Source organism: Athene noctua, chromosome Z (assembly GCF_965140245.1).
Source record: "Athene noctua chromosome Z, bAthNoc1.hap1.1, whole genome shotgun sequence".
Classification (NCBI taxonomy): domain Eukaryota; kingdom Metazoa; phylum Chordata; class Aves; order Strigiformes; family Strigidae; genus Athene; species Athene noctua.
Genome location: NC_134077.1, coordinates 90,427,061 through 90,488,008, shown reverse-complemented (window position 1 = coordinate 90,488,008; position 60,948 = coordinate 90,427,061). Strand labels below are relative to the sequence as shown.

At 47.1% G+C, this 60,948-nt stretch overlaps 1 protein-coding gene across 1 annotated transcript; it reads left to right on the top strand.

The window, feature by feature from the left end:
- The first annotated feature begins 18,466 nt into the window (after positions 1-18,466).
- On the top strand, positions 18,467-47,349 carry PCSK1 (proprotein convertase subtilisin/kexin type 1). Its single transcript, XM_074932322.1, has 14 exons — positions 18,467-18,661; positions 19,823-19,927; positions 23,373-23,483; positions 25,757-25,903; positions 26,371-26,447; positions 28,415-28,503; positions 32,527-32,699; positions 35,269-35,481; positions 36,659-36,759; positions 37,717-37,950; positions 39,928-40,085; positions 42,178-42,311; positions 44,043-44,204; positions 45,649-47,349. The coding sequence occupies exons 1-14, from the start codon at positions 18,467-18,469 to the stop codon at positions 46,009-46,011; spliced, it is 2,262 nt and encodes a 753-aa protein (XP_074788423.1). The 3' UTR covers positions 46,012-47,349.
- Positions 47,350-60,948: the final 13,599 nt, after the last annotated feature.

Genomic DNA, 60,948 nt, shown 5'->3' with positions numbered 1-60,948 from the left:
AGACAGAAAACTCAACATGCAGACAGAAATCTTCTCCCCCTTCGAGCTCACAACTGATTCCAGCAGAATCAGGGCTTACTGAAAAAATAATAAATTAATCTAGCAACTTGCTTAGCAATAAACAACTGCTATTTTCCTCTTACCCTCCTGCTGGGAATGTAATTTTTAATGACTTCTATAATTTTCAAAGATTCATGGAGGAGCATGGGGCCGCTGCAACGTTCGAGAAGGACGAGGTAATATTTCTGAATGCAGCAGCGGGTTAATGGTCTGTCAGGCAGCTGCTCTCCCAGAACAGTGGAGATGCTGGCGGTGACCCCTGGTCGGGCGGATGGTTGCCATCCCTGGCTTGCTTCCTGCACCAGCACCTTTCCTCTTCCTCTCCAGCAGCACTCAGCCAGCTTGGGAACAAAAAGGGCTCAGAGGTGCTGGTCACCCAGTGCTCACCCCTCGGAACAGGGGAGGACAAGTGTCACCTCTTTAGTCGTGGCAGATGACAACTGAGGTCAGGGCTATTGCCAAAATTTCTGGCAAATAAACTCTTGCCAAAATCAGGCGTCCCCCACTAGCACAAAGCTCTTACTGGAAATCTCACTTCACCTTCCTTATTCCCTTCAGCGATAATTTTAGTCGTTCACATTTAACACAGCCTGCAGGTTGCTGATATCTATAATTTTCTGATGCCACTTCAGCCGTAACACAGCTTGGATGTGACCTGTTCATCCACAGGAAGCTGGAGATGAAATTTCAAGCGTTTGAAGAATACTGCTTCAGCATATGCTGAATGCAGAGCAGCTGACATTTCCCTAAAAGTTACTTACAAGCAGCACTAATTATCTTATTTTTGTGAAATTTTATGAGTGGCGTCAATGCTTAAAAAAAATCAAGACAATCTGGAGAGGAAGGTTTTGCTGGAAATGTCGAGCAGAGCTCAGAGCTGTAGATGTTAAGGTCACAGGAAAAGGGAGCACAGAAGCTGAATCCCTTCTGACAGCCTTCCTGGTGCAGCAGTGCTGAGTATCATAGAAAAGCAGAGGTTTCCATCTCTAAAAATAAATTCCAACAAGAGCATCGTGAGAGCATCTTGGTAGCACAGTGCGGCAGCAGCTGTGGCACTCTCCTTGATCTCCCCAAAGCTCCAGCTAGGAGGATTCAGGCCACTGCCTTTCATATATTGTTTAAATTGAAACCCTTGAAACAAGCAGCCAACAAGTGTTTTGACATGAAAAAACTTGCCTTCGGGGCTTCTGCTTTTTCACATGCAACATTTTTTTACTTCCTTCCTACTTGTGCCTTGTTCTCCAGCCCTTATTAATACAGCAGCGTTGGGTCCTCTCAGAGACAAGGAGCCAGAGAGCAGAGTTTTTATTCTCTCCTATTTCAGATCAAAAGGAAGAGGAAAAGAAGACATAACAGCATCGCCTGGATGGAGCACAATGGGTCCTTTAAAAACAGAAGCCAGGATCAGACATTTTATGTTGGAGGAGTGCGGCAGGCAGAAAGTGGGCTCACAATGGCGGGGCTGCCTCAGGCAGAGACCCCCCAACCCGGTGCTGTCCCGTCCCCCGCCGTGTGTGGGGACTCACCCGTGGTAGAGCCCCCGAGGGGACATCAGGGGGGTCACCACAGGCAGCTGAGGGGCCACATGCTCCTGAAAACCTGCTGGCACCCTTCTGCTGTGTCCCCAGGGGATGGGGAAGGGGGTTTCTGCCCTCTCCTTGGGGCACAGACCCACCTGCATGGGCAGCGCCGGGGGCCACCCAAGAAAGGGTCAGGATTGCTGTCACAGTGACACCGCCATGAATTTTCCTGGTTTTGGATGACTGCTTGCTTTTGTTTAAGAAACATACACACCGGGAGGGGTAAATCAAACCCAGTGTCACTTTTTCCCCCAAATGATGCCAAAGTGATCATAGACAAGAGACAGGACTCAACATATCTACAATATCTTATCTCCTGCCCTCAACAAGGCCTAAAGAAGATTTTTAAGGGATCACAGGAATTAAGATGCAGATGTACATAAATAATAATCAAGACTGGGCTTACATTCAGCAGATGAATCCCCATATTCATACCCTGCGTATGTCACCAGCCAGGTCGTGTCTGTGGTTCCCGTGTACGTCTGTCCGCTGCGGGAAGAGGGTGTTTGAGCGATGGGGGGATCGTGGCCATGCGAGTGTGAGCTGGCTCAGATCTCTGCCGTGCTCTCCCCAGGCAAGGACCCATGGCAGCAAGTTATAGTGAGAGCCGTACAGCATGTTTTCATCCCTCTCCCCTGCCACTTTGCCTGCATAAACAGCGGGGGGAACTTACAAATGCTCCTTGCCCGCCTAAATCTAACGTCTGGCCTTCCCTTCAGGCACAAAAGTTAATCTGAGCCGAGGTGCCTACGCCGCGGCAGCCAGGTTTGCAGGGTCCCTGTCCATTATGCACCTCAGCTGCAAGGAAAGCTCAGGGTAAATGCGATGGCGTCGGTGCAATTTATGGTAAAGACGCCGTGTGATAAGAAAAAAAACGGCTTGCATATAAGCTCTCTGTATATCGTGACAAATTTTGTGTCTTTCTGCACATTAAACAATCTCTTAACACTTTCAATATGTACTAGTGTTTTTTTCCAGGCAAAGCATGATTTACCGCTGCTGTTTTGCAGACATATGTTCACTTCAGTTTGGTATCAGCAGAGTGCACTGTAGAGAACGGGCTTTAAAAGCCCCGAACGGCGGTGATTTGATTGTTGTTCATCAGCAAATATCTTTTCCACTTTCTACTCCCTTTGGAGGGCAAAGATAACTCCAAGAGGAAAAATTAAGAGCATTGTAAGTAAGCTATTTCAGCGCTTGAAAACTGACTTCAGTGGATATGAGGAATGAAAAGCACTTTGGACTTTTTTATGTTAACCCACTGCCTGGGTGGAGCACTGGCCTGGCACTTGGGACGCCTCGATTTGTTCTGCCGCACTGCATGGTCCCTCGTAAGTCACTGCATCTCCTTGTTCCTCCAGTTTCCCTCTGCATAAAAAAAGAAATAACAATTCTGTTCCTCATCGCAAAGCGTAAGCTGATGAATCATGCTGTATCAGTGCTAGATCTGTTAATTTACTGCTCTCCCAGAGGAAATTATGTGAGAGCGTCAGGGTACATGCTAAAAAAAAAAAAAAAAAGGGATTTCTTCTCATTATTTTCTTTACGTCTGTAAAATCAGAACACATGTCATTACTTCCTTCAGCTGAAGCAGGTCTGTGATTTTTTGGCTTTCTTTCCAAATTAGGAGCTGACAAACTGCTGTTAGAAATGGTGGTGGAACCTCAGGTCTGAATAGATTTGGGGCTTTTTGGTTTTCCTTTTCACTCGCACACCGGTGTGAGACTTCTCCGTGGCAGCTTTGGGTTTTACCGTCCCCTTTCATGGCTCACACAAGGCGAAAGGAGGGGTAGAAATGGAAGCTGACGGCGGCTCCTGCCCCTGCCTTCCTGAGGACTGTCGCCTGCCCCGGGTCTGCATCCGATGAGGCTCCCAGGCAGACGGACGCTGGTGGGGCACGGCTCCAGCCCCCGCAACCACGGTGTGGGCGTGCGAGCGCATAAATGAGATCCTAAGATGCCTGTCTGGAAACATTTATTACTCTGGGAACACGAAGGATTTTCACTGAAGGAGGCAACCTGATGAAATATCAAGGTTCTGAGTCAAAAGCTCTTTAAATCTCATCAGTGAAAGGAGGGAAGGGAGGGGAGGGGAAGGGAAGGCGAGGCAAGGGAAGGGAAGAAGCAGGGCACAGACCGAGGAGTGCCCCAAAATCCAGCGTGGGAACTGGGCGCCCGGTGGGCAGCAAAGCCGGGGAGTTGGAGCAGACACCATCCCCGACCTGCTACAGCAGCAGCGTGGAGGATCCCAGAGAGGTCGCTAGAAAAATACCAGGTGGTTGACACCCGGCTCGGCTGCTTGGATGTCTCTGACGCTTTACCCTGCTGCTGCTGGAGGAATCCAGTGCTGCTGCCTTCTCTCTCTCTTTTTTTTTTTTTTTTTTTTTTTTTAACTTTTTTTTAATCTCAGAGAAAGGTGCCAGCCCAGCTCAGGGAAATGGTTTCAGAGCTGTCTCCTCTCCCTCGTCTGCCTTTTCTTTTGAAATTTTCTCCAAGAACTGTTTACTCTGAGAAACGCAATAATAAAATGAACGACACGGTCACTTTGAATTCAGCAGCATCTTTTCACCACCCCCTCTCGTCTCTGAAGTCAGCTGGGTAGGTGATACATGCGCTGCGATAGTGCAAACAAACATCTGCTCCAGTGGGTGTGCGCTTACTCACTCCAACATGCTCTTGAATATAACTAGGAATTTCCAGGCATATATTGCTCACGCTCTTTCCAAAATAACTTTTATAAGTATAAAGTGTACGAATTAATCATCCTTTTAATCCAGCAAAAGCTGTGCTATATCTGCTCAATCGCGAGATATTTATTTCTGTCCCGGGTATTCAGGACGGAATATTTGTGTATTTTTTTCACAAATGCCAAAAGGAATTTCCAGCTTAAAGTGAAGCGGTTGATTTTTGCACAGATTGGCCGTCAGCACTGCAGAGAAGATTTAGCAGAACGGCTGTCCTAGGGAGAGTGTAGAGTGGGGCTGTGTCTGTTTGGTTGGGTTAGTCCAGAGCTTCACCCAGCGTCGAGGTGTACAAGTATGACAGCACAAGTCTCCTGCAGCTCAGGGTTTGGACGGACACGTCGGGTAGTCGGGACCATTAGTCCATCCTGTCTCCTCCCTGGTGAGGCTGAGAGAGAGCAATACGGCCACGCAGACACCATCCAGGCTCTGGCACACTGATGACTGTTCTGGTCATGCAGTTGGCCATGCAGTTGGCCGTGCCGGTATGACTTTTGGCAGGTCATTTAAGACAGGTCTAAGCACAGAGCTCAGTGCAAAGGCCCATGGGTAAGGATGACCCAGGCAGGTGCACATGGCACAGCCACAGCCATCCAAATCTCCCCGCCTGTAGCCACGAGCAGATGGCACACCGAGCGCTGGGTGAACACGCCTGTTTGGTTCCTGTTCCCGAGTCGTGCCCGAGCAGCAGCCAGCTTTGGCACTAGAGGAGACACCACTAAAGCTGCTGGGGGTTTGGCAAATACACCTGGCCCAAGCAGGGCACCTCTGCCAGGCCCATGGCAAGGACGAAGCATGAGCCACCGAGAAAAAGCCCCACTCCTCCGCGCGACCCGTCCCAGGCACGTGTGAGGCACCCTGAGCCCTCACGGACTCCTGCAGCTATGAGGGAGGAGACTGATCATTCACTGACTGCTTCCTGATAAATAAAACTAAATGAAATGCAAGTAAAGGGAGATTTTTTTTTCTTTACACAGAGAGTAAGCTTTTAAATGGTTCCTGCAACAGCAAACATAAAGAATTTTTTACAATGAATCATTTCAACAACAATTTCCGTTGCTGTGATTTGACTGGAAGAGAAAGCACCATGCAAATACTGGCAGATTAGTGGAAGGAGTCTACATAAAATTCAGTCTGTTTCAGTCCTTATTCAGAGGTGATCATTTAATAGTGGAGACTGCCTTAGCTGTTTCATCAAAACCGTACCTTTTAGTCAAATAGCACAACTTTTTATGTGATGTATTCCAGAATATGGCGAAATACCAAACACTGGTCAAAAAGTCATGTCAGATTTTTATGGCTGTTTAAATAGAAGAGGCTACAAGAAAGTGAAATGTCTACAGCAGTTCAAAACAGAGCTGGTAATGGCTTGCCTTCTATATTGATTTTGCTTTCTGCTTAGCAACAGGATTTCATGCTGGTTATATAAAAATACAGAGAAACCTGCAAATATCCCCTTGCTGTTGCAAAAAACACCCAACAAAATTATTCAGGTTAACCAGGTCTAGAAATGTTGCTGGCATTGATCTCAGGTGGAATTGTTACTGATTTGTAAGATTCAATGATTAAAATACAAAGCCAAAGTGTTTGATCTGTGGGGAGCCAGCTGGAAGCACTTGCTTGTATCTGAAAAAGGCTTTGTCTTTAATTTCGTTACATAAATCTTTATGTGGAGTCCTGTTCAAATACATCACAGACAACAGAAGATAGAAGACAAAGAAGATGGGTTGGTGGAAAGCAGCAATCTGTCCGTAATGGTGTATTTCAGAGAGGAGGGTTTATTAAACGTCATCTAAAATTTCAAGACAAAACAGGTTATTTCTATTTATGTAGTTCCAAGCGACTTCCCAGGGATGTTACGGCAGGGTAGGTTTTGGCCTAGGTTGTTCTGATTATAAATAACCTGACGGCTGTGGCAGAACTACGGAAACATTTATTCGAGAGGATTGGCCCGAAGTTTCGAACGCATTTGCTTTGATTTTGCTAACCTTTCATGTCTCCTTTCTAATGACACTCGATTGAGTGTATTCTCCAGAAAGCACGGTTTTGCCTGTGGCTAGACACCGTCATCCTGGAAGATGTTTAATGTTTCCAGCTGTCACTGGAATTAAGTTTAGCTTGTTGGGAGCTAAATTTCCTTGGCTCGCAGGATCAGCCTCCTTCGCCCCGCGCAGTCCTCTCTCCTGTCTCCCCACCCCATGGCACTGTGCTCTGCCAGGTTTGTCTTTTCTTAGAGGAGAGGATGGAAGATTGCTCTGCCCTGGACCCAGCCGTGGTAGCTGGGGGAAGCCCAACTGCCTTTTGTAGGCAGGAGCAGGAAATTTCTGTGATTTTTTTGGCGTGAGAAAGACAATTTAGGGAAGATTGCTTTGAAGACATACACCCTTCTCTGTCTTTTGTGGCTTTCCCCAAATACAGGATGAGAATAAGTCATCCAGTCAGAACTGAAGCTGCTATTTTTATAAATTATGAAGGAAATAGTTCTTAGATACCTGGCAGTTACCTTATGGCATATAATATTAAAAAAATTTTCACAGAGCTGGGCCCAGGTTACAACCTCAGTTCAGCGACCCAAGGTGTGTGCCTGGGGGTAGTTTTCCCGCCTGTTTAAGGGAAGGAACATCTCCCTCGGTGTCCCACCAGCCCGGCACATGGCTCCCTGGATGACTGCTGGTGCTGTATTGCTTGCAGGGATCAGCTCTGCTGCGCCAGCAGGCAATGCTGGGAGACTAGTGGTGGGGAAGGGGTCTTGTATCTCTTCTTGGCTCCCTTGTCTCCTTTAATGTTAAAAAGTCCTCAACCTCAGCATGTACAATAGCTCTGTGATCATTTATATACGTGAAAGGCGTGTTGCAGTGGGCTGACCCCGGCCGGCAGCCAAGCATCCACCCTGCCCTTCCCGGGGAGTGGGGAGAAAAGAGTCAAAGGAAGGTGAAAAGTCTCGTGGGTTGAGATAATGGCGTTTATTACAAGGAAAGCAAAAGCTGCACACGTAAGCAAAGCAAAATAAAGATTTCACTCACTATGTCCCATTGGCGGGCAGATGTCCAGCTGCTTCCTGGGAAGCGGAGCCTCAGCTCGGTTATTGGCTCCTTGCGAAGACAAATGCCATCATCACTAGCGTGCCCCCTTCCTCCTCCTTTCCCTGAGCTTGTGTTGCTGAGCGTGATGTCCTACGGCGTGGGACATCCCGCTGGCCAGCTGCCATAGCTCCAGCCCCCCCCAGCCCCCTTGCTTTGGGGCAGGGTGGAAGAGAGAGAGGGAAAGCCTCGGTGCCGCGTGAGCACGGAGCAGCGACGGCCAGGACAGCAGCGAGTCACCAGCACCTGCTGAGGCCCAGGTGCGAAGCTCAGCACCGCACCAGAGGGTGACCTCCACCCCAGCCAGACCCAGTACTGGCACCAAAAGGGGCTCTGGTGGGTTGACCTGAGTTGACTGACAGCTGTCAACCCACCCGCTCTCTCGCCCCCCTTCCTCAATGGGGCAGGGAAGAAATGAGATGGAAAAGCTCATTTGGGGTTGATATAAAGACAGGGATATCACTTACCGTTTGCCATCACGGGCAAAATGGTCATGAGTTGGTGAAAATTAATTTATCATTGCCAACTAGAAATGGAGAATGGTTAGACACAAAGATGAACGATAAAAACACCCCTCGCCTTCATCCTGGGCCCCACTTCACTCCTTCATCCCTGACTCCGATCCCAGCAGTGTGGGGGGAGGAGGAACAGGGATCGTGGTCAGTTCATAACCTGCCCTCTGACACTCCTTCCTCCTTTCTCCCGCTCCGGCGTGGGTCCCTTCCCTGGGCTGCAGCCCGGCAGGATAAACCCGTGCCAGCGCGGGTCCTCTCCACCGGCCACAGATCCTGAGTGACAACCAGCTCCCGCATGGGCACCTCTCCCCACGCCAAAACATTCCCCACACCAAAATCAGAGCAACCTCACCTCAACACCAACAGAGGTGGGCAAATTACACACACGGTAAGACTCCGCCGCTCAACCCCTCACAACTCAACAACAACAAAAGATTCCCCACAGTCATTCCACTCTCCGGCCGTGTCCAGTCCAAGTTTTGTCCGCTACCTCTCCTGATTGCTGTCTTTATCTCAAATTCCTGACCAGACCCTTCTTCCTCCTAACGAGAGGGAAAGGGAGGCCCAGGCGCACCCAGGTGCCGTCCTCTGGTTCTTCCTGTTGACAGGTGGGGAGGACTTCGGGAAGGGAGATGATGAGGCCCACAGACACAAACACAAACACTGAGGGGGAAGAATGCTGCTCAGGAGGGGTCACCTCCTCCTTACTAGTCACAGGTATGGACCCACCCGCCTCTGTGCCCTGTGCTCCTTTGTGACTGACGGGGCGATGACTCTGCTTGGGTGTTGGGCCACCGTCTCATCCCTGGCATCTTCAGAGTGGTCTGGGTCCCTCTCAACCACCTCCTCTGATGGTGCTGAATGGAGAAATGGTGGGCACAGGCCAGGCCCCACGGGTCTGGGTCACCTGAGGTCAGCAGGGCCAGGGCAGCTCAGCTGGTGCGGTGCGGGACGCTTAACCACAGGGTCAGGGGTTTAAACCCGTGGCAGGGACGAGGTGTTTTACTTCTTATCTTTGCTTCTCACCGTCCTACTCTATTTTCAATCAGCGATAAATTATTGCCAATTAAATGATATTAATAAAGTTGAATTAAATTTAATTTCCCCAAGTCATATCCGTTCTGCCCGTGACAGTAATCGGCAAGTGATCTCCCTGTCCTTATCCCAACCCACGAGTTACTGCAGCTTGTTTCTTTCCCCCACTGCATTGAGGAGGTTGAGTGAGAGAGCGGCTGGTGGGTGCCTGACAGCCAGCCAAGGTCAAACCACCGTGTATGTGAGGATATTTAATAACTTTGCACTCCTTAATACTCTTTTTATTTCGGCTGACATCCTGGGTTTTGTTATTTCAGAACCACATTTCTGGAAGTGCAGAAGGTTTTTGAAAACCCCACTAGAAATCCTCTGGGGAAAGAATTCATCAGTGCAACAGATGCAGAGCCTAGCACGGGAAGACTGTGGTGGTGCAACTCTTACCCCCTCCCTGCCCCTCCTTACTGGGCCGCATGGTGCTAGGTGTGATTCCATCCGCATCCCACTCGCCCCCAGCTACACACCAATCTATGGAGATAATAATGTTAATGAGCCTGGCTCCTGCCCCTCCTGATTGCTCTGAGACGGTTGTGATGGCCCATCGTCTCCTGATGGCCTGGCACACCTGTGCCTGGGATGGGGTCGGATGGAACAAAACCAGGGTTGCGTGTTCATCAAATCGTTGGGCAACTGCCGGAAGGCACCAGAAGGTTTCTGACAAAAGTCAGTTATCTTGGACCCTATAAACTGCGACCACCAGGGAGACCCTCTGAGCTCTCCTGGATGGCAGCGGCCTGTGACCAGCCTCTCCCTGAGCGGGGAGCCTCTCGGGTACCAAAACCTTTCAGGTGTCGTCTGCTCCAGAGGGAAGGCCGGGGCGAAGTCCCCCCGCTCGAGTCTCAGTTGTCGCCCGTTGAGGAATGCCAAGGCATTGGGAGTGTTTGCTCTACACGTGAGAGGGAAATTTTCTTTGAGCTCGCTTCTATTTCACACATTCTGTCTCTGTTTATTGGTGTGTGTGTGGGTACGCACCCTTGTCCTTGTTCCTGTGTGTGTTTGTCCCTTTTGTGCTCATTCTACTGAATCCAAACACCTTTGTGTGTGTGTGTGTCTGGTTTGTGTATGCACATGTATATATTTGCATAGATTAAGTTACCGTTAAGTAAGTTAGTGTGCATCTTGTCATTTTAGAATCTGTAAATAAGTCGCTTTTCTTTCTCTCGGCATTTCTGAATTATTTTGTATTGATATGTTGCTGTTAGTTATTAATAAATCTAGATTTCTTACTAAATCATTACCATATCAATACTTTCATCCGCGACAAAGATCCAGGCATCTTTGATGGGCTAAGTATGCATACAGGATAAGAGAAGGATATTGCTTGGCATTACTGGGGCCTGGAAAAGCCTCTAATGAGCAGAGCGAGCGGCGTGAGCAGACAGACCTGTCAGTGGGCAGTGTGAGATGGGGGGTGTGGGCCTATGCGAATCTGCTGTGGAAATCCTCCGATTTTACTACTGCATCTTTAAAGCGTTTTCTAAAATGCATGCCCTATCCATAAAAATTGCATTTGCTCTGGCTGCCACACTGCTCAGCACTGGTTAAAATTCTTCCAATCCCACGCGTGACACGCGGGCACGGGAGGGTTGTCTCTGTATTTAGACAGCAGCTTTGGCCAGGGGTGAGTGATTCCCTTTGAAATGACATTGCTTTATCAGAGCTGAACCTCAGCTCGGACAATGTTTAAAAACTCTGTTCCAGCTGTCGGTGGTGCTTCCGTAGGAAAAACGCTTGCACCTTTCAAGCTGGGTTTTAGCAATGTGATATAAATCCACACTGATGAGGCTGAAAGCACCCCGAAGCAGGGCGCATGGCTGGAGTCACTCGGCAGTGCAGGACGTAGGGCACAGGCACCTGGAGCTCTGCCCCGAGGAGCAGCAAGGCCCTGCCCGTCCGCGGCCCGATGCCACTTCAGCTGTGCTGGTCAAACCAACATGGGGATGTTTTAATCTCAGTTTGAGAAGGGTTAGACTTAAGTTGATTCTTCATTGACCTAGCGCGAGCCAAAGTTAAGTGTTTTAGGCTGAAACAAGGAAGAGAGGAATTTTCCCCTGTTTGAACAAATCCACCTGATTTCCGGCAAGTTTTACAGAGGGAAGGTGCATCTCCTGGCGAGGTGACCTCAGCGCTGGCGTGGCCTGGGAAGGGCAGTCGGGTGCCATCCTGCCCGGTTAGGTGGAACATAAAGAAATGCCCTGGCAGGATGGAGGTGAAAGACACACGCTTCCACTCACCCCGTATTCTCCTGCGCTTGGGGGAACCACCAAAATAAACTTGGCAGGTGACGGGCACTGCTCCCCTCTCCGCAACAGGCCGACCATCTAACGTCAGCCATTACTTGCCGTAGAAAGGGCTGTCAGGCGTTGGAACGGGCTGCCCAGGGGAGTGGTGGAGTCACCAGCCCTGGGGGTGTGTAAGAGACGTGCAGACGTGGCGCTTAGGGACGGGCTTTAGTGCTGGGCTTGGCAGTGTTGGGTTAACGGTTGGACTCAGTGATCTTTTCCAGCCTCAGTGATGTTGTGATTCTGTCCCGTTCTGTGTTTCTTTTCCCTTCCGTTGTGTGTGTATGTTACGGGACTTTGGTCGGAAGCACCTGCAGTTTGGTTTCTCACAGGTTTCTTCAGTGAGGCTGCCCTTTCCTCATACAAGAAACATTTCCATAAATTTTCACCTAAACCAATAATTTCTTGTCACTTTTTGTTACTTACTCATAAGTTCCAAAAAATAAGAGAGCGTCAAAGAATACACGATTTTTTAATGTAGCTTTTTATATAGCTGTGAGTGGGGTTTAATCTGTTTATCCATGTATTTTTCCTCTCACGTATTCATGCTCTCTGTTCCTTCCGGTCTTTTCTCTTTTTCATCACACTTGAAATGGAACATGAAGAGGAAGAACACTGCATAAGAGCCATTTAAAAATAATTTATCAATGTACTTAGTCTTCTAAAAAGAATTCTACAAAACCGCCCCCTTTAAATTAAATGTGTAACGAAAATAGTAATTCTGAATTCTCAGTAGTGTTTTCATCAATGCTAAACGTTATTTATGCTGTTGTTAAAGTACGTCAACAATTTATGAATCTATCGGTCCTCACTTAGGGATTTATTGAAGAGCTTTACTGTAGGTAAAATATTATATATATTACCCGAAGACGTAGAATTTAAAAATGCTGGGTTTTGTATCTATGTAGCTGAAGTTGATAAAACATTCCCTTAGAATATTCCCTGTCTTTGATCCCACCTGGATAATGAATTTGCAACTGTGCCCCTTCCTATCGCCAGCGGTAAAATACCTTGGGGGTCTTAATCTCTTCCGAATAATGACATTATTGATGTTTTTCTGGGGGTTTCCGCCTCTCCCACAGACCCGCCTATGCATTTTCCAGGCTTTTTGCTTGAATTAGTTCGAGCCGTAGAGCAAACAGAATTAGCCAGGTTGCAACAAATGGACGGTTGTTCACCAACTGCTTCCTGCTTGCCGGGGAGCGTGCAGCGGGTGATGCCTGGTGTCATTAGGGCCCTATTTAACCGCCCGTATGGCTGGGAGGGCATGTTTGTGTTTCATTTACACAGATATGATTAGCTGTTCTCAGTGTTCGTCTGCCGTAAAACTGAAAATGTGTCATGCGCTATTACCCAAGCAAATGTAATGCCCCCAAAATAAACATGCCCCACTAGTTTGCAGGCAGTAATTGATGGAAAAACAGGTGTTTCCCATATTCTGTGTGATTGCCTACACATATGGCTTCTTTTATACTTATCCTTCAATTACTTTGTAGTGTTGGCTCCTGCAGAAAAAGAAATAGTGTTACCGAAAAAGAGTGGGTTTCAAGAGTGTTCTTTGGTCCACAGCCAAACCAAATACAAGCAGCACAACCCTTTTTAGTATTTAAATAATTAAGCTGCAGCGGCGACCACATCCACTTTAACCATCAAACTGCCTTTCCAGCTACTCTCATTTTAAAATGCGGTGCTCTGACTTGGCAAATTAAAGCCACATGTAACACAGATTCCCATTTGAACAGTGTTAACATTCTCAAATTGGACCTTTCAAATTGGATCAGTAAAATAATATCGGCACCTGCGCAACCGTCTGGTTTTATGCTTTACAACGCGAGGTTTTATCAAGCATTTAGCTCCCGACATCTGCGTAAGATCCCCAGATCTTGCGGCGTCAGTAACGGGCAGATTTTGTAATGAGATGTGGTCAGGAATACCAGCCGTCACTTTATGTAACAGGTTTTCTGCAACGCACACTCCTTCTAGGTGAATGCCCGCGGAGGAGAAATAAAAGAAGGAAGACGGCGTTGCTCCTCACGGCTGATAGCAGGGAGCAGCTCCTCGGCGGGCGGGTGAAGGCCGGAGCCGGCCGCAGAACTGGCAGCGAGCCCGGCCGGGAGCTGCCGGGCGCGGGCTGAGCCAGCAGAGCCGCCCTCCAGCCGCGGACGCTGGCAGTAGCCGGAACACTGAGACGGGCACTGGGTTGAGCTTCGATCCCCGTGCGCTGGTCTCTTCCCCCAAAGCAAGTGTCTCCGTCCCTGCACCGCACCGTCTGTCGGAGCAAGGCTGGCGGTGGAGGGGGCTCTTCGGTGGAAGATCCCCGGCACTGAGACTGGCCTCGTCTTTCCCTGTCAAGTCACAGGCAGAGTAACGCGGTCAGGATGTCTTCCTCCTGCTTCATAAACGTGCCTCAGAATCACGGAATCCCAGAACCATTCAGGGTGGAAAAGCCCCTCGGGGTCACCGAGTCCAACCCTCAGCCCGACTCTACAAAGTTCTCCCCTACCCCACATCCCCCACAGCTCATCCCAACGGCCCTGAAACCCCCCCAGGGATGGGGACTCCCCCTCCCTGGGCAGCCTGTTCCACTCTCGGACCACTCTTGCTGGGAAACATTTTCTCCTCCTGCCCAGCCTGAGCCTCCCCTGTGGCAGTTTCCAGCCGTTCCCTCTTGTCCTGTCCCTGATCCCCTGGGAGCAGAGCCCAGCCCCAGCCTCTCTGCAATGTCCTGTCAGGAGCTGCAGAGAGGGATGAGGGCTCCCCTCAGCCTCCTCCTCCTCACACTGAACACTCCCAGCTCCTGCCCTGCCTCCTCACAGGATTGATTCTCCAGCCCTTCCCCAGCCTCGCTGCCCTCCTCTGCCCTCGCTCCAGCCCCTCGAGATCTCTCTCGGGTTGAGGTGCCCAAACCTGGACACAACCCTCCAGGTGTGGCCTCTGCCAGCTTCCCGCAGTGAGGGCTTATCCTTTACTCATCAGGAATGACCGACATTTTAATCTAGTTCAGTTTACATGTTGAATGTTCTGTGGGTAGAGAAAAGAATGCTTAGTTTCATCTTGCCAAATCAAATGGCAAGGTGATTTCAAATGGCTTCATGAAGGGGCATCAGAGGTGGATTTGCTCTCTGGCTTTTACCTTCTGACGGACTCAGAACGAAATGTCATTACGCAGTGCCCTTCTTCATCAAAAACATCCTTTCAAAACAGTGAGGTGATAAAATGACCACATTCTCCTGAAGCCTTTTGATTTTTTCTGCAGATAACCTTAATTCTTTTGCCTGCCTTCGGTTTTCCTTGTGCTTTCCTGGTTATCTCTGCTCTGTCATTATTTGCCTCATTCTACAGGATGAAGGGATGTGACTTTATCTCTTCGTAGCTCCCTGGGGTGCTTTCATTTCAGCGACAGCTTCCTCAGCCCATGGGTTGCAGGGTTTCACGCCTGTCCTTCCCGCCTTGTAATCAATAGGTTTCTAGGGATACCGGCCGCCGATCACAGACCCCCAGCCTTCCCCCCGTGGCAGACTTTGCCTGACGGCCCAGTTCGGACTGATGGGACAGGTTTCTGGCCAATGCAGCCGTGGTGAAGCCACATGCAGCCCCCACAGTCAGCAGCGGGTGTCTGCAGAGGTGCTGCGGCAGTTAAGCAGAGAGAGTTGGGTGCAGAAAAACCCGGACTTGAGCCTTGAGTAAGAATTTCTAGGTTTAAATGTGTTAGCCTTACTAACGAGCAAGGAAATGGGGCGTTGTGCCTAAGTGCTTGGCTTCTCAAAACCATTGGGTGTCCCTTTTTCATGGACAGCTTTTTGAAGGATCAGAAACGAGGGTGCAAAACCACAGCTTCGGCCTGAAACCTTTACCTGCCTTTTGGCAGCAAGGAAAAAAACCCCCAGTCAGTTAAACTCCTAGCGAGGAGAGAGCTGGAAGGTTGTCTTTGGCTATAAAGGCGGTAAGTATTCACATGGGGTGTGTAAGGACATTCCAATGAAATTTTCACCCAGGTGTCCTGGAGCGAGTTACTGAACATTTACACAAAGTTCTTCAACGCAGAGCTAAGCGTGCGAGAGGGGAGGCCTCCAGAGCATAAACAGGTGAAGATACTTATTTATATTTGCTGAAGCGAGATGAGATTTGAGAAGAGACTCCTGCCCCATGAGTTCTGATCTTGAGTTCATTTATGCTGCTGTAATATACTTTTCTTAATAAACAATATTTTGGCAGGATGTCTGCTGATGTACACCTTCGTTGGCTCGAACTCAGGACTGAGGGGTTTCGTCCAGGGCTGTCCTGCGGCCGGTGGGTACAGTCCCCGGTGGGTGAGGATCTCACACTCAGTATGACACGCTGTGTCGATGGATATCTCACCTACGAGCAAGGAGATATTCTGCACTTGGTCTGCAAGAAGACACTTCAGATTTGGAAACGTAATAATTCCCACTCAGCTACCACACGCTGAAAAAACGCTCAAGAGCTGCAATACCGACAACACCCCACCAGAAGCAGAGAGATCCTTGTCAGAACGTAGATCCCCTGGAAGCACGTCTATCTTGAATATCATGTTAAAATGAAGTTGAAATAATATTTGAATTGGTCTTGTTTCTGATTTCACACTCGGGCAGAATACCATGGGGTGCACTAGGGGCTGAATAAATCACTGTTAAACAACAAAGCTAAATTGTTCATGGAGCATGAAACAATTATGGTTGACTCCACCTGATGCTGCCAAGCAAGCTGTTCCTTTCTATTTTGCTGTTCTTAGGTGGGAATGTGGAGGATTGGAGAGCGTCCTTCATGAACGACCAACTTTGGGTAGCGCGCAGCTCATTCTCCAGCACGGCCCAGGACGCTGCACGCAGCCCATCTAACCAACGTCCTGCACAGAGGGATACCCCAATACATAAATGCATGCGAATGAACGAATCATTTAGAAAAGAGTCCCGAGGTTTTCAGAACACTCTTAGGGATGTACATGTTCTAACCACCACTTAAGACTTGGGAGTATCAATTGTCATTATACGGACCTATGACTCTCACTTCAATTCTGTATGCAGATAATGTTTCTGCCCAGTTGCTTTACATAAAATGTAAAATTCAAGCCAAGTTGCAGTCTCAGTGATGAGAAATGAGAGGTAAGAAGCCCTCTGTGTTTTGGGTAGCACAGCAGTGGTAGAACTGACGCAGGAAAAACCTGCGTCGACCCAGCGATGGCTTGGCGAGAGAACCGTGTGTAAAGGGAGCTCAGAAACGCTTCGCTAAGAGCAGGGCAGGGGGGTCTTTAAGGCATCTGTCCAGAAAATAGGGTTTTGGCAGTGAACACGGAGAAAATCATGAGGCGAATACCATAAATGAAAACGATCAGAAAACACACGTCCGGGTTTCACTTTGAGAAACCCTGTCCTGTGGTTATACCACGCTGCAGAAAGTGACTGTGGGTGAATACTAGGATGGTGCTGTAGTGACATTTTATTTTCTGTTCTATTTTTTATTGATATTTATTGATATTCTGTCGAGGTTTCTGGTACCCCTATAATTCTGGTATCCTGATAACATCCTCGTGCTTGTTCCCCTCCCTCGATCCATTCAGATCCCCTCTCTCTTGGGCTCCTGTACCCGGCACTTCAGCTGCAGCGGTTACAACCCCCTCATCCCCCCGGGAACACGCGGGTCCCCACAGCCCTCGGAACCGCACCGGTCCTGGCACGATGTCCAAGGCTGAGATTTCAGACACCAAAAGTCAGCCTTTCACAGTATTTTCCACACCTTGCTGTTTTATTCAAGCTTTCCATGCTCCTCCTGCTTTGGAAGCCAGTGAAGACCAGGGCAGGCGTTATCTGACACTGTAATAAACAGCTCTGATACCTAAAAGCAACTTAACCAAAACCTCCAGTTTAAACGTTTAAATCTATCAGTGAAATACAGTTAACAACAAACCGAAGCTGCTACAAGGTTCTGTTTCAGGCATTTAGGGAACATTTTTAGAGCCGTTTTCTGACCTCTGAGGAAAGATGAAACGGTAGTAGGAGAGATAAGTAAAACAGGAGGAGCTGGGGAAATGCAGGTGCCAAATGGAAATATGGAAATAAGCGAGCGTTTGGCAAATTGCAGTGTCTGCTGAGAAAGTGCAATGTGCGGACCACTGGATGTGATTTAAAAAAAAAATAAAAAGAGAATTTAAAATGAGTAGTTGTACTTCAGGATAGAGATATCTGTTATATAATCAGAGCGGGTCGCAGTGCCACTTCACGCAGATACCGACGGTGTGTCGGAGGTATCAGGGGACGATGCACATTAATCAAGCGTTACCACGCGGTGGGTCCCGAGTTATTAGCTTAACTGAAAAAGAAAAAAAAAAAAGTTTTATTTGCCCAGTTCTCCCCCTTGCACTGGGGTGGGGAGGTGAGTGCTGCTCCTCCGAAGCACACGGCGGGGCTGGGGGTCAGAAAACCCCCAGCTGCGGGAGGAGAGGGTGAGGTGGGGGCTCGGGGTGAACCTCAGCGGTGATCGCTCAGTACAGGAGGGATCATGGAACGGTGCAAAGCTGAGCCCGGCACAGCTGTGACACCCCAGGGACCTAGACCCCCGGGACCACTGTCCTAGGGGATGGGAGGGGAATGGATGGGGTTGGGTGAGATGGAAACGGGGTGGGATGGGGTGGGACGGGATGGGATGGGTGGGATGGGGTGGGAGGGGGTGGGAGGGGGTGGGATGGGGTGAGATGAGTGGGGTGGGATGGGGTGGGACAGGTTGGGGGGCGGTGATAAATCCGCTGAGGTGCCGCCGCGGGGAGCGGCCGCCCCGGGACCCGCCTCCCTCCTCCCTCCCTCCTCCCTCCCGCCGCTCCCCCGTGGGGAATCACCCCCCCTCACCCCCCCTCGGGCTCGGGGGCCAGGTACACTTTGACGTCAGGCTGTCTGTCGTCGTTTTGACGTGTAAACACTCATTTCCATTCCGGCTCCGGAGGGTCTGGGCGCCGCGCAGCCCCGGGCAGCCGCTCCGCGCCGGCAGCCGAAGGGACCCGCCGCCGCCGCCGCCTCCCGCTCCGCCGCTCCCGGGCCCGGCGCTCGCCTTGGCAACGCGGCGCCCCGCCGCAGCCCGCCCGGCCGCTCCCCCGCGCCCCGCGGCCATGGACGGCGGCGGCTGGCCCGGCCGGGGCTCGGCCCTGGCTCTGCTCGCCGTCTGCTGCTGCTGCTGCTGCTGCCCGGCCCGCGGCGGCAGCGCCGGGCGACAGTTCCTCAACGAGTGGGCGGCGGAGATCCCGGCGGGCCCCGACGCCGCCAGGGCCATCGCCCGGGAGCTGGACTACGACCTGGTGGGGCAGGTACGGCCGGGCGGGCTCCCTCCGCGCTGCCCCGGGACTCGTGCCCGCTCGCGGGGCTCCGGGGCACTTGGGACGCGCCGTGTCCCCCCGCGCCGCATCACCCCCCCCCCCCCGCCCCGGGGTCCGCACCTCGGCGGGGACCCCGCGGCCGGGCGGGTCGTGAGGGCAGCGGGCGGGACGCGGCGCGGCGGCCCCGCTCAGCCCGGGGGTCCCGGCACGGCGCCTGGGTCTCCCCGAGGGAGCGGGCAGAGCCAGGCAGGGCGGTTCGGCTCCCGCTGAGGGGACCGGGCAGGGTCTGGCGGGGGACCCCCACCCTCCCCGGGCGTCCGGCAGGACCCCCCGCCGTCCCCGGGCGGTGCGGGCAGGAGGAGGGCTCAGACGGCCCCGGCTCCGTCCCGACCTGCCCCCCCCGCCATGCCGCACCCCCCCTCCGCGGAGGCTCCATCCCCGCCGCGGGGCTCCTCTCCCGCAGCCCCTCGGGGGCTCTCTCGGGTTTGCCGTGGCGCTGTCAGGGAGGAGGGGGCAGCGGGAGGGGGTTCGGCCGAGGGCCCCGCGCCGGGACCCGCCAAGCCCCTTCCCGCGTCCCGGGCACGGCCGAGCCCCGGACCCTCCACCCTGCGGCGCTGGCCGCGGGGGCTCCCCCCGGCCGCAGACAGCCCCCCCTCAGGGAAGGGTGTCGGAACCCAGCGGGGCGCACCCGCGTCTCCCTGGAAATGCGGGCTCGGCCGTGCCTGCGCCGCGAACCCCCGCGGCGAGGCTTCCGAGGGCGCCAGGAGGTTTTTACACCGCTTGGGCTGAACCCCGGGGAGAGCAGATCAACGCGGGCCGTGGGTAAAACCCGTCCTTACCGCGGCCGGGCCGAGCTGAGCCCGTGAGGGCGCTGCTGGCCGCCCCAGGCACCGCCGCACTGTGTGACTCCTTCACTCCCTTAAATAAAACGATCCCCCCACACACCCCCCGGTTTCTTCTAGCAGCGCTCGGGCTGTGGGAAGCGCTCGTTATTTGAAGAGCGTTTTTTAGTTAAGACGAAGGCATCCAGAAGCTAGTTTCTTGCTCTTTTGTCCTTCAGGCAGAATGAATTCGGTCAGGTTGTGACTGTTGATGTTTGTTTGCGGTGGAGAAATCTCCGCTGGATGGGTAAAGTACGCCTCTGTCTTACAGATCGGATCACTCAAAAATCACTACCTATTCAGACATAAAAGCCATCCAAGACGGTCTCGAAGAAGTGCCATTCATATCACTAAAAGACTTTCTGATGATGAGCGGGTGAGTGTTACGTTTATTCTTTTTCGTGCTCCCTGTTTATTCCGTCCCCTTCATTGCTAGCTTTGTCATGAGGTCACAGGCAGGCTTTCCTCGCTTTGCAAGTCTAATATACGCAGCCATCCGTGCTCGTGCTGAATAATACTTTATTATTCTGTCATTAACAGGCAGAATCTGACCCTCTCCTACCATATTTTTTTGCAAGGGCATTCCAAATTAAGATTTAAGATATGCAGCATTGCAGAGGCTTAGAGTTTCAGATGCCGATGTGTCGCTGATGAAAATGTGAATGAGGAGCCACAGGGCTTGATTCAGAGTTAAAAATCCGTAGATGCATTAAGCTTAATCAGGCCACGTCTGTGCAATTACCGTGGGAATTAGGTTTGATTTAAAGCGACTGAATATTTAGAAGAAAGAAAAAAAAAAAAAGTAGGGGAAAAGAGCCGATTTGTTGCTTCTTCTATGACAAGCTCTAAAACCCCTTCTCAAAGATTCCATCACACGTTCTAGACTTGCAGTTTTTTTCCAGACTTGCAGTTTTTTTCTACACTTGCAGTGTTTTTCTGCAGAGGGACCCCAGCACAGTCCAAGGTCAGGCACGCTGGGAGAGCCGTGGGGTCTAAGGCACGGTCCACCCGCGAGGCAGACTGCCCATGTATTCCACTTTATTTGAGAGAGGAGAATGTCTGTTTGTAAAACATACTGAAAAAACAGGGGGAGGGTGGCGAAATTAAGGAACGGACCAGAATGCTGTCAGCCCCTCTTAAAACCAATTTCTGGTGGATTTCAGAACAACGAAATATGAAATTCAAATCAGTGTTATTGCAGCATTCATTGTAAAAATGAGAGCAGACCAAAGCGTGAATTAACCTAGTTGTAAAAATGAGCAATTTATCGTGTAGGGATGAATCGCTTGGGAAGGAGCGATTGGTTATCTGGAGGTTTTAGAGGCAAATGTCATCTGGGAGGAAATATTCTATATGTAGCTAGGAGAATTAAAGGAGGGGGTGGGATGGGGTATTTGTTTTGCCTGTTTCCAGACCGTACGCTCTCACCTGTCTCCTTGTGAACACGGGTGTAATGGTTAAAGTCTTCCAGGTGTGGTCATTCTAAACTGGGATATTCAAAGCCACAGCGTTAGTGGAAATGAGTGTTCTAATTTGTACCCAAACCCGTGATCAGATGTTCAATGCCATCATAGCGCCATGTACAGGAACAGAGTTTTGGGTGCAGTTCCTCCCTTTTTTGGACTTACCCCACCGAACGCACCCCTTAGGCAGGGGACCGTGGCCGTGGTTAGGACATGGAATCCCAACGTCATAAGCAGAGCGGGAGCATTTGTGCCGCACGTGTTACTGCCAGACGTGATTGCAGACTTAGATCCAAACCCGGAGCTTCGAAGTGCTGCAGGTGATTTGGTAAATCTACCCTCATTTCCCTTTTATTTACCATTCAGTATGCAAATGAACCGTGCGAGTGAATGGGATGTAATTATGTCATTATGTAAGTGTATAAACACAAAGCAATCACGTAAGGCTGTGTAGTTTACACGTGGACCTTGGCTCCGAAGAGCTGCTCTTGTCTGGCAACAGCCTATTTAACAAGATTTAAATTCAGTCTTCAAAAAGGGAGAGAGAAGGGAATCCTGCTTTTGTTTGTGTAACGCCTTCATGACTCTCATGGTATGTTAAGTGTGAAAGCTGGCGTAAAACTTGGCTCTCCTCTGAGTATTTCTCTGCTTCCTATAGATGTCCCAGTGTTTGTGGTAAAACAGATAAAGGCTGTGAATATACTGGAGGGATATGATTATCCGGTTCCCTAACTTCCAGTATTCGCGCTAGTTTCCAAACCTGTGTTCTTGCAAGAGACCCGAATCAGGATTATTTTGGCTGCTTTATTTATCAGCGAGCGGAGATTTGGCACAGGGCTTGTTCCGCAGATGGGTGGCTGGAACCTCACCCAGCGGCGGAGTGACAAACATTTGGCTTGCTTGTCTGACATATGTGCTTGGTAGTTTCAGCTCATTTCCCTCAGAGCAGTTGTCCACATGGAGAACAGCAAGCGTGGAAGCAGTCAGTTGTTAATTACTGTTGGGTGATGAAGAGACCGGGCTTTGCTGTGGGCAGGGGAGAGAGAGAAAGGGAAATGCTGCGACCTGTGCACAAGTATGTGCGGCCCTGGGTGTCTGCAGGGCGGCTTAAAATACTGACACTGGCCCATGTCCTGTGCCCAACTAGGGTTTGAGGGGTTTCAGTGAGAAATCTATAGCCAAGGGAAGAGGATTAGAGAGCCTTCAGTAAAGGTTGCTGGTGTAGCTACCATTTTTAAGGGTTTATGTTCTTATAGTGGATTTCCGTTAGTCTCTCACTAGGAAATTGTATTTTAATAAAATCAGTACTTTTTGAAACATTATAATTTGTGAGTCAAGCTTACGGTTTCACATATGGTGATAGATGTGTGGACCATAAAGCTCACAGTAGAGGAAAATAACAAAGTCTATTCAAACCTCTGAAGCACAAGGCTAGATCCAAGGCATCTTCCAGCGGTGGCTTATAGCAGGATCTTGGCGATCTGCTGGACCTGAGCTGGCTCTGCTTGTTTGGAGATGGGGATGAAAAGCACCAGCTTCACCAGAGTGACTGTCGCGGTACTACCGACAAATAACATTTTATTCCCCTTTCCGGAAGGAGCACACAGCACCGAGAGATCAGCATCAGGATCAGGATGGTGGTGGTTTGTTTTTTTGGGGGGGGGGTGGTGTTTAGTAATGCATTCAAGGGAACCCAGTGGGATACACTTTTAAAACGCAGCCCGGTGACTCAGAGACCGCCGTGCACAAACTCCATCGATGCTTTAGCAAAACACGCTGAAGCGTTTTGGCTTTGAGCTGCCTGAAGTGGAATTATGCCAGTGATGAAGTTAGTCCGATATTCATAGCCTTCTCGTTGGTCACACTTCAAAACACCACTGGGAGGGAGACTTGAAGGTCCAGCTGGGCTATGAGTAACAGCATCATCATGATGGCTAGACTAAAGCCAGGGATAATCTTTCTCCTTCCAACTCCCTGTAGATGGGGATTAAAATGTGAGTAGGAGAAAGAAGCGGGCTGTGGTTTTGCTTGTTTCGGTAACCACTGCTGCTTAGGTAACCTCTAACCATACTGCACATTCTATATAAAAGCCCACATTGTGTGGCACTCACAGGATTTCTACTGCTAACTGGTACTTAATGATTTTCTATGACTTGATTCTATAGTATCATGATTTCACCAAGTCCTCTTGCCCAAAGTACACAGTACTTTAGCAGAAATAATCCTCACTGCAGCAAACATTGCTTATTTTGCTTTAGGCATCAAAATGTTTCTGTGTGAGGAAAACCCTTGCCCTCTAGGCTAAGAAAGTCCTAACCTATAGAGGCTTACTTGTCATATTTATACAAATAATTGTAGGTGTCATGGGCAGAGCAGCAATATGAAAAGAAACGAACTAAGCGTGCCACCGTGACAGACTCGGCCGAAAATCTTTTCAATGATCCTATGTGGAATCAGCAGTGGTATCTGGTAAGAATCTGTTTCGTTGTGGAACTGGGGGTGGTGGGTTCCAGTTGTGCTGCCAGATGCATTGTTTTACTAGGGTCAGAGCGATGCAGTGGGGTAAATGAAGAGTCCCTCTCATCAGCATTTGCTCTAAAAATGGGAGCTCTCTGCGCAGAGGATGTCCACGTAACCTTCTGTTTTCTTTGCAGTGTTGTTTGTGCAAAGATTCTAAAAAACATTTCAAGCTGCTTCTTAGGATGGGGGTTGATATTAGAAACTGTAACAGTTAAATCTACCCTTATGACTCGGTGATCGCCAGGGTCTTTTCCAACCTGACTGATTCTGTGATTCTGATTTTAAAATATTTGCTGTTGACATGTGAGAAGTCCCTTATCATGTCTGAAGCTGGCTGTGTATTTCTTTATTAAAATCGGTGGTGCAGAGGGCGTCTGCCAGACGAAAACAAAAGCTCCTTCAGCCTCTTGGACAGGGATTTAAGTAGAAGAGGGTGTCTGCAGCTCACCTGTTCAAAACGTTGAGGAAAAGAAGTTTCCTGAGCTCTGTAGCTTCTGCCTGAACGTTGTCAACTCAGAAATACAGCTGATGGTTTACGTTTTATGTGGTTTCTCTGGAGAGTCCGTGTTTGCACAGTGCATCTAGCTGCACCCTCCATCTAGGCTTCTTTGCTTCCACGCAGAACAGGGCTGGGATTAAAGGTGGGTGTAACAGGTCAGGGAGAAAGGTCAAGCACAAAGCGTGGCCCAGGTGCCTGGAAATACCCTTCTCATCTTCAGTTCAGCTTAGAGGAAACAGACCAAACTCTAGGCTGTTTCTATAATGCTTTGCCCTCTCTTTCCTTTGTTTGAGCTAGGAAAAATGAATTAGAAACCGCAGGGCAAAAAATATTTCCATTAAGATTCCTGCAGACTTCTTTTCAACATAAAAAATGGTTATCTTTAAGAATTTAGCTTTTCACTGAAGCTGAATATCTGTTTGTTTCTTAGCATGTTTCCAAGAAGAAGCTGGAAATTTCCAAGATGTCTGTATTGGACAAATACGCAAACGTGCACAGAGTTCAGAAAAGCAGTTTTGTGAAAAAAGCAATGTCCTTCTCTCCAGGAGACCTTGTTCCTTTTTCCACCTCCCTATGGTTTTCTTCTCCTTCTAGTTTTCCCACATGAGAAACAGAAATGCAATGCTTACCCTTTTTTGCGGTGCACGTTGAATTTTTTTCTGGTGAAATGCATAAATGTGTTAAATATTTTCTCCCAAAATAATCCTTGCCTTGTGGTAAATAACTAGTATTTACTAAGTATTACTACCTTATTATTGCGATCTGATGGCAACAGTTTTTAGCTCTATTCCGTGTGCCTTCACACGTCACCAGAAAAAAAAAAAAAAAAAGATTGTTTGATGGATTCTAGCGAACAAAACTTGAAACCCTGAAAGGCAGCAGTCAGAAAAGAAAGGATAAAATGAAGGAAAGGTCATTCCCATAACAAATTTCTTTCTGTAAGACTCAGATTTTATGCATCATCCCTTTGGAAACAAAGAAATGAAAAACCTGCGGTCAGCTAATGTTATTATGCAGAGAGAAACAGAAGGAAAACGCTTTTCTTTACATCTGTGTTTTAAGGGGCTTGAAAGCAAGTTTTGTAAATTAGATGTATGTCCCGCACACCTAATATTAGAGAGGAAAAATGACCCATTTAGGAGCTACTCTTTAAAGAACTTGTTGTAGAAGAGAAGGCTATAGATGATTCATGCTTCCAGTTGATTTACCACAGGAACAGTAATGAGGGTAGTAAACAGAAAGTTGTGATTCAGCACAGTTGTTCCTAACCAAACGACTACCTTAATTGTTTTATCCATTAATTATTATGCTCTGGCTTGAACGTCAAAGGAGAAAACACATTTGGAGAAAACGCAGCTGACTGCACTGTGGGGTAGTGTCTTGGCTTCTCATCAAGTGAAAAGAACAAACACGAGCAGGTCTGATCATTAACTCGACGTTCCAAGGTTCATTGGTGCCTCCCTACCGTTCCCCTGTTTCTGCTGCCTGCCTCCAGTAAATCCGAGGTGCTCTTTGTTCAGAGGTGGTCTTCAAGTAATGGGGGAAATCTGACAGTGCTACAACTATTTGACGGAACTAACTTTTGTTTTATCTTTGCAAAATTTGGACAAAATGTACAAGTTCAGGCTGGGATGGTTCAGTGCACCTTTAAAATACATCTTTGGACCCATGTAGTATAAATGGATAAAGATGTTGACGTATTTCAATCCTTTCTGTCCTCCAGCAAGATACCAGAATAACTCCAACCCTGCCCAAACTGGATCTCCACGTTATTCCTGTATGGCAGAAAGGGATTACAGGCAAGGGGGTTGTCATCACCGTACTAGACGATGGCTTGGAGTGGAATCACACTGACATCTACGCTAACTATGTGAGTTTGGGCATTAGAACGCCGCGGGGTAAGAGCATGGACTGTAAACTTGATGTACAGACACTCTTCTCCAGCTTGCTGTCCGTTCTGCAAGTCCGCTCCTCCAGTACAGAGACTGAAATATTTGCCTCAGGCATAATTTGGAACCCGGTCTGTGTCACAGGAAGCTGGATGTTACTTATCAATGATAGCGGGGTGGGTTTTTTGTTGTTTTGGGTTTTTTCCCTCAGTGGATTTACTTCCCAGGCATGTTTGTGTACAGTGGTTTAGTGCTGAATTATTAAAGCTCCATGAAAAATCTATGGAATTGTTAATGCCCGTCACATTCTACCAACTTGATTGCTGTCAACATGAGGCACGCCAAAGAAAGAAATAAGCTCTAGAACCCATTCTGTTACACGTTTTAAACCACATCTTCTAGTTGTCCAAATCAATTGTTTGGTTTCTTTTTTTTTTAAAAAATGTAGGATCCAAAGGCAAGTTATGATTTCAATGACAACGACCATGATCCCTTTCCTAGATACGACCCAACAAACGAAAACAAGTGAGTAGCCTCCCAGTTGCGTGAAGAGAACAAAGCAGTACTTTATAAATTTGTGTGTTAGAACGTGCAAATGTACAAATATCTCTGTGTGTCCCCTATGGCAATGACATAATGAGAGGAAGAATTTGTGCAAGAGCATCGCAGGGGGGCTGAGGTCGGGTGGGATCTCTGGAGGTCATCTGGTCCCAGCCCCTGCCCGGGCGGGGACACCAAGAGCCCAGGGCCAGATCCAGACAGCTTTTGAATATTTCGAAGGAGGGAGACTCCACAGCCTCTGAGGGTGATGCTCACCCTCACAGCAAAAAATTGTGTTCGAAACAAACCTCTTGTGTTTCAGTCTGCACAAATATTTGCATGTAAAACTGGCCCAAATGCTGGAAACTAAGGAAATTAAATTCCCAGATGAAGACCTTCACAACTGAAATCTCCCTATAGTGTCCTGAATTTCTTCAAATCTTTGTATATGTAAGGTACTGATACCTTGCTGTGAGCTGAAGGGAACAATCTGCTCGTGTCACCGTGTGTGTTTCTAGAGCGATACCTCCCTAGGCAAATCTTGACTTCAGTTCTCTGCTTTGCACTGGGAATTTTACAAGAATGTGTCTCCTGTGGCGGGCTCTGGAAGAGACTGTGTCTTAGAGGAACCTACCGAGAAACCCATCCTTCAGGCCAGCTGTTGTAGCTAAGGACACTCTTTTCTACTTGTGGGAGTAACTGCTGCACCAGCGGGATAGCTTCTAGCTCAGTGCACGCTGTCAGAGGTGAAGCCATGCTTCTGACCTCCTCTCCTAGGCTATGACACACCGTCAGACGCTGGAGGAGGATGCGTTCACTCCCACGACAATCTTTCTGTCTCTTCTGAGGCGTATGGAAGCTTTATTTAGACCAGGTTTGTCCCAAGTGTCCTCAAGGTAATAACCCAGGAAGTTTCAGAAAGCTTGAACACAAGACAGGCAGCCAGTTCCCAGGTAGTTCACGGAGAGATTTTGTCCATCAGAAAGAGAAGAGAATGGACCCCTTTAAAAGCTGGTACACAGAATAAATCAATTTCTTAAACTAATTAGGATGCTCCCACTCAATAAAGATACGGTGAGAAACTGGTGCGCTGGTTCCCTGTTGTTTATCAGACAATGCAGCAGCATCCACAACATAAATCAGTGGATGGGGAAAAAACAATCAGTCAAATGATAACTACTCTACAAATAAGACATTTGAAAAATGACGTTTCTACTTTGTTACAGCGTTATTTAAGAGCAAGAAGGCATTATCCTCTTGTCCCAATGCCATTATCTCTTAAATCTACCTGTATTACCTCCAATCTTTATTAATAAGTAAATGGAATTCAGCCCAGAAGCATTCAAACACTTCATTGAATAACAATCTGTAGTATTAAATATACAACTCTGTTACGGTTACACTTACACGAAGGTTTTCTGTACTGTGGAAACCACCTATGGCAAAAAAGAATTTCATAGAACATAGTTGGTTGTGAGGAAAAATTTAGCAATGATGAGGATGCTTTAAAGGCTCACTTTCTGAAATCCTAAATAAATGCAGTCATTAAACAAAAGTGTATCTAAACGTGTGATTGAAGAAGACTTCTGTCGTATTTCTGTCTGAAGAAGTTTAGCAGCTTCTTGGCCCCATAATTTGATGCTGCTTTTGCACTCCACTGAGATACTGGTGTCTGATGGGTCTGCAGACTTCAGTGTGACTGAGGCAAGGTATTTCTCATCTCATCACAATGATCCTCTGATCATTAAGATGGTAAACTCATGTTGCTCGCCGCCTAAGAGAAACAGGTATTTTAGTATCATGTGGATAGAGCTCGGAAGCTCTTCCGAAGCTGCATTGCATTCATTTAAGGGAAGACTTGCACCAAAATCAGGGTCGTCGGTGATGAGTCTTGTGTGTATGTTACACAAAGATGTCGTGAGATGTTGTTTATTCTGGCTGTATTTATTCAGGCATGGGACACGGTGTGCAGGAGAAATTGCCATGCAAGCCAACAACAGAAAATGTGGAGTCGGAGTAGCCTACAATTCCAAAGTTGGAGGTAAGAAAATGAAAATAATTAGATGTCTGATAGGAATGGAACCCAGAGAGATCCTGCGAAGCGCTGGGTGTTTTCAACTGCTGTTAACTGAAACGTGAATGACTGGCTCTTCTCAGAAAACATCCATCTTGCGCCATTAGGCTACAAAATCCTGTCTGGCCGTAGTGCAGAGTGTTACATCTATATGACAGCGCTTCTTGAATGTCAGCATACTCTCTGGAATTTGTTTATCTGTTGAGCATAGGTAGAATATGTGACAGCAGCAGCAGCAATATAGGTGGTGGTGATGATGATAACAACAACAGCAATAATATTAACAGCAGCATCAGCCTGTGTTGTACCATGAGACAAGACTGCGTCTTCTAAGGAATGATGGACTCACTTCTTATAATTGGTAATCCTGGGAAGAGGTGGCTTGGGGCAGGAGAGGGATTGAGTAGAGTGAAAGTAAGAATATACAAATTTATACCCACCCTTGCTCGCAGCATATTGTTTCCATCTACTCAGTTACGTTCAGAAGGTCACGTCGGTCAAGATATTCAAACCGCTGCCGTTTTCATTTCGACAGCTTCTCTGTTATCATCCTAAGTTAATTTTGAAATAAGTGGAGACCTGCATGCCTGTCAATCAATACTGCCATTTTTTTGGAAGAGGTGACTAAAAGTTTAATCCATTAGAGGTTTAGGAAATAGGTCGTGATCAAAGTGTCAGTTGCAAATGGTTATTTAGCTCCGTGGAAGATACTTGTACAGTCCTAGTTTTTGCATGACTCCCCTTTTTTCCTTTTAAACAAAGGGGCGATGAGTGGCAACTGACACCCGTAACTGCCATTCCCACCATTTCAGTCTTTATGTTTGTAGGCTCCCATTTCCTCTGCTGAGCTGTCATAGATGTCAGCTTTGCAGTCTGCCTTTGCCACGATGCATTATGCTGTCGTGCTGTGTTTAAATAAAATATCTCACTCATAAGACGAAGATGCCAAATTTTCAAAGCAGGGCAAAATGGATGAAGCTGCAAAGATGTCTGAACTCCCGCTGTGCCCATATTTTAAGGCGCTGGCATCTACAGAGAAGATTCTTCCACAGTTATTTGCATATGTTCTGTGTTCGTTTGCAAATGCAAACTACAGATCGATGCGGGGTGGTTTGTCTAGAAAAGGAAAATAACAGGAGGAAGAGCAGTCCGGCAATCCGTATTACCCAGACAGCTGCTTGTGTCTGCGCGGGGGAGCAGAAAGAATGGAAAAGTTGAAAGAAATCATAAGCTGCTACATATGACCACCCGATTAAGACAGGGACATAACAAAAGACAGGAGAAGTCTTTCTTCCAAAGATTCAGATGAATTTGGAGTGGCTAAGCATTGGAAGGCTTTTTTGATGTTCCAGGCTATACAGGATCTGTTTCTTCACAGGTTTTTTCTTTTTCTTTTTCTTTTTTTTTTTTTTTTTTAAGAAATATCTGTGAAATGACACATTACACACTTCTGTCTGACGTTATTTCAGGATGACTTCTTTGAGTGGCTGTCTGCTTGTAGCAGTTGGCATTCTGGATAAACCCAGTGGTCCACAGCCAATGCCTTTTCTCTGACAGTCAGCAGTAGCTGCTTTAGGGAAAGAAGCCCTGACATTTGGCATACCTTGTTCTCTAATCTTCAGCATCAGAGGTTGGTTTAACTTGGTCTTGAGGGGTAAAACAAAACCTTCCATTCAGAACTTTTTGTTTTCCCTGAAAATACTGACTTTAATAATGCTGAGTGCTCTCACTGCTCGCATCGGTGCCCGGCCCTGTTCTGAGACCTGGATTGGTCTCTTCAGTGCTTTGGGGCTGTGAATCCCGTGGGCTTCTCTGTGCACTGTGTGAAAAAAACCCAAAACTTCTTAATGCCAGTCTTCGAAGTGACACCTTTCAGTGTCCTTTAAGATTCTCCTCTTGTTCTGTGTGGAGCTAAGAAACATGTGGGTATCGATCACCTTCGGCGTGAAGCAGACTGTATATATTTTCACGTGTAGCACTGTGCTACGATATTTCTCTGGTGCTACCATGGAAATCAAATGATTAAGAAGCTCCATTTTACAAAGGACTGGGCTGAGAGTTCCTGCACAGTAACGTGTTGCTAAAAATAGCCCTCTGCCAGGCAGATACACGTATGCGCCTGAAATTACCTCGGGCTTTGCCTGCTCTTGATTTTGTGGGACTGGTGATGGAAGCAGGCATGTGGAGGAATAGGAAAGAGTTTATGCAAGAGGACATAATTGGAGGCTGCTCAGGGAAATATCACTGCAGTCATCAAATCCCCGAGTTGACTTAAAACAAGCAGGATCTTTGGCGATCGCGGAGACAAGACAGCATTTTTTGTCTTGAGCTGTTTCCATCAGCGTGTTGTCAGTGTTCCTGTTTTCCTCCTTACTACGTTATTTATCTGCAGAGTTGGCTTTGTCTTCTTCTGTGGGAAATATCTGTGCACTACTCTCTGCATTCCCAGCACCTCATTATGTGTTGCAAGCTCGTGCCCGGCGCTTGCAGTCATTTCCACGCAGGCAGATCTTTGCTCACAGCGCGCTGGTATGAGAGAATCTGACAACTCTGAGCCAACCGAAAAATGAGTATTCAAAATGTTAACGAGTTTAAGCCTATCCAGGGTAAGTGGTGTCTTTAGTACCCGAGGCGCAGGATATACCTTGATTCTTTTCTCAGCTTTGTGAGTGGTCATGGAGTAGCAGTGGTTGAGCAGATTAACTCCTTTGTCTGCTTTTGCCACTAATTAATATGAAATAATAAACCCCAGCTTTATCTCGGTGGTATTATGAGTCTTAGAGGCCAGCCATTGGGGAAATGAATTATGCTTACAGTCTTTTTTTTTTCCCTGCTTGATAGTATAAAAAAAGAACAAGACACTGAGCTGCAAGGGCAAGGTTGGGAGATTTTTTTTCTCGCTTTTTTTTTTTTTTAATATAGAACGACCACATTTTTTCTTCTGTGCTTTGGAAAGATCCCCGTTTTGTGGAAAATACTAGAAAATGAGTCCTCATAATTCACCAACTGCCAGTAATGGTGCAGCTGCTGTAGTACTAACTTGCCAAGTTCAAGAGAACCCAGAGATTTTTATTGCTTGAAAACACAGGCTGAATCCTGACTGCTGTGGCTCTTATATTGCCGCTGTTGCTGGGAGAGCCATGCCACAGTGGGAATTTTGCCAGACTTCTGCTATTTCTGTCCTCCTCCAGCCCTGGACACTGGTAGCAGTCCTGCTGCAGAGCTGGGGGTTTGCAGAGCGAGAGATCCAGTACAGATGAACCGCTGTCTGCCGCTGAATTTTAAGTACCACTGAGATCAGGCTTGCTCTGAAGAAGATTAGCTCATGCAGTTCCTAATAAAATGTTAATGGCTGGATATCTCTAGCATCTCTGGGTTGCTCACAGTAGAAAAAAAAAACCCGCAGCAGTAAAATAACAGTGAGAATTTTCTGTGGTGAAGGTTGAAGGGCTGGTGAAATAGCAGCGTCACAAAGACAGCAAAACCTTAATGACTGTGAGTACAGAGTGTCTTAGCCGGAACATACAGGACTACATCTTTGAGCTGAAACTCTTAAAGATGGAAGTAATGCTGATAAAACCTATTCAATTTTAGTGACATACTAGCAGTTTGAGAGCATCTTTGTTACAGATTTAACAGGAAGAAGAGTCAAGAAAGAGCTCAGTGTAACAAGGAAAAGCAGGAACAGTAGGCAAAGCATCAATCTGGCTCTCTGTAGAAGGAGAGAAAGAAGTAAATAAGAGGCAACCAAGATTTTAGGAGGGTTTTTTTAATGTTTGTAGCGAGCACTGAGCTCTGCAAATAAAGGGTAAGTGTCCTGTTTCACACTGACGCGGACTGTCCTCAGTATTGCTGATGTGAACCGCAGCAGGCTGTGGTGGCAGTAGTTATGGATTAATTCTTCTGGAAGCTTTAGAAACAAAGACAAAGAGGAGGGAGCAGAAAGTAAATCCAGTGTGCTGCTTTTTTTTTTTTTTTTTTCCTGTTAAGGTATACGAATGCTGGATGGAATAGTCACTGATGCTATTGAAGCCAGTTCCATCGGTTTCAATCCGGAACACGTGGATATTTACAGCGCAAGCTGGGGCCCTAATGATGATGGTAAAACCGTGGAGGGACCTGGGAGACTAGCACAGAAGGCTTTTGAGTATGGGATAAAACAGGTATGAAACTTAAGAGAAAGATACAATGAAATGTGTCAGAGAACAGAATTTTTAAATGGTTGTATCAGGGAAGAAAGGAAAACGGTTTGTGCTCTCTTTGCTCAAACATTTGAAAAGGAGGGGAGAGATTTTGACGGTACAGGTCAGAGAAATTGCCATCCAGAAGAGGACTTCTAAAAAAGCACCGCTAGAGCTTTCTGAGCTGGTTTTAAGCTGCTCTTCTCCACACATAAGCTTTCTTTTTCCATCCTTACTTTTGCTGCCTTTGTCTCGCCCTACCCCCACCCTTCTCTGCTGCTTGTTTTGCGCTGAACAGTAATTGGATTTCTGCACTGAAAGCCTGCAAAATTTAATACAAAGTTCCTGCTTTGTGAATATTTTGCTGTGTGAAATAGCGATGCATTTTAGCACCCTGTGGATGGGCTTGTATTGTGTTAATTGCATTAGTTTATAAATTGGTGCATATCGTGATCCAATTAAAATGAGGATAGTAAAAATGCATGATGAAGGGTGTGGGAAACAAGGCTTTTACAGTTCTTTTTTTAATGTAATCCTATTTAGATCTGGTTGTATGACAAGTAGGGTGCAGACTGAGAGCTACCGGGGATGTGTTAATTAACTACCCTTGCCAGTGAGGTGAAAGGAGATTTGAAGATGGACAGGTGCTGACAGAGAGAGGAAGACTGAATCAGAGACGGGAGAGGAGAGAAATGGAGGAAAGCTTGAAGGACAGAAGCAAAGAGAAAGGATTTTGGAAAAAGGGCAGTTAACATTAGCAGGCAGAAGGAGGGAAGAAGAGTCTGACAGCTGACAAACATACTCTGAGGGAAGAGTAGAGACCGAGAGAAGTGGGCTGGTGATAAACAGATCTAAGTCTGTAGGTAGGCAGCAAGAGAAGAGGGAGAATTAAAGGCAATAATTAGGAAACCAGTTTTCAGTGGTCTCACTCTAAAAAAGCGGGTGAAGAATGTATCTTTCTTTACAACTTGTTTTATTTCTCAAGGGCAGCAAATTTACCCATTCATTTGTCAGGCTTCCTTTTGCAAGGGTCTGGATTGTCTCCACCCTGCTTAAAGTCCGACAGAGTTGGGGTTGTCAACGCCTTCCATCCCTGGCCTGGTAAAGCGCTTAAGCTTAGCCTCTGAGAGGTGTTAGTACCACTCTTAAATGAGATCAGGGCAGCTGTTTACACATGCCAGTGCCTTTCTGGACTGCAGCCTTTATTCTCAAAGGAAGATACTATCTCATTTTCTGTAACTGACGTGGCTTCTTCTTTCCATTTGAAGTCGTATCGCATAGTGCAGCTTACTTTATTTTTAATGTTTTAAGTGCTGTAAATGTCTCAGCACTTGCACGCATGACTTCAAATCTCATCTGAGTGGGATGATAAAAATCTGTATTTCAACTGCTGTTCCCAGTGAACGTACATCTGTTAACAATGAACTTTTGGTCTTCACACTAAATGATTTTTTTTTTTTCCCGTGAAGGTCTAACACAGCTTAAGCCTGGGTAGGGCGATAGGTGTTTGCTCTGTGATAGCTGTGATGGTTCACATGCTGCCAGCATCAGCTGCTGCCTGCTGACCCTCACCGCACGCTGGAGACCAGAGCGGGGGGTGAGCGTGGTTATGTCTGGAGAGTGGTGGTGCTGGCCTGCGGGTCTCTAAGAGAATGGAGGGGGTTTCGGTCAGATGTGCTTGATGGTTCCCTCTGTTTCACCAAGTGAACACCAACTGCGAAAGGCTTCCTTATAAAAAAATAAACTGTGGGAAAAGTCGTATCACGTGCATTGTTCATACTGCTTGAAAGACAAGTGAAATAACCCCTGATAAACCTCATTTCTTTAAGAAAATGGGCCTTTTTCCTATTAATGTTCAGGACCAAAACATTAGTCTGGAGCAGAGGAGGCTGAGGGGAGACCTCCTGGCCCTCTGCAACTCCCTGCCAGGAGGGGGCAGAGAGGGGGGATGAGTCTCTGGAGCCAAGGCCCCAGCGCCAGGCCCCGAGGGAATGGCCTCAAGCTGCCCAGGGCAGGGTCAGGCTGGCTCTGAGGAAGGATTTCTGTGCAGAAGGGGCTGTTGGGCGTTGGAATGGGCTGCCCAGGGCAGGGGGGAGTCCCCGGGATCCCTGGAGGGGTTGAAGAGTCGGGCTGAGCCAGCGCTGAGGGATCTGGGGGAGTTGGGAACGGTCAGGGGGAGGGTCATGGTGGGGCTGGAGGAGCTGCAAGGTCCTTTCCAACCTGGGTGATTCTGGGATTCTGTGATCAGCATGTGGGAAAACTTAATCTGTTGATCACAGACTCTGTTTCTAACTTAAAAACCTATTCTGAGGAAAGTTGCTGTAGCTGAAACACTAAACCTAGTTAAACTAAGAGGGGTACTGCAAGGTGTGAGGTAGGGTACCTCAAGCAGCTGTTTTCTTCTGTGTCTCTTCTACAGTGCTCATGGAAAATTGTCCTTTTCCACCTGAAAATGTTTGCTATATTAGGCTTTTTGCAGGGGAGGAGTTGTTAAGAATACATTACAGAGACTGAAATGTCTTTGGTAACCGCTCATTTCCATTTTCTCTAGGGCCGGAATGGGAAAGGCTCCATTTTCGTGTGGGCTTCTGGGAACGGAGGCCGTCAGGGAGACAACTGCGACTGTGACGGTTACACTGATAGTATCTACACTATCTCCATTAGCAGTGCTTCTCAGCAAGGCCTTTCTCCCTGGTATGCAGAGAAGTGCTCTTCAACTCTGGCCACAGCATACAGCAGTGGGGATTATACTGACCAAAGAATTGTAGGTTGTTTTTACCAGTTTCGGAACAAACATAGAAATGTGTGATGTATGCAAATAACAAGTGAGAGCTCTTAAATGCTTGTTTTCAAGTGCCTGCTTTACGTTCTGTGTTACCTGCTTAATGCTTTTGCCTTGAACCACTGAGGGATTTGTAATCCAATAAGTGATTGTATTCCTGGAACATCTTCTCCTGTAAAGCAATGGCTAAACAGAATCGTTGTGTCAGATTAAATCAGCATGCTGAATTTGTCTGCTGCTTGTGTGCGACAGAGGTCTCTGCGTGGAGCTGGATATGGTCCCATTCTTCAGAAAGGGCAGGTGAAGAGGGGTTTAGAGTGAAAGGAAAAAGAACCTGTGCAGTTCGTGTGCCGTATGAGTCAGCACCTCCGGAATACCTTGCCGTTAGCTTTTCTAAGATTGTCGGCCCCTGAGTTCCCACTTACGGCAGCGACAATAGTGCTTCCAAACCTGTGACATGTACTCAGCACCAGGCGCATCACTCTGTGTACCTTCATTAGCTGTGCAAGAAATAACTTGTACTGAAGAAAATTGCTGTGATAAAATAATGGTGAAGTACCTGTAATTTCTGTTCGGCCCTGGAGGATGCTAATTTTGCAATAAACTGTACTGATGGGGATTAAAACACTGTCATTCCAAGTTAGCCAGGAGATCAGCCCTTCCTGAGTGGCTTCTTTTCATAGCCGAGATGTAGATACACGGGCAGATGAATTCGGTATTTAATTTCCAAATAAAGCACATGTTTCATTGCAAATTATAGTTCTTCTGCTGAAGAGGGAGCAGAACACCAATACTAATCCTATGAGTAATTTTCTAGCAAGCAGTAATTTTAAATGTTCTAGGCCCAACACAATGATCTGTTTTTATGATTCACCAGTAAGCCTGAAACACTTATTGTGAAACCTTAGAATAAAATAAGTTATTCAGTGTGGGAGTATTTTGTTCCAACACAAAGTGTTTTGATACAAAAATTATAGTTGAAGTGAAAAGAGTGGATTGAAATATGAACGGATTTAAGCATCCATCACTTTTTGTGCTGGTGAGCAGTGTAGTAATACGCACCAAGATACATGGTTGTGTTTGTGAGTGTGGCTGTGACTGTATTTACAACTGTTTATTCATGCAATCTGTGGGGTGTTTTTTTCTTTTTCTCTGTCAGACAAGTGCTGATCTTCACAACGAATGTACAGAGACTCACACTGGGACCTCTGCGTCTGCACCACTGGCAGCAGGCATTTTTGCCCTAGCCCTGGAAGCAAAGTAAGATGTCACACAACTACCTTTGAAACTCCTCTCTCAGCCACCCCACCATCTTCCCCCAAAGTGTTGTCTCTCTGCAGTGGCATTGTCTCATGCTGGAGCTCCACTTTTTGTCAGTCAGACTTGCTTGGCCTGATGACACAGATAAGCAGCTACTTGCCTCAACGCCGTCCTAGCAAAGCAGAACCAACAAAAGTAAAACGTGAGGACCAAGGAATTTTAGCCCATTTTGTGCACTGGCAACAGTTGTTTACTGAGTTACGGTCAATTGCACTTAAAAGCAGTGAGTCTGCACATGTATCAGGAGAACATAATTTGAATAGGTTGCAGGAATTTAAATTAAGTCTTCAGAGAATTTACAGAACACTTTTTGCCAGGGATGAGAGATACAATGGAAGGTACCCAAGCCTGACTGTCAGAGCAGGCAGGGAGCAGGATCCTGTAGGGCTGGCAGTCAGAACGTGTGGCTTAGGGAGGGTAGGAAAGGACGGGACGGGACAGAACAGTGGCTTTTTCACCAAAACTGCTTCAGGCATCAGGGCGTGGGCTTAGTACTGGAGTGGTGTAGGTCCAGCTCCATTTTCTGTTGCTTACTCCTTCGATGACATAAACTTAGGGCCATATTTTAAAGGGGACAGTTCGAATCAAATACCCAGTGGATTTTTAAAGTCCGGATCCCTTAATGACTGGTGGGAGATGGTAGTTTTGATAGTTAACTTCAAACACCTGAATCATTTTGAAGAACTGGACTCTCATCTTGCTAGAAACCCATTCTTCACTTACATGGAAATCTTGTCTACCTGGCGGAGTATTGTGTGCACAAGCGTGTGACATGCTGTATATTTTAAAATAATGGGATGCCATATACATTCAGAGTGTGTTCTGTTGCAGGCTAAAAATCGAGAGAAAAATGATAGATAGCCCTGAAACAATTAACCAGGAACATTTTCCCAACAGCCCAAATCTAACCTGGAGGGATATGCAGCACTTGGTGGTGTGGACCTCGGAATACGATCCACTGGCTGGAAATCCAGGATGGAAAAAGAACGGAGCGGGACTGATGGTCAACAGCAGATTTGGGTTTGGGCTCCTCAATGCCAACGCGCTGGTAGATTTAGCTGATCCCAAGAGATGGAAAGGGGTACCAGAAAAGAGAGAGTGTATTGTCAAAGACAAAAGCTTTGAACCAAGGTAAGAGCTTGCATTAGCAGTAAGCAGCTTATGCCTGCCTTAGTAAAGCCTGAAGGATGGAATTCTGAACAGGTTGTTCTGAGGCAGACTAAGAGATTTCCTTTGATTCATTTGGTTTTGCCTGACTCTGTTGCTCAGAGGCAGGCAAAGAGCATTTGTTTTCTTGCTTTTTTCAGTGTAAGACTGATGGAAATTACTAGCATGAAACCTTAACAAAGATTATTAATGTCTGTTTGTGCAGCCAGGGTATGGATGGATGATGCTGTGAGACTGAACCCAACCAGATAAGATAGGAATGTTTAGACTGCTATCAGAATATGAATAAAAAGATATAAAAATCTCCCAGGGATTTTTTTTTTTTTTTTAAAAACCATCTGTAATCGATCTTAGCAATTCTTCTCCTGTGTCAGACATAGCGTATGTTGAAATCAAGGTGATATATTGAGCTTCAGTCACATCCATAGCACTTCTCTTATGAAGCAGAAGTGTCTCAAAGGCTTGCTGGAAACACTTGCCAGCCACATTCACAAGTGCTCCTAGCACGGTGAGCCTAGACTGAGCTCATCATACAGGTAAGTCATAATTAGTCACTAGGCTGGTTAATCAGTAAGGAGAGCCAGACCGTTTTTGTCTCCACTTGTTCACTTCTGGATTTGTGTCTAGAAAAAGTACAGCTGTTTCAAAGATTGAAGTTACACTGCGTGAGTGCACCAAAAATCTGTCTGTAGAAACATTTTACAGTGATTTGGGGTGTCACCGCTTGGTAGGCACGTTATTTATGCTGTTTTACTACCAATTTGCTTTTATGAGCTCTCTCCTTTCCACAGAGTGTTGATCCAGTACTGATGTGTGTAACACTGGCTGTTTGTGTATTTTTATTGCAGTCCTCTGTGTTACATTATAAAAACAAAGATCCCGCGATTCTGAGTTCAGAATTATTTATGTGGAGATTGAGATACCCCATTCTCATTAGAACGGATGGAAGTCGTGCAGAGCGCTATGCACGGTAGCTCTCTGTACAGAGAACGCACAGAAGATGTTGGGTTTTACTTGTGAGCTTCCATTGACTAGGAAGGGTTAAAACATGCTGCAATATTTTAACTCCATGATAACAGCTCTTCTGGATATTTGAATGAGGCGACTAAGTCTGATGCAGTCGCGTGATGCAGCTGCCTGCAGACTGTTTTTTTGTGGTCTCTGTGGGACAACAAAGTGTTCACAGAAACCCTTCATGTATCAAACTTGCTTGCTTCCACAAGTCTGTCTTATCACTCGGTCCACTGCAGCATTATCTGCACTTCCAGAACTCCCCGTGTTTTTTTACTGGAGCACTCAAAAAACCAAAAAAGAATGTAGAATTTGTCTGTACTTTTTCCCTTCTCATCATTCTGAAATGGGTGTTAAACGTGTCATTTGGGCACCTCAATCCCAGAGAGATCTGGAGGGGCTGGAGCGAGGGCAGAGGAGGGCAACGGGGCTGGGGAGGGGCTGGAGAATCAATCCTGTGAGGAGGCAGGGCAGGAGCTGGGAGTGTTCAGGGTGAGGAGGAGGAGGCTGAGGGGAGCCCTCATCCCTCTCTGCAGCTCCTGACAGGACATTGCAGAGAGGCTGGGGCTGGGCTCTGCTCCCAGGGGATCAGGGACAGGACAAGAGGGAACAGCTGGAAACTGCCACAGGGGAGGCTCAGGCTGGGCAGGAGGAGAAAATGTTTCCCAGCAAGAGTGGTCCGAGAGTGGAACAGGCTGCCCAGGGAGGGGGAGTCCCCATCCCTGGGGGGGTTTCAGGGCCGTTGGGATGAGCTGTGGGGGATGTGGGGTAGGGGAGAACTTTGTAGAGTCGGGCTGAGGGTTGGACTCGATGACCCCGAGGGGCTTTTCCACCCTGAATGGTTCTGGGATTCTGTGGTTTGCACTTCACATCATGATCCAGAATCAGAAGTTGCTGTGAGTAATCAAAGAACTCCTGTAATTTTGCCAGATTATTAAGAGCCAATGAGGAAGTCATCATTGAAATTCCCACAAAAGCCTGTGAGGGTCAAGAAAACTCCATTGCATCTCTGGAGCACGTGCAGCTTGAGGCAACGATTGAGTATTCCCGTAGAGGTGATCTCCACGTCACTCTGGCATCTCCATCAGGTACAGGAGGCAAAGACAGGCTTTGTTTGTGTTGCTGCATTATGTAACATTTGTTCCATTAAAAACCGCCTCTGCATTCTTCAGTGTTTTAAAAATAGCTAAATATATCATTAGATAAATCTAGTGACCTCCAACAGGTGCGCGTGAGGACAGAGCATCCTGGGAACTAGAGAACTGGTTCTCTGAAACCCCTTTTCAGCCTTCAGCTCTTCTGGGTTATTTTTGTGAGAAGAGGTTTGAAAATCATTCTTCAGAAAATGAAGGCACTATTTTTTGTAATATGCTTTCATTCTGGCAACGGTTCCTATAAAAACTGCGAGTTCCTGGCAGACAACAAATTATAGTTCAACAGTGCTTATCAGCCTTACTGTAATTTAACAAACTAATGGAAAACTGAGGAAATCTGAGTCCACAGATTTCATGTAAGTGTGTCTCCCCACTGGTGTGTTTAGAAACACAGCGTCCCTGTTAGGCACCTTAGTACAACCATACGAAATGTGCTGGAAAATGGCAAGCTAACTTGACAATGCCCTGAAATAACACCATAAGGAGAAAAAAAAAAAAAAAAACAAAGGCGAATGAGTTTGGAACTGTCAGTGTTAGGCCAATGGTTGGACTGGATGATCTTCAAGGTCTTTTCCAACCTAGGCGGTTCTGTGATTCTGTGACTCTGTGAGTATGAACAGCTTCGCAGGGAGTAAGATCTGTTAGGTCAACTGGCGTTCTTAGGAAAAAAAAGACAAGCTTTCAGATATGACTTTAAACGTTAGGCTGATCTAATTTACTGATATTTAAAGCTAATCTGGGAGTTCACAGATAATAAACCGCCTGGTTCACAGCATCACTGCAGGACCTCACTAGAGAGCAGGGTTAACGTACTGTACATGCAGTGTATTTCCAAACCCTACCTTGTCTGGGATTCCTTTTAAGCCTAACTCTTCCCTTTCTGAGTTTACCTTCTGTTTGATGGGAACAGTGTTGCTGTGAGGTGTTTTACCCTTGACTCTTGGCGGTATTGTCAGATTTAATTCTGTCTTAGTTAAGTTTTAGTGCGGGAGTAAATATGTGGGCTGTCTCTAGGTACATCATGAAGGTGACAGCCACGATGGATATCAGTCTACTTTAGGAGAGGTACTTCCCTCCCGAGACACTTTTCTGCTGCTAATATGTAGGAAGCATGGCTTCATCTTAGAAAAACACCCTTTTTTGAAAGGCTGACGACAGAGATATGTTCTTCATCTTCGTATGTAGTTCTGTGGGTATAACTGAGGCAGCAACACCCAGTGCTGCTGCCTCCGTGATAGTATCATGGTTAAGGTGTTTTTTTTCCCTTGGTTCTTGCTGTTTTTTCCACTTTTCTGCAAAACAGCACTACTCAGTGTATGTCATTCCTCTTCTATATTTACAGTATTACCTGGAAATATATTTATCACTCGTGATCAGGCTCCCTGGGGCTCTCTTCTCCTTATTATGTAAATACAGCTTCCTTGCTCTCTCCTTATGTGCAAACAAGCACAACAGATTCCCACCGTGCAGTAGAATCTCTTCTGCTGCAGAAAGACTTTGTGAACTGAAGCGTTTTTGTAATAATAGTAACAATACAAATGCTTTTCACCCTGTTGGAGTTCCAGGCTGTAGCAGTTGATATCCACTCACCAAAAAACGACGTACAGTCAGGAATTCAGGATAAGGCTTCGGTTTCGCAATGGTGCGTGAGCTGGTTTGCCTTCAAAGGTTCCACCTCAGAAGTTTCCTGAACTGGTTGTCAGTGGAAAAGACTGGTCGTGTCTGACCTCTCTTTCTTGTGCTCCTTTACGTGCACCCACTAATTTTTTGTGTTGGAAACCGAACACTAAGATGTCCTTTTTGAGCATGACCTAATGTGATACTTTTTATGTTCTTAAATACTGCTGTGAAAATAATTGAAGGAACGACTGATCAGGTAGCGTGTTTCCCATGCCAGAAGCCACCGTTTATTTTTAAATAGCGTATTTCTCGGGTTACCCATGTGCTAGACAGTGTGCAAAGCTGAATGTGGAAAGTGGGACCGGGCGTGTATGAAGTCACGACTGTTGCTCTTGCACTAACGCAGGGACCAGCACTGTCTTACTGGCTGAGAGAGAGAGAGATAAATCTCCCAATGGCTTTAAGAACTGGGACTTCATGTCTGTTCACACGTGGGGAGAGAACCCAACAGGCACCTGGGTTCTAAGAATTACTGATGTGGTAAGTATGTCTGTACTATGTTAACGAGCTCTGTCGGGCAGCTGACACAGATAAAACGATCCCTAACCACTACCAAGTGGGTTCAATAGTGAGCCGTGTCGTTAGGCAAGCTACAGCAAGAGTTTATTTCAACTAAATACCCATCTGGGTTAGAGAGTAAAGAAAAAAGATAGGGTCAGGTTTTCTTGTTCTTTATGTAAATGCAAAGGACCGTCTTCGCTTCATTGATGTAGCTGTCAAAAAAAAAAAGTCATGCCTGTGTTTTTCACACATTATATGTCACTAAAAGAAATCACTTAACACAGTTCTCTGTGATTCATGGAGTGAAATATGTAATCAAATTAACATATGATTAACTGTAGATTAGTTTCTTCTGCAGAAAAAAAACACAGGATAGATCTATTCTTCTCTTGGTACGTGTATATAATTTTCATTAACTCAAAACCTTTTGAATTAATGAATTTCTGGTGACCTCAGAGAGCTATTCTGATGTATACCCATCCCTAAATGCTTTCTTGGAGTAATTACTGCTGAACAACGTTAAAGGATTAAAGACAAGAAATCTACAGATATGAAATAAAGAAGTTTTCTAAAACCACCTGGGGATATGGATTACAGCAGCGAGACGCCAGAATAATGCTGCTCGATAGGCAACTGAAAAACCATTCTCTTCAAAGAGGGGGTGATCAAGCGCACTCACCTCTGGAGAATTTCACTGAAGTTGCCTGTTAATAAGCTTGTCATTAGGGGTCAGATCCTGCCAGAGTCTGAACGCTTCCTACCAGACACGGATCCTCCAACCCCTATTGGCCTCCGGTTGTAAACAGGAGGATAAAGCCAAGTACTAAGCAGATGGACAAGGCAGTAGAAGTCAACATTATTATCAACGGTGCAGTGTTAATGCTGCAGGCTTATAGATAAACCCGTGGTTACAGGTACCCTGCTCTTTGTAATGAGCATAATGCGTTTTTTGGAACGAAGCTAAAGAGGGCATTTTGTTTGTAATTATCTCTCGTTTTTCATTTTCAAGTGAGAGGTTCCTGAAACTTATAATAAACCAAGCTTTTTGTCCTCGGGAGGACAAATTTTGTGATTGTAAGTTTTCATATTAATGACCCTAACTGAGATCAGATTCCCACGCAGAGCTGCTCATAGTTTAGTTGTCACGCAAGCTGTGTATGTAAACTTCGGTGTAGGCGTCTATTAGCAAAGAAGAACCTCAGCAGCTGTCTTCAGCCACTCAATCACTGAGCAAAAATTCTGAAAGGAGCTTTTGTAAAATAAAGTGCCAGTGTTCTCCGGACTTCCACTTTCTACTATTTAAGTAATGCCGCCAAAACTTGTGGACAAAAGCATTTGTCGCTCACTTCCACATGCTGTGTTTCAGATTGCTGTTACATAATATTATTCCAAATTACTATTCCAGTGGTAACTTTTCTGAGGAAAATGCCAAGGAATGGCTTAGTGAACAAACACTAATAACTTAAAAATACCACTTCCGTAATTTTTAGCATTCTGTGTCATGACAAAATTCCACCGATGCTTACATGATTCATTCATTCTGATATATCCTAATACATCTGTCTTTTGGTACTTATAAATCATTGTCTAAATTTAGATATTGAAAGCTTATCGTTTATTGTAACCGCTTGTGTTAATTTACAATCAAGTGTCCTGTTTCCTCTTTTTTACGTCCTGACAACCTATGCTAATGCCATGCTTGTCCTTTAGTCCAGAAGAATACAAAATGAAGGAAGGATTGTAAACTGGAAATTGATTTTGCATGGCACTGCTACCCAGCCCGAACACATGAAGCAGCCACGTGTGTACACATCCTACAATGCTGTGCAAAACGACAGGAGAGGAGTGGAGAAGATGACGGACTCTGTAGAGGTAGCGTTGCATTAATTTTTTTCCTTAAGTATTTTTCAGTTTATAAGAAAACTCTGTTTTTTCCTAGTAAGAAGACACTCCATTCTGTGTTCGTTTCATCCCGCTCCTGACCACTTTTGAGCTGTGTATTGTAATGTTGTCCATGTCAGCCACTGATACTTTTATTAGTCTCTGTTTTCATATGCCAACGTCTAAAGGTTTTAGGACGGTAGGAGAATATAGCTACTGAAGTGGAGAACTCAATAGCTGCTCAGTTGAGTGGTGCGAGGAGGGAGGAGTACACCTCGACAGACTCGCCACACTTAGTAATTCTAGTGAGGACAGATGACACATCCAAGGGATCTTTGCCTGCTGGAGTGCTTTCAGGGAGTTTAGAAGGAAGTTGGTAACGCAAGACATGGCAAAAGTCAGGGACTCCCTGATTCGGAGGGTTTGGTTCAGTGGATCTGCTGCTGCAAGCTCCTTTGTCACCCCTTCTTTACCTTTCAGGTAGAGTAAACGTACTGCAGGCTTCTGGAGTGACAGTGGGTGTCTGGATGCACAGGATGGTAGCACTGGACATTTTCACAATGCTTGATCGTGTCAGCGTCTTCGGAGTACTCTATTCATCACATCAGTTTGTCTCCCCGTTCAGTAGCTAGAACATGCATGAAGCACAGAGCGATGAAGGAGAGCATTGGGGGAGACGTGAGGATGGTCCAAGGGGTGGCAGCCAGGGGCAAGAACATGAATTAGAAGAAAGTAAAAGTGGATTCAGGAGGTGCTGTAGGAGAAGATTGGTGGACGTAGTAAAGACCAGATGAAGATAAAACGAGTGTTCAGTCTGAAAGTGCAAATGAGGAAGCCACACAGGAGTGTGTCAGCACCCGAGAGCCTGCTGGAAGGAGACGGTGCCGCTCACCAGCTCCTCTCTACATCTGTGTCTGGCACTAATCTTCCAAGGTTTCAGGATACATGTCAGGGCCCCCCGTTAGCCACACTCCACGGCTTGTCTCAGGCGAGGGCCTCTGCAGAGAAGGGTACGTGAAATCAGTCCCTTTCACAAGGGCACGTGGCGCAGTCAGAGCCGCCGCCGCCGCGCGGATGTCCTTCGGTTAGACTGCCGAGGAGCTGTCTCCCACAGTACAGACAGAAATAGCTTTTAGGAGAGGGACGAATCCTGATATAAAATGGCATGTTTTATCCTGCCGGTCTGGAATCGGAATTTATAACTTCCTACGTTGCCGGGGGGGGTTGATATTTATACATACGGTCCCTTCGATAGTCCGTTTTGGTGTAAAATGGTCTAGTTCTTTGTCTATAATGGTCTAGTTCTTTTCTAGGGGCTAAGTGGCTCCTGAATGAAAAAATGCCCACACGCAGAGAAATCACTAATCAGAGCAAATCTTAATCCATTCCGATTTTCATTGGCACCTGACCTTTTTTATGCTCTTCTGTATTCCAGGACCACACCACACAGGAGAACCTGCGTGAAAAGCCCAAAGTCACAGAAGATCCCAGTAGCAGCAGTGAGAAAGCAGAAGACAAAATCCCATCAGAGGCTATGCTACATTTGCTGCAGAGCGCTTTTAGCAGACAGATGGCTCAGAAACGACTGCCAAAGAAGACTGCGAGTGAGAAGTTAAATATTCCATATGAACACTTCTATCAAGCCCTCGAAAAATTAAACAAGCCCTCCCAGCTGAGAGACTCAGAAGAAAGTCTGTACAGTGACTACGTTGATCTTTTTTACAATGCCAAACCATACAAGCATAGAGATGACAGACTGCTGCAAGCCTTGGTTGATATTATAAATGAAGGAAACTAAACTTATAGGGCATGGCACTGAGTTGGAAATGTTCATTCTTCCCACCCCACCTGTAGGTTGTTTTTTTTTTTTCAGAAGTCTGTTGTACGCTCTAGTTGTGTGATTGCTGCTTTGATTGCTTCATATTTAATACAAATATCAAGGAAGGGAAAAAACCAGGTGTGGGAGGATAAGGCAGTAAACTGATGCTTTTTAGTAATAGCTTTTTTCAAAGCCTTTCTTCATTACCATCAGAGTAGATTTGCACCCTCAGGCATGAAATGCAATAGTATTCCCCTGAAAAACCTAATGCTCTATTTTAAACAATTTTCACGTTACTTATTCTTCCCCCCTGTTCACTTAGCATGCAGCAGGACTCAAAACCTGAATTACCGAGCGGTTTTGAACCAAACTGCCAGAGCTTTTGGGGAGATACTCTCATCCCCGGCTTTGTAAGGAGTGCTGCACTCTTTCCTGCATTTGGCGTTCTCTCCAGATGTAACACAGCCAGTTCTGCTTCATCACAGGCTGTTTGTTCCCTCTCCAGACAACAACGCTCCCTTACCCTCCTGTTCTCCCGCAGAGGAGCAGCTGGGAGGGGGCCGGGGTTGGGTTGGAGCCTCAGTGAACACTGAGGAAGTTACTCACAGTTTAGACAACGGACAGACGTACGTCAACATAAAAGAGCCCCAGACGAGGCATCCCACACCGTGGGGTGGCATTCTCGCCCCCTGACTTTACCTAAGTGAAGTGCCTGAATTATAAGCCTAGTCTTTCTGGGCTACAGGGAGTTAATGAAGACAGAGGCTCCTATAGGTAGAGCTTTGGAACCTCTGTCTTAATACCGGGTCTGAATTACCTGTAGAGCCTCAGTTAAATTTCTAAAGTGGAGTAATACAGACTCCTTCTGAGATGCCTAGGTCCACAGCAGTCACGACAACAAAGCTGGGATCACTTTGTCCTTTCCTTGAACTGTGACCAAAGTGGAATGGAAAGGATGACTCTACCAGCAAAGGCCGCTTAAAGACTGGATCTTGGAGTGTCTGTGGTAGGTTGGACATTTCCCAAATGTCTGGGAAGTTAAGGCAAAATGGATGGCGAGAGGTGTGAGATTAAACAAATACCCTGAGCAGGGACTCGGAGGGGAAAAGCGCATGGAATGTGGAGGAGGGAGAGGAATAGAAGGAAGGAGGAGGAGGTGGAAGAGGAGGAAACAGGTGGCTGTCAGAAAGCAGCAGGGCGGGCGGCTCTCTAACATTAGCAGTGTGCCAGACAAACGGTTTTCCACACATACCTCTTTAAAGTCAGAGTCAAGATTGACATATTATTTTGTAATTAAAAAAAAAAAAACCAACAAAAACCAAACAAAAAAACAACTGCAGTGTTTGCTCAGAAGTTAAAGGGGATCTAGAACAAGGAAATGAAGATTCCCAGGGGATAATTACTTCACTGCAGTGCTAAAGATAATCCAAACAAGTGCTGACTGATTTTTACTTTTCTTTCTCATCTACTGTTGAAATGTGTTTTCCAGACACTGTAGAAATGTTTGATTCTCCTTCACTGTCTATCCCTTAAAATGATGCAAGTGGCTGTAAGACAAGTATTTAACATTTTGTTCATAATTCATCAGTTCGGAGAGAGGTTTTTCGAACTTCACACTAAATTCTGTGATTTAAAGGTAAATCTGTTTACTGTAACAATAATTAAGTCTTCTGTGGAAAAAGGGACTGCTCTAAAGACAACTTTGAAAATTGTCTTACCAAACTTAAGATTTAAAATTCTCTGCTTATTCATTCTTTGTGATGGTTTCATGCCTATCTTGGGCTTAGTCTGCTTTTTTGCCAGCTTTAGATAGATTGAGCTTAGATGATTTGAAGAATTCTTCTGCATTTCTAGTCCGTAATTCAAAGATAACAGCTCCACCATTGAATGTCTCTTACACTAAATTGCTCCCTCTCTACTAAGAAATTTGCTTAGAAGGAGAAGTGAATACAAAAAATCCCTGCAAGTGGTCCAAACCAGAAAGCTTTCTTGTGCTGTCCTGTCACCACCCAGGCTTTCTGGCAGTACGTGACCACTAATCAAGCAAAACGTAAAAATTTCTAATTGCTGCTGTCGCAGAGTGAGAGCACTAACTTATTTCCACTAATGTTTAATTTTCAGAACTGGGAGTTAATCCCCATGATAAATATTCCCATCTGGAGAGGTAGGACCACTTTTAGTCCTGCGCAATGAAGCTCAGAGGCGGGTTCCCTCAGAGAACGGCGAGTTTAGCCAGTCCTCGTTCAGGTGTGTTACAGCGAGGAAAGCACTAGCAACACTCAGTCAGCCCTTGAAGGAAGTTTTCAGGTTTAATGGGTGGAAAACATAGGACCCTCCTTTGTTTTAAGATCAGTTCCCATGTTGTAGCCAAAGTTCCATCAGAGGAGAAGTTTAAGATCTCTCTTTTGAATGTTTCCAACCCAGAGTAGATTGTACAGGAGTAAATTATTTTTATTGTTAGTCTTTCCTTGGTGCCTGTGTGGGTTTTGTGAAAAATGTAAAAGGAAAAAAAAAAAAAAAAAAAAGTTTTCTCTCAGAATTTTAAATTATATTTTCGTTACAGGTATTTATAATATAGCAAAGATTTTATTGAACAGACAGAATTTTAAAAGGCGTAATAAATTATATTAAAGAACCAGATTTTTCTTGGGAAAGAGACAATTTCATCCAATAAAGGTATTTTTTAAACGGCATGTTCCAACAGCAAACGCAACATGTATGTGATGTGATGTTAAAATTTGTCTACTAGCAGCATAATACAGTGTGTTAGCAGAGCTCAGTGTGTGGTCTTAACATTTGTAAAGAAAACAGTAAGATAAACTCAAGCTGTTGACTTAAAAGGACCGGGAAATACAGTTTAGAATTAAAAACAACGGCTTGAGGAAATCGGCAGGGGTTGGGTGGAGGAAAGGTGTTATTTATTGAAAACAAAGGCTTGCAGAGGATTTAATCACTGGGAACACCGGAGCACACGCTCTTCGCCGCTGCAGCCGAGGTGAGATTTGCTGCGGACGTCGGTGACAGCAGCACCGAGTGCTCTGGTGGCTCCGAGCCACCAGATCCTGCCTATTTCACTCCCAGACGTGTGTGTCAGAACCGCCGCGATGAAATAATGCAGCAGGGCGAGCCAGGGGGTCGAATTAACCATTGTGGCTCTTCACTTCCTTGCATCAAAGCAGCAGAAGTTAAAATATTTGCTGGTGTCTCCCCCCGTCATGTTTCCAGCCAGTAGAGAACAAGCCCTTTTATACCGTTATACACTGGAAATTGTTGCGGACAACAGATTTTAGGGGTAATTTTTTGCTTTTCTGCACCGAGCGGGCTCTGTGGGGACCCTGTCGCTGTGCTCACGGTTTGGGGTGTTCCCCGGGCTGCTCCACCCCACCCTGGTGTCCCGTCTCCGTGGGTCCCCCTTCTCCCGCTGCTAGGCCGGGAGCACATCGTGTCTGAGCAAACGCTCCAAACGAGTCCCATTTCCAAAGCTCTAAACTTCTTGAGGATTTACAGATCGTGCTCAGGTTTAGTTTGCTTCTCAAGTCTCAACTAACTGCTGCTGCTCGCAAAACCTGCCTTGTCAAATGCTGCAAGGATAATCAAAACGTTTTCTGTGCTTTCCACAAGCTACGTAGCCATAGCGGGAATACTTTTAGGAAATGTACGTAGAAAATACATTCCTGAAGTAGCGTAAACAGAAGAAATCTAAGCCTAGATTCAAGTGGTATTAACTGGCTTCCACACTAAACAATGGATTTTCTCTCACATCGGCTTGGTTTTTTAAATGTCAGGCTGCATTTGAACCTCCTAGCTTTAGCTGTTTTGAGTTATCCAAGCACAGTGCCTGTTCAGTCACATCTTGTAGCTCCAAACTTGTAAATCTGATTTTCAAAAGGAGTGTCTGCTTTCTTACCTCTCCCAAAGTCACTTCAGTCCGAAAACAATCGTAAGCATTTTCAGCAGAAAGAAAGCTATTTTAGGAGAGAAAAGGGGCCTTTACAAACACAACACTGGCTTTGGGTTTATCTTAGTAGCAGAAATTCGGCATGGATGCAGTCTGTTTGTGAAAAGTGCACATTCCTGGGGAGAAGGAGGGTCTGGTGTGGCTGAGGAGCTCTCACGTACCCGGGGCTGGAGGTGGCAGCCGCGCTGAACTCCGCGTGCATCGGCAGGAGCAGCCCCGTCCCCCCCTGCACAGCAAAACCACCCCCGCCACTGCAATTTTCCAAACATTACAAACCCAGGGAAAGTCGGCTCCCAGATTAGTTCAGCTGTGAAAAGAATTATAGTTTAATAATTACAGGAAAAGAACCGGTCATTATTATGCAACACCACTTTTCTGTTTATGCAGATACAGAATATTTGTGCAGCCTAAAACCTTTCTGTTGCATCAAATCTTTCTGGAAGGCCTTTTCCAGAGCTCCTAGGAACCATGACATTCACAACAGCGTTTTGGAAAGGGACAAATCTAGAAATGTGTATTTTGATCGGAGTCAGCTGCTCAGGTCGCTAATATTTTTGCCTGCAGACTAAAAAGGCTCAAACTCCAACCCTGCTAGACGGGGTTGTTAGAGATCACTTCTGTAAACATTTTTCTGTTTATTCACGCAAGTACTCATAAAAGTATCACTTCTCTTATTGCGATTTGTGAGGATAATATAACCAGAAAGAATGAGGAAATTTGCTTCCAGCAACACAGCAAATGCCCAGTGGAAAAAAATAAGTCAGATATGTTCCAAGTTCCACTAAGATATCAGGGAAAAATAAATAGGTAATATGTGAATATGGGTAGTTATCAGGAAAATATATCTTAATGGTTGTATCATTTCAGCTGTTTGACTACCTCCAATCAAATGTAGCTGAGCATATATATCTCTTTCTTTCTTTCTGATGTCATATTCTTCCCCTAAAACAAATGAACTGGTTGCTGTTACATGCACCATCTTGTTTGACCATGCCGGTGTTATCAGTCGGTGTTTCAAATCATAAAGCTGGCGCATAATGCAGGGCCATATATTCTGATAAGGAAATGCACTTAGAGCTCAGGACGTGCAGCTTGGCATACGCTGGTGCGCGGCGTGAACAGACCCGTAAGGTTAGGCAAAGAGGAAGCCATATGCCGGCTCCATTCGGCCTAGAGAATTAGTCCTGAGCGTAAGGACAGGGCGGTGTGAAGCTTCACAAGCAGGCGGGACGTCCAGGCAACGTCGGGTACCGCCGTCCAGTGGGGAGCTCAGGCACCCCCGCGCTAATCCGCGGTTTGTGAGCGACGTCCTAAAATCTGAGGGTTTAGAGAATATTGCAGTGATGGGTTTCTCCTCTTTTACACTGCATTTCAGTTACCCCGCTTTAGAGTGGTGCACCACACCTGAATGAAAATTTTCTGAGAATACCTGTTGGTATTCAAACCGCTGCTTAACCAGTGACCCCCACCAGGCTGGCTGAAGCCAATGCAACTCACTGCTTATACCTCCACACGAAAAAACCAACGTACGTACATGTTTACACAACTCTGTGTGCACTCTCTCTGACAGCAGAACAAAGCAACTCTTAGCAGGAGCAGCAAGACGACATAAGCCGCCGCGCTAATTTGCTAGAGCATCAGAACTAAATTCCAGCTCGGATTTTGCATCACGGCAGTGTTGATACTGCAGGTTGCCTTGGAGGGGGGCAAAGGAGGAAGGGAGGTTTGCTCACCTGATAATCTTTTTAACAGCTGGGGTACATTTTGCCCAAGAATTCTGTATTTCTGCAGTTGCGCTAATGGAAAAATAAGCCTACTCTTGTTGTGGAAAAAAAAAACCTAACTCTGTGGGGAGCTTTGAACAGTTTAGACTGTTAATACTGACTTTGTAAGAAAGCAGGAGAGTACTATATCAGGCACTGTAAATGTTGGATTTTGGGTCTTGTGAAACATGGCAGTCGAAATTCTTTCATGGCTTTGAGCACCAAATTTGAAATTTTTTAGGGAAGGGTATTCATAGTACTTTGAATATTTCTTGAGATTTCCCTTAAAATGAACAGAAATAATCTCCTTTGGAGCACCTATGGGATTCAGAGGTTGTTCTGAACCACACTGTGGAGGACACGGTCTCGAGGGTCCGTAGCAGCTCAGCTGTGAATCCCAGGCCTGACCCAGGTGCTGAACGAACCCGTCTCAGTTGGACGGGGCGAGCGGCGTCCTCATCGCTTCCCCTTCTTGCCCTCGGTCCGGCGATGAGCCGTTCTCAGCACCCAGCAGCTCAGTGCTCTTGAAAAGCTGGGCTGAAGCTGTTAAGCATCTGTTCAGACACTGGGGCTCTCCCCAGGCCAGTGGTTGCTACAGAAAATTTACAAGGATCTTCCATTTCAGTCCAAGGTTTTATTCTTTATGACTGTCCTCCAGGCTTGAGGGAAATCAGCTCAGAAAACAGCGGGTATCCTCAGTTTAACAAGGCATTGAAGCACATGCTGCAGGTGGTGTAAAACCATTAAACTTGTGCTCGGTCTTATCACAGATTTTTATCACAGACTGGTTTAGGTTGGGAGGGACATTACAGCCCACCCAGTGCCACCCCCTGCCCCGGGCAGGGCCACCTTCCCCCAGCCCAGGTTGCCCAAAGCCCCGTCCAGCCTGGCCTTGAACCCTTCCAGGGAGGGGGCAGCCACAGCTGCTCTGGGCAGGTTCCTTGATCAGAGCTTGCAGCATGATCCTGGATACAGCAGATTAAAATACTCCCTGTCAGATGCTGGTGGTCCAATTCCTAAAGCCCTCTGGAGATGCCAGAACAGTCTTCAGTGGTACAGGGTGTCCGCAGCAACCTGTGGATCCAGTGAGTGCTCAGTGCCTTAGCTAAGACACTTGGGCAATTATTTAAATTAATTCTATGGCTTTGAGTGACAGTTCAGGTTTACAGTTCTTGCCTTAACCTCTTTGTTTACCCGGATGGCAAAAGCTGTGGAAGTAGGAGCTCCCTACTGCAAGGATGCGTTTGGTGAGAGTGCTAAGTGCAGAGGGAGAGCCTCCTTTTGCAGGAATCTCACTATATTCACCGTCACCACCAATCTTTTCTTAAAGAAAAAAGAAAAATCCTGATTTTTCGTAATAATTATCCACTTGCTTAAGTCGCTGTCCTGTCCTGTTTAAGCCTAGGTACGGGATCAAGTACCTGATGGAGAGCTTGGCTCAGCCTGGAAGGATTACTGCTCGGGGGTAGCTGGATGTTAAAGTTCTGCCCAGTTCCTGCAAAATTAATTCAGTTTCATATTGCAGTGCTGTACAAATGCACTGGAAGTGAAGAACAGTTAGAAGGCAGAAGCGCTCACTCACTTTGACATCAATTCTGACTAACTCCGCTGTCCTTATAGGCTCAGTCCAAATGTTCCCATGTACCTGAGAAATTAAACTAGCTGAAAATAACTTTAGTTGGGTGTTATGCCATAGCAGTGGAAAGGAAGAGAAAAGAAAGAGATGACAGACTGGAAATAGACCCAGACAAGAAAGAGTGAATTTTGTGCTCTTCCACTCTCTTTATTCAAGCAATTTTCAGTTGCATTACCCTGGCTTCAAAGGACAGATTTTAAAGATCTTTCTGCTGCTCATGCTGATGAGTCAGATACGGTTTGTTTTGTAACAAATTCATTGCTTTCTTGATCTCTTATGTCTCCCTTTCCTACCAGAATTCTAATTATAAAATCCAAAGCCCAGCAGTGCCAGGTTCATCAGCTCTGCCGTTTGTGTTAATCAGCTCAGTTCCCTGACCTCGCCCCTCTAATTTTGCACTAACTGGGAGTCCAAGCCATTGCCCATTTTGAGGAACATTCATCAGTATGTGCTTACCTTCAGAGTCACTCAGTGTTCCGTTTCCTCAGCAAAGCTGTGCCATCTCAGCTTGTGCTGTTCAAAGCCCTGTCTGAAGTGTGACCACGACACATCGTTCTTAAAAGTCGGGCAGGTGGAGGAGCGTGTCACTGCTGAAACTTTAAGAGGAAACAGAAGGAATCACAGAATCATCTCGGCTGGAAAAGACCTTGAAGATCATCTGGTCCAACCATTGACCAAAATCTGTCACTGTAAGACCTATATCCCCGATGGATAAGATCTTTCAGTCAGGCCTGGATGCTCCTTCCTTGGACACCATAAACCAAACTATGGGCTAGAATCAGAATGTTTAGATTATGCCTGCTACATTTTCTGCAAGACCCAGAATCGGCACCAAGGATACGAGGAAGTAGGGGCCCAGCTTCCTTCACCTTTCGGTGGCACCTGAGGACTTAAATCCCTTAGAATTTTTTTAAACCTCAGCCCATATTGCGTCCCTCTGGATCAGAATATCCCCTTGTGGCTCAGGGATTACGTACCGGGCGCAATCATCTTCTGTTAGCACAAAGCCGGCGAGCGTCCTCTGTTTGCCTGCATCTGCAGTGTGCGGAGTCACACAATCAGTTTCTTTGTGTGGGTGGAAGTAACAGGGGAAGGGGAAGAGATTTAATTTACTGCATTGCACCTTGCACATAAAAAAGGCTGATGTCTGGCTGGCCCCGTCTCCTTGCAGGGCCCGGACAGCTCGTCCTTTCCCGCGTCACGAACGGAGCTGATCTGCTCATGCTCTTCGTCAGGCAGCACTGTGGTCACCCAGTCTGCTCAAAGAACCAAAAAAGAGTTAACAGCCTCATAGGTTTTATACATTTAAAAAAAAGAACAATGTTTTTGCTCCAGGGAGGCATCCTCCTTGCCCTCAACCCTCAGTGAACGGCTGAAGGTGACTGTCCGTTGGAGGCTACCTGCGTGGATCTGATCACATGGCGTACGGGAACTTAGCAAAAACTCATCTTTCTCCCTAACCTGGGAAAGGCTGAATAACCTGCGAAACCCGGAGTAATTCTCACAGTGTTGACAGAAGCAGGCTGACATTTCACCTGGGTCCAGCCCAGCCCTGCCCAGCCTGAAGTCTCCTGCTCAGACGCCCAAATAAAAGGTCATTTCTCCCTGCTGATCACCACCCTACCCACAACCCGCTAAGATTCCACCTGCGCTGGGCAGAGCTTTCTGGTCTGGCTTGTTCAGGTGCAGCTGTCACCAGTGAAACAGTGATGCTGCCAGAGCTGTTTACCGATCCTCCAAACAGAACAAATTGCACCAGAAAATCACTTGTTTTCCTGGTATATGTTTTCATGTTCCAGCAGTCCGAACATTTATTGTCTCTTTTACATTTAAATAGAATCATTGTGTTTGGGATTCCAGCCTGTTTCTGGTGCAGTGAAATTGATGACAAAATACAATATCTCAGGCATTTAGTTCTCGTGGCCATCAGTAGGATCTACATGCTGTGTGCAAGCCTGGTGAGCCCCGTCACGTGTGGGAATTTATGAGTTCCCTCGCAGGTGCCAAAGCAGACTCCAGGTTGTACCGACCTGAACTAAGGGCGTCCTCAGGAGCAGAAAGCTGTAAATTAGCCAAGAGCTGTGAGATGTGAATCAGAACTACCCAGCCTGAAGGTAAGGGTCACTCTCTTCTAGAATTACTGTTAACATACACACAGAGGCATGCATCTCTTTCTATATAGAACAAAATAAACCCTGTAAAGATAAGCATCACTAACTCCTCCCTCGGGTAACGTTAGTTTTCCATCAGTGACGATGTTTCATGCTCATTCGTAGACAGCAACTGGAGAGCAGTGCCGCAGCTCCCTTGTTACACCAGCTGTCCTTGGTTTTAATTTTTTTCCAGCCTGCAGATGGCCAGGAGAAAGATGAGCACTAGCCCTTCAGCTAACCGGAAAAGTAACGCAGGAGAGGCAAGATCACCTTTTGTTTACGCTGAAAGAAGGGAAGGCTGAGTCATCTTCAGGCACACCGCATGTTTGGTAGCTTGCTGTGCCGTCTGTGTGACTGCTGTTCAGAAACCTTCCGTTTCGGGATTATTCTTGGCATGCCCTAAGTACTACTGCTGACAAATGGGTTGATTGGAAGCCCCTCAGCCAGATTAAAATGTTATTTTGTGAGATTTTGGGGTTTAGGTAAGATATGAATCCACAGCAGCGCTTTCCTCTGTGCAATAATACTCTGGTTTCATCAAGATAAGCACAGCCTGGCCAAGAGGAAGCTGTGCTGTGTGAGACAGCCAGCAGGGAGGGTGTGTGGGACAGTCCATCCTCCCAGCGGATTGATTCAGGGCAGAACGCAGCGAGATGAAGGGTGAAGGCAGGATAGGGGTGCCAGACAGTGGGATGCTCTGGCAGAGACCCAGACAGCCTGGTGGCATCCGCATTAATCACAACTCCTTGGCTCGATCCGGTTACCGACAGCTGCTCTTTACAACTCTTTACAACCTCTGCTCTTTTTGGAGTGGCAAAGACCCTGCCGGTGATTACGGCACTCGTGTCCGGCGCTCTTGTCGCGATCCTTCACGTGCAAAGAAAACATTTTTGTGTTCTGAAGAACCACCATCGGCCTCGGGGATTTTCTTGGCAAGAGTGACTTGCTCCTCGCCGCGAGCAGGGAGGCTGCAAAGCCTGGCAGGGACCTGGCAGGGACCGCCCGTGCCCTGCTTGGGGCTCAGCGCCCTCCTCTGCGTGGCTCCGCTTCCTGCTGGGGGGGCAGAGGAACCAGATCCCACCGGCCTCCGCACACAGAGGGACGCCGAGTGCCTTTGCTGCTCCTTGGCTAGGGCAGGGTGGGCCTCGCAGGTGTTTTGCTGATGAAGGATAACAATTAAACTCCGACACCAGAGTGAAAAGAGCAGGCGTGTTTTACTGGGGATAACTAAATAATGTGACAGAGCAATACAGAAACATGCAGTAAGAAAAGACAGAATAGTGCACTTAAATAGGAAAATACAGGGTAATGCATCAAGTCATCACTACCTGAGAGAGAAAATAGCGATTAAGAAAGATATGCCCCCATTTTCATACGTTACCATCATTGAGATCCACAGGCGCTGGGGATCCTCGCAGAGAGGGTTGGCAGAGCCTGGCCCAGGCAGGGGGAAATCCTACGTGGTGCCTCCACCCGTACCTGAGTGAGTGGGTCCAGCCTTATAGACCCAAAAATCAGCAAGGCAGAAGAGCTGGCACCTTTGTTTTAAGTGTAAACATCAGGTTTCACTCGCACATGAGATTCCCCCAGAGCCTGGCCAGGGCTCGGGGGAGAAGCTCAGGGAGTTTCCCTGCTCATCTAACTGATTTATGAGCGAGGTCTCATGTCAGGTCACAAGGCCAGACAACTCTCTCCGTGGCCATGTTATCTTGCCCACACACAAAGAAAGATAAAGATTCATGTTTAAGCTATGTCTTCCATATATATTTCACTAACGATGACATACTGGATTAGCAGCTTCAGCTCAGGGCCTGTCGCTCAGGCTTCAACACTTCCACTTTTTACATCAGAATAGGTGGTTTGCTATAACTTAGTATAATACCTGTTAGCACAGTGGTTATCAGTTATAAACTATGCAGGATTCATCTATAGGTCAACCCTGGCTTGGGCCGGTTGTCCAAGCCTCAGCGCTTCAGCAGGGTCGGCAGTTTTGGATGGGCAGGTCGGCTCAACACCCTTCTTGCCATCCAGAGATCATCTGAAAAAGGACACGTGGGAGCTGCTAAAGGTTTCCTAGAAGGAAGAACTCCTGCCAACGCTGTGCAGCACCTACTGCAGACAAAGGGACTGCAGTGTGTCCTGCAGAGAGGGTGAACTGGGGAAGAAGAGATGGTAGCATGGTGTTCACTTACCCAGAGCCCACCAGAGCAGTGGTTCTCACAGAATCCCAGAATCACCCAGGTTGGAAAATCCCTTGCAGCTCCTCCAGCCCAGCCATGACCCTCCCCCTGACCGTTCCCAACTCCCCCAGATCCCTCAGCGCTGGCTCAGCCCGACTCTTCAACCCCTCCAGGGATCCCGGGGACTCCCCCCTGCCCTGGGCAGCCCATTCCAACGCCCAACAGCCCCTTCTGCACAGAAATCCTTCCTCAGAGCCAGCCTGACCCTGCCCTGGGCAGCTTGAGGCCATTCCCTCGGGGCCTGGCGCTGGGGCCTTGGCTCCAGAGACTCATCCCCCCTCTCTGCCCCCTCCTGGCAGGGAGTTGCAGAGGGCCAGGAGGTCTCCCCTCAGCCTCCTCTGCTCCAGACTGAACCCCCCCAGTTCCCCCAGCCGCTCCCCAGCAGACCTGTGCTCCAGACCCTGCCCCAGCTCCGTTGCCCTTCTCTGGCCACGCTCGAGTCATTCAATGGCCTTTTTGGGGTGAGGGGCCCAAAACTGAACCCAGGAATCGAGGGGCGGCCTCCCCAGTGCCGAGCCCAGGGCTCAGATCCCTTCCCTGTCCCTGCTGGCCACGCCGGTGCTGACACAAGCCAGGATGCCGTTGCCCTCCTTGGCCCCCTGGGCACACTCTGGCTCATTCTCACCCCCCTCAGCCCCTCTCTGACCGGCAGCTCTCCAGCCACTCCTCCCCAGGCCTGTAGCCCTGCTGGGGGTTGTTGTGGCCCAAGGGCAGCCCCCGGCATTTGCCCTCAGTGAAACTCCCCCAGCTGGACTCAGCCCATGGCTCCAGCCTGTCCAGGTCTCTCTGCAGCCTCCCCACCCTCGAGCAGACCAACACTCCCACCCAGCTGGGTGTCATCTGCAAACTGACTGAGGGTGCCCTCGATCCCCTTGTCCAGATCATCCATAAAGATGTTAAACAGGAGTGGCCCCAGCACCCAGCCCTGGGGGACACCACTCGTGACCATCAGCCAACTGGATTTAACTCCGCTCACCACAACTCTCTCTGCCCATCTAAGCCCCGGGCAGCCAGTTTCACCAGGAGAATGCTGTGGGAAACGGTGTCAAAGGCCTTGTTAAAGTCAAGGTAAACAACACCCACAGCCAATCCATTTTGCCCACAGCTGGTGACCACCTGGACCTGGCTTGCACAGAGTCCTGGACATGGTGGCAAAGCTGGACAAGACCGGGGAGCGTCCCTGGGTCTGTGGTTAACCAGGCAAGATCTCGGGGAGGAGGTGCATTGCCCCAGGCAGGCAGCAAGCCTCCCGCTCCCTCTGGGAAACAAGAGCAGAGAATTTGGGGCAAAGAGCAGAGGGATGGGTGAGCAGCCCCCTGGTCTGCTGAGTTTCACGGGCTTCTGCCACGGCAGCTCTGCCTGCTGACGGGCTCAGCCCCAGTGAGCCCGGGAGAGAGTCGGGCTCTGCTCTGGTGTCACTCCCGAGCTTGACGTGGGTCCTGGTGACGAGCCTCGGAACAGGCGGCTGTCAGACAGGTAATTCTGACAGCGCAAATTGCCAACAGCACCAGAGGATTCCTCCTTGCCCTTATGTGAAGGAATTAACTCTTTACTCTACCTAATTTTTCCTGTAAACTTGAATAGATTTCTTCTTATGGGCTTCAATTTCCATTCTACGTGGCTCTGTTGAGACAAAAAAATACCCTGTGGGCTTTCTGCCCTCTTTATAAATAACTTTAAAAGCCCTGTGGGCTTTCTGCCTTCTTTATAAAGAATTTTAAAAGTCTTGTTGCAGCTGCATGGACACGTGGAGGGATGCCCCATGCTGCTGTAGTGCAATGGCCCTGCTGAAATTCTGAGTGGAGTAAGTGTGTACTGGAAATGAATTTGTGATACACATGAATTATCTGACAGCACTGTCACGAAGAAGCTACTGAATTTATCCAGGAATTTTAAAACAGTTTTTAACAAGGGAGTAGGGCGAATCAGATGGGAAAACAAGACCTAGTTATTGCTTTGGCTCAAATCCTCAACAGCAAATTGCCTTTGAGGGTCCCCACGAGGTTTTGGATCCCTGATGCCCCTTTTTGTTGCTTGTCAAAGCCTCGCTGCTGTCTGTGCTTGTGAAAACACTGTGTGGAGGGATGTGTGGAGGTAAGTAAGTAAGGTCTGGCCCTGCCAAAGATGGTGGCAGAGAAGCTGAAGAAGGGTTCCCGTGTCACAGGGGGCTGCTCCCTTCCTAAGTGTTCCGGAGGGTTCAGGTTTTCCAGGGGATTCATCAAGTGCTGGCTAATGGAAAGCTGCTCCTTGGCGTGGTGGGGGGCTGCACTCTGTCTCCACGGCACCGGCAGGCGTTAACTAGGCCTCTTGCATCACTTGAGCTCTTTCACCAGAGTCTGTAACCACCAATAAGTGCTTAGAAATATCCTTTCCATGTTGTTACTCTGCCTTTCTGAGCCCAAATGAATGAGGAGCCTGGTTTATGTAAGGCTGATGTTTTTCAAGCAGGTATTAACGCTGTGTCATTGCCTTCTTGCTAATTATGTAGGATATTATAGGTTTTTCCCTGATGGAATTCAGTCAGATTGCTCTTTTGTTCTCAGACATGGGAATTTCTGCATGCACTATGGCCCAAATAATTTGGAAAAAGTTGCATCTTCTTTGTTCGACAGGCAAAGCTGTGGTTTCAGATCTCTGAGCTGCATTTTTTTCTTCCTACCTCTCCTCAGATGCAGGCGATGGCCCTGGCCCTCCATGTCCTTTCCACGCCGTGGCTCTGCCAAGCTGTGTTACAGCACCAAAGCTGCAGCATTCCAAGCTTCTCCTGGAGATCGGGCTGGCCGCGTCCTTCGCCATCACCTTTCTTGCTCTTTCCCGAGGCCTGGCAGCGGCAGAGATGCGCAGGACGGAGCAGTTGGACTCTCCAAAATGGAGCTGAGCTCCCTGGCGGTGCGTGGAAACCCGTCCCTTGATGGACATTGCTTCCCCTGTCACCGCTTCCTGGGTTTCCTCTTACTGAAGTGATGTTTCCTCTGGCTGCAATTTCCTCAGGTTTCTCTTTATTAAATTTGTTTTCCACCCACGTGCCTCGTGCCTTTTGTTGTTCCCTGCCCATGATTCTGCTGCTGTTGCTTTGCATTAATTTGCAGCTCTCGCCAGTGCTAACTAATCCTCCCAAGTATCAAATCTCATTACACGCTGCTTGTTTCTTCTTCTGGATCATTAA

What these genes read in the sequence shown, in the direction of transcription:
- PCSK1 (XM_074932322.1), top strand. Translation starts at nt 18,467, where the DNA reads ATGGACGGCGGCGGCTGGCCCGGCCGGGGCTCGGCCCTGGCTCTGCTC. An exon ending in GGAATCAGCAGTGGTATCTG is followed by an intron (nt 23,484 to 25,756) that starts GTAAGAATCTGT and finishes TCTGTCCTCCAG; the next exon opens with CAAGATACCAGAATAACTCC. An exon ending in AGATGACGGACTCTGTAGAG is followed by an intron (nt 44,205 to 45,648) that starts GTAGCGTTGCAT and finishes TCTGTATTCCAG; the next exon opens with GACCACACCACACAGGAGAA.